Here is a 72,089-nt window from a genome sequence, read left to right on the forward strand (position 1 = left end):
TTTAATCAAACTTTTAAAACATTACTTTTAAATGCTCTTTGGGACCCTATATTTCCAAAAAATGGCATGTGACATGGGTCACAAACAAAATAAATGAACATTTTAGGTCCCCATCTTTATATCTACGTGGTTCTCGGGTGATTGACACTGCTATTATTTCAGGTGCCAACCTCCTTAAGCATTGTAATGACTAAAATTAGAAAATTAAACGTGACCAGGCCCCTATAAATCAATGACACCTATTTTTATCATTGACGTAATTTACATTTTCATCTTGCTAGATGTCTTGACCGTTATTTAAGGAGAATATATGCAAATATCACGAATAAAGGTCTTGTCTTATTTCCTAATCCATTTTAATTTTGTTTAATAAAAATGTGTATAAACTAATTGTCAATAATTCTCAAAAAAATTGTTCGACATTTAGGAGTTGTCTCCTTTAGCGGTAGTTGCAGGTCTGTAGCTCCCGGTCGTCCATTCATTCTGATGGTCGTCCATCCGAATTTTTTCAGAAATGGAGCTACATCCCTGCAGCGAATTTATCAGACGACCATCTTAGTATATAAATAAACAGCCATGTACTTGCTGTTTTAATCAAACTTTTAAAACATTACTTTTTAATGCTATTTAATGTTAAACTTGTAACCTCGAACATGTCAATTTTCAACTATTGTTTCTGAGTACAAAACGATTAATTTTGTTAGAAACATTACATGTCGGGCAAATGATGTCCGGTGTACCCTTCTCTGCATTTATCACACCACATATCGGTAAAACGTGAAGTCATGGTGTACTTAGTATCGATTAGTTGAGAAATAATTATTTTCGATTGAAAAGGAAGCAGATAAATTATGTTGTCCTTAATTATAAGCGAACTACAAACACATTATGGGTGTTGTGATTTTAACCAAATATCTCAAAATCAATTAAAGGCTATCTTGTGATAGTCGCAGTGACAGTAAAAGGGACTTAATTTAAAAAAACATGATCAAGGTTTCTATATTAAATAAGTATAGCCAAAAATAACTATTGCACCTTCTCTCTATACACACTTGATAAAATCAAAATGAATATTTTTTTCCCTCACAGAATACAAACCATACGAACCTAAATATTTTTTGCTGGAATAATAAAAACTTGTTGGTGTTACGTAAAAATCACTTGGAGAAAGTCTTTCGTTCGAAACAGTGTTAAGAGAAACTAATCTCTCTCTCTCTCTCTCTCTCTCTCTCTCTCTCTCTCTCTCTCTCTCGTTTTCTATAAAAAGAAAGCCAAACCTATGAGACTACATGTACATCATAAACATGAACATCAAATATTACACGACTCTTCATAAGACACTATAGTATTCAGTATAATGCTATACAATTTTATGAAACGTTCAGTTTGCAACAAATTAGACTTTCATGCCATTCTTTAAGGGCTTTTTGGGGAGGGGGGGGGGGGGGTTATACCTTTGAACATGCAAAAATTAAACATTCTGGCTTTTCAATGTTTGTTTTTTTCTTTTTCGTTCTAAAAAAGCGATAAATAGAACCATCCATGTTAGAATATACCCAATCTTAAATTATTACGCATTTTCTTTTGAATTTCAACTTCATTTTTCAAACCTGACGAAAAAGAAATGCGTATTGTAATCTTTATCGAGAGAGTCAGCTAGACCACAAGCCCATGTTCAACTTGAACAAAAGAACCCGGATCAGCGTACACGTGGGTGCAGTTAGCAAGTATCAGTTTATGGGTGGGATATAGGTGGACAGAGCTGCAGTCTCTCAAATCGATGGGCCTAGTACTTAAGGTTCAGCGGAGCTTATTAGTGTGGATCATAACGTGATTATATACAACCTGTCTACCCGTCAACCTAATCTGTGAGTAAAGAACAGTGGAAAGAGTATATCTATATCTAAACTCTGTCGATGATCCTGCCATCAGGAAACCCAAACAAACAACAAATTAGAAACAACATGAAGGTCGGTGGGATTTATTTTTTCGCTTTTATTAATCATTTCATTTTTTTTTATTGTTTGTATTATTTTTTACAGTGATAATTAAGAGTTATGAAACAAGTTAAAAAAGAGCAAGATAGTGTTTCTTTAAGTTTAAAAAGAAGGAAAATTCTTATAACAAATACATTACAATATCAGAGCTTTTTTGTGTGTGTTTGTGATAAACGACGTGTTCTGAGGACAACTGTTAAAAACCTCAATTATTTGCATATGTTGAAGACAGACAGAAAAATTAAACATCGCCTCTATAGATTTAAGTAGCAACAAAGCAATGGTCGACAAAGCATATATACACAAAGGTCTACAGCGCAGCGTCAATAGTAACTACAGGTATGATCTCATAACTTTATACCTGGACCAGGTGATAGGTAATATTTGTACAAATTACAAGTTAGGTTCGCACAGAAACACAAAGAAACGTCTATATTGCTATTCGATTAGTAAAAACTTAAAAGGTATTTACAAGCATATTTATTTATTGCATTTCAAATACAGTTGAACAATTTGCGCCAGTTTTATATGTAATCTTACATACAAAAATCCATATTAAAACATTACATAACAATTAAAAAAATGAAAATAAAGATACCTCAAGGTTAAGTGAAAAAAAACCCCACATTTATATCGATTTAAATTAAACGTTAATGATACAAAAATATTACAATTGTTATATAAAAAAGAGAAGATAAACATATCCACAACATTTACTTAAATACCACCTTTCGTCGGGGCTTTTTGGTTTTGCTTTGCACTTCATCAATAATAGGTAGATTGATACCTAAATTAGTTTCCTCGCGTCTAATCAAATCGTCCCTGAGCGGTAAATCCACCATCTTTTTTGGCTGCCTGTCCTGGTTTTGCTGATTGAGAAAGGCGAGGAAGGTGGAGACCTTGCTCTGTATCCTCATCTGGTTGTCTTTTTCGTAGACACTCATCTGATGACGTTCATTCATCTCGGTCATCTTATCCAGGGAACGCTTCAGGAACGCCTTGGAGAACCTTAACTCTCTCCTGAACCCTTCCTTTGGAACAGCCAACTCTTGAAGCCGAGAGGCGCTAATTCCTTTCTTGGATTTTAATTTAAGTTCGTTTTCGTTGAAATCCATGGCATCATGCATTTTGTCATCTACAGACTTCTTTTTCCTTCTCTTCTTAGGCTTCGGAAGAAGTTCTTCTTCTGTGTCCTCCTCTTTTTCATCTTCTTCAACATGCACCAGGCCCGGGATCAGAAAACAGGGCCCCTTCTTTTTCCTCAAAGCACACGTGTTGCATGTTGGTCGACAAACCGGCCTATGGCAGTCCTTGATATGGGGAAGTTGCAGGGCATCGTATACTCGTCCATCACGGTTTCGAATGTTCCATGGATTGTATATCTTTTGGAAGTATTTTGTCATGGCATCAATATCATTGTCCTTTTCTTCTATAATAAACGAATTTGAACCCACAAACACAGAATCATCATCGCACAAGCTAAGCATGCGTTCCAAATTTGCTCCAGAGTTGCCTTCTGATTTGGTCTTACGCGGATCATTCTCAGACAACTTGATCGGTTTCATTTGTCCTCCATCACCTGTATGAGCACGTGGTTTAATGACACACTCTCCTGTACCTAAATACCCCGCCTCGCCACGTAAAATTTTGTCTATTTCACTAAAAGCTGCGTCTCGTCTGACAAAGTCGGACTTCGAGGAGTTGATTCGAGATGAGATGAGGTTGGGGATTTGGTACGATACCGACGAACAATGCGTCGCCCCGGAACAAGCTCGTGACGACAGGGTTCGAATCCCTTCGGGGCTCCTTCCGCTCGACTTTTTAATATCCTTTAAACTCCTTCTCAGTTCTTTGATGTCTTTTTTAAAGTTTTCTGAAACACTTCTTTCATCAATGGATAAAGATTCAATCGTCTCTCCGAGGCGGACGTCTTCTGCCAGGTTTTTCTTGTGTGCATATTCCTCGTTCGTCGACAAAACACCTGGTCCACCGTACACCACCATTATTTTTCAACAATTAGAATTTTGAAGATTTCGCCAGAAAAAAAAAACATGTCGAGTTTAAAGGTTTCAAAACCGAGATAGCCACATTTTTAGACGTACTCTACATTTGGATCTTGCTATGCAATCGGCACCACCAACTCAAAGCCCCTATGACTTAGCTTAACCATATGAAGGGTTTATTACTCAGTTAGAATGTCAATTCAAGAATGAATGATACTTTCTCCATCGTGCCATTTTAACGTTTTCGTGACTAATAAAATGGGTAAATTGCTTGCATTTCATTACTTAGATGTATTGTGTACAAAAGGCACATTGTTATCTGATGGGAAAGTAAATACATATCAAATTTTTCCAACAGCATATTCACCAGGAATTGAATACACTTTGTTTGATTAATTTAAAATCATAATACTCTGTAGTTCATTTCGCGTCCAGTTTATTTAGATCAAGCACCCGGGAAAGCGATGTTAGTTTCCGGTTCTTCTATTTAGTTTTACTATCACCTGTGCTTAGTTCAAATATTTACCTCTTTTGCAGGAGAGTAAATAAAGGTAGATCGCATGCCTCAGCTGTAACATATCTGAGTGAAATGTTTGCCGTGTGAAACTGTTACATTGAACCTCTTTTGATTACTTGACCGGCGGAACTTTTGTTAAAGTTCGGGTATGGAATGCTTTATAAAGTTCGACTCGGATCTAACACACGGAAGTCCCTCGGTTGCGTAGGTCGTAAACAAGTAAATATGTAACAAACAAACAAATAAGGTAATATGAATAACAATAGTACATTTATACGGACTAATGTACTTTCTTTTACGAAATACAGGTGTACTTTTGCGCCTAAACGGTTCTAAAATTTGCTTTAAACATTTTGTTGAAGGAAAGACTTAATTTCGTTATCTTATTTTGGTTCTATTACAACACATGACACTTACATAGATAACTTGTAAACTTTTTTTTTTTTTTTTTTTTTTTTTTTTTTTTTTTTTTTTACATATAATGCATGTAAAACACGTTAAAGTGAATTATTGGGGCCAAATTTGACCTGTATCATGTGAATGTATTGTTTACTAAAGGGACTTTTTTTTACATTGATAAGTTGATGCTAAATTGTTTACTGGGTTGTATAACCGTGAATTGAATTGCTACCTATGGTTACATTACTGCTGGTAGTTATATAACTGCTCTCACTTCATCAACAAATCACCTGTAATGGACTTTTGGTGATGATAATGTTTATACACATGTACTAGTTAGTAATATAAATTCAAGAAGCCCTGGATTTCGCTATTGTTTAGTCGAGATTTCATGTACTATACGATGTTTAAATAAATATGACCGAACGAACAGAATTTAACTGAAAGTTGAGACGAATATAATCTTTATTTGAGTGTTTGAGCTGATTAAAAAGAGTAAAATATGTTTTGAAATCAACCAGAGAGAATTGTGGCCATCTTACTGTTGTTTACAATGGTTTGTTAAGGTTTTCTTCAATTCTTGTCTATCAAAATTTAATATTTAACTGAAGGGCACCTTCTGAAATAATTCCAATTTCTGTTTTCATCTGTCGAGTGTTTTTGAGTGAACTTTTTCCATTAAAATCTCATCTTACCGCGATTGCCATTCTATGGTCTTTATTTTACTATATATCCCAAAATCCAAGTCCCTTCATCATAAACCTTTTCTTGGTCTGCATGTCTTAAAGGGACTTGGCCACTGTTTGAGATAAAAAATTTACTTTTTATTTTTATGTATGTATGGACTGGAAAAACTTGTGCATTTTGAATGGTACATTAAAATTTGAATGTTAGAAGTCAAGTTATTGAGGAGATACAGAGGTAAGAATTCATCGTTATGTAAACAAATCTTAGACTCATGTTTGTTTACAAATAATGTACACTAAACAGTGACAATTTCTTTGACAAATTGACTCGTTGTAAAAAAAAATACACTGATTCAATGTGTTCATAAATGAAATTATCAACATTTGATTGAAACTTTACTTATAGAGGTACAAAACTATGTAAACAATAATAACACTCGAGCTTTTTTTTTTTTTTTTTTTTACAAAACAAAGAATTTCAAACTATGTACAATGTATCTTGCTTATAACGCAATATTTGACTTTCAAATTTTGCAAAAGCATTTCTGATATCCATATCAATCATTCTAAACATTAAAATTGGAAACATAAAATTACAGATTTTGAGCTCAAATCGCGTGTATAAGTCCCTTTAAAGTAAAACCAACAAATGCGATTCTTATGTTTCGTCAATTATGCTTTTTAACAGTTTCGGTTCTAATCGTATCTCGCTGTAATTGCATATTTAATCTTTATTCCCCGATGAGCAAAATCTGTCTGTCGCTATCTGTATTTATTTGTCCTCAAAATGACACCAGCAGATGTGACTTACTGTGTATTTCGCCAATTAGTTATTTGCAATATGGGCTTTTTGATATTGAGTAGATTAAAACCGAAAGTAATTCCACAGCAATTACCTGCCTACGAGATTAAGGGAAAGGAGCTCTTTATGTAATGAAAAACTCGGTCTAATGAATGTTTAGGCATTATAAATGATATATTTGCTTTTAGTTCATGGCTCCACATCCCCTACTGGACATGAAGAATTTCCATTGCTGGTGATATTAACTAAATCTTATACTTACTTTGCGGGAGATTATTAATTTTTTCATAATTAGGAAAAAGAATTGATTACTCATAACTGAATGACGAAATATACATATGCATTTTGATTTTAAGATAATTAGAAAATTTTCATATAAAGGTCCTCAAATTTTAAAAATTATCCATGTCAGAAGCTTTAGTGTACCAGTATTTGCTAACGTATGTTGGTAGAACTCTTTGTTTTTTGTCGGCTTCTTTGCATACAAGTACAATGTATATTGTCCGTCATAACTCACTTTATTAATACAATACAATCTTAACATAAATTTCAAATGTTTTGCCTCCAATACAGAGTTATAAATTAGTTGATTTATCGTATGACAATAGCTTTGGTGTTTGATTAAATGAGAATCGTTTAAGGGCATTGGCAACGAAGTTTTCCGGAAATAAAAAATCCGTACCTGCATTTTTTCTTTTATACATCGAATTTCAGTTACCGTTCTTGAGTTTTCTTGTAATTGTGAGTTATCGCCCGTAACACGAACTCTTTAGCTTATTAGAGTAATAAAAACAGCGTTTCCGAGGTAAACAGAAAATTCGAGAGATGAAGCGACATCGTTCTACATCGACTGGCAGGTTCATTTCAGCTTCCAAAAAGAAAAGAATCGACGTATTTAAAGCAAACAACGTAAGAAAGATTATTAATGACCACTCATATTCATCTAAGCTGTGTGATCATGGTGATAATGACTCTGACATCGCTGAGTGTTTACCGGTAGTTGATGATAGCGAGGAGAACAGTTACGCATCTGGTGATAGTTTAGATCGACAGATTGACAATGTTAACGATACAACAGAGATAAGCTGGCGGCAGGGAAGGCGAATAGTGGAGTTGGGGTTTATTGTAGACAAACTCTCTGAAGGCTGTTCTGTTTGCCACTCTTCTGTCCCTTTGAATATAACAAACACGGTACACGAGATACGTTATGGATTAGGCAGTTTATTAACCATCAGGTGTGCCCTTTGTGATGGAAAGACAGTTGTTCCAACTGGGAAGAGACATAGTGGGCCTAACGAACGTCAGGGACAAAGAACTTGGGATGTCAACACAAAGTTAGCATTAGGTAAAAAATGATTTATAACATTCAATACATAATGATGTTAACGAAGTGCTTTTTGGGTGATTTATACCAGTATGTTTAGTCCTGTAAAAAAACCCTCACTATATCATAAGAACTCCTGCATCTTTCTTATTAATTTATTTTCAAACAATCATTTTGTTTTGCTTTCAGGTGTTACACAGTGGTATAGGGGAAAGAAAGTTGTCCAACTTATTGTCGACACTGAGCATTCCACCATGTTCCAAAACAACACTGAAGAAAAGAGAAAGAGAAATAGGTGAAGCCCTTGAAGATATAGCACGTTCCAGCTGTGCTGATGCTGCTGTCAGAGAAAAAGATCTCACAAAGTAATTAGAAAATAAAATATTCTCAAATAATCATCTATATATTGAAAAGTGCTTTTGATACATGACTGAGGTAAATGTTGCACAAAATAAGATGTATATGTGATTCGGTATATATATACAAGATCATATATTTATTATACATTTTGTATTTTAGAGAATCTTCAATATCTGCATCGTTTGATGGTGGCTGGCAAAAGCGTGGATCTGGCAAATCCTACAGTAGCTTATCTGGTAAATAATAATATTGCTCTTATAATATAATAGGTAAAATATACCAATCTACTTATCAGGATGTATACATTTTACCAATGTAAATTGTAAACATATACAATTACTATTAGCAATAAAAGGTGTATAATGGGGAATCACCTAGATAGATTTATATATATATATATATATATATATATATATATATATATATATATATATATATATATATACTGCATTTCTTTTTTCCAGGCCATGCTGCCTTCATTGGACATAAGACTGGTAAATGCATTGCATTTTCAACAAGGAATAAATACTGTAGAAAGTGTGACAGCGCATTGAAGAAAGGATGTGATGTAAAAGAACATGATTGTAGAAAGAACTGGGAAGGTAGCTCCAAGGCTATGGAATCAGACATGTGTATATCTATGTTGAAAAATCTAGAGAGCAATGACGTGTGTGTTGGAACGATCATCATGGACAATGACTCTACAACGATATCTAAAGCTCGTTCAGAAGTGAAAGCGGACCTGAAAAAGCAGTGCGACAGAAATCACCTTCTGAAAGACTTTACAAATAAACTTTATGACATCAGAAAAGCCAAAAACTTCAGGGAACTCACACCAAAAACAATTTCACACATATCAAAGTGTTTTCGATACTGTGTATCACAAAATCAGGCGGATACAGAGAAAATGAAGAAAAATTTATTAGCACTGGGAAAACATGTCTTTGGAGATCATTCATATTGTGGTTCATGGTGTGGATATTTGCAGAATCCATTGAAGTACAAGCCAAAACATCTTCCTTACAGCAGGTACCTTTGCGATGAAAAGTTGAAGATCACCCTTATGGATCTGCTGCATAAATATTCCAGTGATGCTGATAAGTTAACCCATCTAGGGAGTTCTCAGGCTAATGAGAGTCTCAACAATGCCATTTCCAGCAAGGCTCCTAAAACCAATTTCTTCTCTGGATCAGAAAGCAATGACTATCGAGTTGCAGCAGCCATTGCGCAAAAGAACATTGGCTATGGATATGTGACTGATGTAAGTACATATACAAGTATATACACACTCACACACACAGTAAAATCAAAATAACTACACCTTTTTTATACATTTTATTGAAAGAGTTATTGATTTGTAATGTATTTATCATGGAAAAATATATTCATTCCAGGTGTGTCAATCTGTGATGTTATAACCAAAAAGATTTCAGAGGAATATGACAGAAAAAGGGAGAAAGCAAGAGAAAGAGAAAGCACAATACAGTTCAAAAAGGGAAAAAAAGGAGCAGCAAAGTAATCACAGTGGCTTTCTTCAATTCATAAACCTGTTGTGTTAGTGGCTCATAATGCTAGATTTGACGCTAATGCTTTTTGTCGTGCTTTGATCACAAATGACATGAATGGTGATGCAGGGAAAGTTATTCAAGGATTTGTTGACACACTTTCACTCTTTAGAAAAGAAAGGCCTGGACTTTGCTCATACAAGCAAACTGACTTGGTCAAATCTTTCATTCAAACTGACTATAATGCACATGATGCAGCATCTGATGCAAAAGCTCTACTACAACTTCTTACTTCACAGAATTTTTCAGAACACATTTTACTTCAACACAGCTTTTCATTTGATTCGTACATTAGTCTACTTTATTATCATGAAATGGTGCAAAAAAACTCTTCCTCCCTAATGTGCTTAGTGAACAATAAAGTTATTTCTAAAATGATAATGACACGCATTGCGAAGTCAGGACTCTCTTTTTCCCACCTGTTACTGGCTTATAAAAGAGACTCTCAGCATGGTGTATTGCGATTGCTCTCCGAGAACACTTGTGAAGGGAAACCAAGAGTAACAAGCAATAAAAAAATCATTGGAAACCTTTGCTCTTACATTAAAGATGTTTGTGATTAAAGATATTGTTTAAACATTTTTTTATCTTTTTATTTTTTTAGTGTGTGTGTGCAACAGAAAAAAAATCAAGGGGAGTAACTCTAAAAGAGTAAAATGGCATTTTCTGGTGCATACTTTTCATATATAAATCTATTTATAAAATTTTCAGCTGGATATCATAGAAAATCTATTAACAACAATGTTGAATAATGAAAAACAAATCAGATATCTCACTTATTAAAAAATTGTTCCTTTAAAAAAAATTTTTGCTAATTTTTCCCTCTATTTCATTGAAATCAATGTGAAATGAGAAATATATAAAATTTAAATTATTTCTCAAGATACGATGGAAAGAGTGGTTTTATGTGTTGGTAAATGTCTTTTTATATACATATCAACCTATAAAGGAATCCTTAAAAAAAATTGTGGATAAACCAGGAACGTTGCCAATGCCCTTAAAACGACTTAAATATAAACGAGATTAAAATTAAGATACGGGGTTCGATTCATTTATCAATACAGGAAAAGGGATAAAATTTACTTTTATAATTGGTAAATCTGACACCCTTGTTTTAAATAGAATTAAGTCTGAAGTTGTCTTTTCTGTGCTATTAAATTGTCATCATTTATCAAAACACCCCAAAGTTTATTTACAGAAGAGACTATGATGTAGCATGGTGACTACGAGGTGTGAATAAAATCCAATACTAATGCTTACAGATCAGACAGAATCTATACTGCTCAAAACGTTAACGAACATTCATTTGTTATTCTTTGTTCACAATGTGAAAGAGCATGGGAACTACCATATAGGCTCATATCTTCATGTTTTTTGGGGAGAGAAAATTAAATCCTATTCTTAAAATGAAATAACATTTGAGACTATATGCTCTGAGAATGTTCATTGGAGAATCTGCAATGAGAATTTCTTAATTAAAGTTCTACCTTTAGAATCTTTCGCTTTAATACTTTAGTTCTTTCTGAACAATTCCCCTAGCTTTTTAATTAAGGCGAATTGCCCTTAAGAAATTAACCGCCAACCTAAATATGCTTTTTCATTCAACCCAATATTGACACAGTACGTCGATGAAGCATTAAAGGCATTTAACACAACACTATCAGGGCTAACTTTTACTCTGCATATTTTGATAACAAATAAAGGAATGTTTTAATTCTAAATGAGTTCGCGTCGACGTAATAAACAGTCCAAACTTTTTCAGATTTAAGATAATAAGAGTATTTCGTCGTTTATATGCAGCTAAAAGGTAAGTGTTTAAACAACAGGCGTATACGCAATCTCAAAACCCAATGGTTGTCGAAGACGTCAGATAAAAAGTTTGAAAAATTAAACTTAACTCTTGCAGCGAGGACAACTTAAACAAAGATGAGAAATCTCGGACAAAAATGTCGTAATATTAGGTTCTACGACTTAAATGGGACCTTTACAAAACACGGATAAAGCTTATTGGGGCTTCTATTTACACCAATAGGAAGGTACAATATGTTGAGCCCGAGGGATTACATATAATTATGACTTTGTCGGAGTAGAAGCCGGTATTTAGTGCACCGTACACCGAGATTGAGAACTTGTGCCAATTCTACCAGGTAAGACGTGAATTAGTTTCAACGTTTTCATTTCTTAATTCATCAATACCAAAATTTTGATTTTTTTTCAAAAATAATAGCAGAAACAAAAACGTCAAAAACATTCTATTTGATTCTCAAATTTTCAAGCAAGTCCTCTTAAAATGCAGTCAATTGTAAACTCATTAGTGTTCATAAAAAAAAATCCTATGCATTCTCCAAGTATAACGAAGAATAATTAAGGATAGAAATGAAACGTTTACAACACCATTTGAAATCAAATTGTAATGTTTATATATATAATGATGGATAAGAAAATACAAGCGTATTATATTTCGGTCCGAGTATTCTGAAGAGAAATTTGTGTTCTCGATCGGTATATTGTAAGCCGTAAAGTGAAATATGTATATAAAAGGGATATATGAAAATAAAAGCAAGACCTGGCTATGTTCATATATCAAACTCAAGAGGCTTTGGATGACAGCATGATAATTTGTGTATTCGTGCCTTATCAGGAAAGCAATAACTACTTGTAACTTAATGCAACCTTAATGTTTTGTTGCTTTGAGTTCACAGTCATGATTAAAAAGTTTATCTTTCAAGAAAAAAATTAAAATCCAAAACATAGTAATTTATGACCTATTCAAGTTGTTATTGGGGAATTTGTATTCAGCCAAACTATATACTTCAATCCCTCTGATATGACCCAAATAGCTTGCGTATAGATCAGTTTCAGATAATATTAGTAAATCGAGGATTAATCGATTTGTCGACAGTCGCTAATCGTACAAAGATAAAGCGACTTACCGCACGGGTGGCGAAATATGTTTTATAAGGGGAAAATATTCCCACAAATGTCTGTCCTTGCCAAAAAACGGAAAGCCTTAACTGATAGCAATCATTAAAAGGAATAATAACTTAGTATGTGCAATTTGCAGCAAATTTAGCTAATAATGACTCAGTCTACATGTATGCAAAATGGCCCTGTATCATGAGAGATTAAAATGAGCAAATCTACGCTACGTAAGCATTTTTCTTTAAAAAAGTGATATTTCTCTTCATATTTCATTGAAAACGAGATGCTTAACGAACAGATTTCGGCGAGGTATCTGCGTCTATGAACGCAGAATTATTCAAAACCAACTTTTTTTTCTTTTTACCAAAATAGAATAATTTGATGTGTCAAAATCACCTAGCGCAATGGCTCAAAAATAGCCCTGCCATTCTAAGAAGGGGTCCCTTTGTTGACGTAAATCTTTAAAATAAAATGGAAGCGTCCCAAATTGACCATGTGGTATTACATGTATCAGCGATTCTTAAGTAATAATTAATTTCTTCTTAAATTAGACGAGGCAGTGTAGTAGTCTGATCGCTGCATCATGCAAACCTACCCTTGTGGTAATAAGTCGATGAGCGTGTAGAGAGCTGAATCTGGTCTTGTTACACGGGGAGAATCTGTGTCAAGGTAGAACGTCAAAGTCATCCTTCAAGTATCAATTAAAACACAATGACGTTTGAGAGCTAGTTTGCAGGAAACCTTTTAACGTTTAGAAACATAATTTCGCAGTTTTCCTTTTATCTTCTCTTGAAAGATACCTGCAATAAGACAGGTGTAAATCGGCTTTAGATATTGGAGAATTGTATTAAAAACATGAGGCAAATCTTCCTTGCAAAAATTGCTTTAGGTTACAGTCATGTCAGATTGTTTCGTTTGCTGTTTTGCCGACATCTCCAGTTCGTTTAATTTGGATCAGGTGTAAAGGGAATTTTTTATTTCGTATATTAGGCATTATTTTTTATCAGTTTTGAAGAATTTTCAAGTAACCACAGAGTCAAGCTTTGTATTCAGTCTTTAATACGCTTGCACAGTAAGCGTCTCTATTACGCTTGCACAGTTGGCGTCTCTCATAAGCTTGCATAGTAAATGTTTGTCAAGTGCTTACACAATAAGTTTCTTTCATATATGCATATGCTTGCGCAGAAAGCATTTCTCGTACACTTCCACAGTAAGCGAGTCCCATACGCTTGCACAGTAGGCGTGTATTACAGTAAAACACGGTTATAGCGAACACGCTTATAATGAATTGATGCTAACAGCGAAGTGATTTTCATTCCCTGAGACTTAATTACATGTTGTAAACTTGACGGATATAACGAAGTAAAATTGCCAGTCCCTGGCACTTCGTTTTAAGCGTGGTTTACCGTATAATCTTGCTCAGTAGCTTTCTGTCATATGCTTGCACAATAAAGCGTCTGTCATACGGGTATTCTAAAGTAGTAACATTCAATCATACACTTGCACAGTAAGCGTCTCACAAATGCTTGCACAGTAAGCATCTCTCAAACGCCTGCACGTTAAGCATCTCTCAAACGCTTTAAGTCTTGTTTTTTTAACTTTATATATTGTACAATGCATTCATTATCGATATACCAGATAGTGAATCTCGAAAGCGGCGGTACGAGTTTTCCATTATCTATGGCCCATGAAGCCAAAATGATAAGTTTTACAAATTAAACACACAAAAACTACACATAAGCCCAGAATAACTGAATATTATTAAATATCTAATCTGGTAGCTGTCTAGTCGAACCCGCTCTTGTTATTTTAAAAGATTACATAGAGTCGGGGTATTTTCATAAATTTCATAACGTACATCCGTTAAAATGTCATAAATTTTCATTTCAACTTGACAATCAAGACAAATATGGACCAAATAATGAAATTTATTGCAACATAAATTCAGAGAGTGAATGCACCAACGAAAAGATCTAATTATCCAGAAATCAATAATTAATGTGTGACGTTAACCTTAAAAGAAAACAGCCCGGTGTTCAGTAAAGCACTTAGAATGAAAGCACGAGCTCTTCATCATGGTAAGACTCATTAGCTTCTCATTGAATCTTGTTAACTAAGCACCGCTCTGCTCTCTCTCTCTCTCTCTCTCTCTCTCTCTCTCTCTCTCTCCAAACGTAAAAGTTCGTTTAATAAACAATGTTTTCAAAAGTGAAATAGCTCATTTCATATAACCTGCTTTTACGTTTGCTCCTGAGAAATGTAATTTTGTTTTATCCTCTGTAATTTTTTTTCTCCATTTAATGAAAATTGCTAACATGTAATGAATTGTTCTATTATGGGGAGCAGATTTAATTTATTAGTGTAAGTTTTAAAAATGTCTTGTTTGTTACACGACAATTTGGTGTTTATTAAAAAAAACAACAAAAAAACCCCGCAATAAATGATTACAAAAATATATATAAAGCACGCGAATGTAAAATGGTTCATACATTTTAACTGCAAAGACGCACTAAACAGGAGACCGTTTCTGAGTAGAAAATCCTTTCCACGTTACAGGATGTCAAGTTCGGTATATATGAGATTTATTGCATTAAACTATCATGTCCGGTTTAAGATCTTGCATACATTCTAAGTTCTATATGAACACATCTGTCGTGGTAATGTCACAATAACTGACGCGTGTCCTAATCTTAGATAATCCCTATAGTATCACGGGTTTATTAAAATTGAAAGTTTGACACTCATATTTCAGTATGGTATTCAATATCTTAGGCATATATTGAAAAATAAATCCATGCAATATGCATGCATAAAATGTACATATTGACATGCATTTCGACTCATTTATAGTTAAGAAGCACGGCAGATTTTTTTAGCATTGTTTGTGGTATTCTTTACAAAAGAAAAAAATATGGACGAATTGTAAAAAAAATTGAATAGGTTGTGAATAAGATAGCCATAGTAACGGAGTCCTCGGCTTCACACCAAATATTACATCTTAGCTGCAGCAGTCAGTGTCTGAATGCAATTATACATGTAACGACAAATGCTAGCCTACTAGAGAATTCCAAAAAATAATTACGAACTTATATAAATAGCCATGTCAAAGTCGTAATACAGCCATACCCGTCTTGACGTCAGGGGTGAATTTTAACAAGAGGCGAAATAACACGATACCCTTTTATGTCGTTTGTTTTGTTAACAAATTTTGTACATAATTTTTTTTTATTGAAAGTTGGCTTAATTGACTGGGAAAACTACTGCTATGTCCATTACTTTTCATATACTTAGCATAAACATCGTTTAAAAACGTGCCAAAAATTGATAAAAAATCGGACCAAGCAGCTTAAAACAAATCATTGCAAATGAAAATGAGCTTTCGCATGAGATTACCGACTATATAGTTTGAAGAAATTATGTATTGGAATCGTTTTATATATAAATACAGTGTAGATAAGGATAAATAAAAGTATAAGTAAAAAATCAATCAAATAAATGAATTAAACCGATTCAAAACACAGTGCAACACACTTTAATTTTTAAATTCACATTCATAGCTCAGAGAACAGCTTTCTTCTACTTCAAAATACACATTGCGTTCCTTTTGAAAATATATTCATTATCATACAATACATTAAAACTACAAGATTACATGCTCAACGTCAACAATCGTATAAGTACATCTCTGCCTGGAAAATCGTATTAGAACAAACCACGTTTTTGCGCGCGCAGCAAAAGTTAAATTTTCGGGGGTTTTTTTTGGCTTGTTAATGCTGGTTTATATCCCATCCAGAATATTTCATTTTATTCGTATCGAGTTGCACCACCATTTTTATAAGTTTTCAAGAAAAAAGTTATTCGTAATATTGGGTCTTACAAGTGAAGAAGAAACACGGTTTAATATATTTCAAATAATAAGTTAACTAATAATGGCGGTGGACTAAAGTGTTACTATACATAAGTAATCTGTAATTTTCATTTACTTAAAAATGTTACTACACATAGCTTATCTGTAATTTTCGTATACTGGATAGCAAAACAATGAAAGGAAGAAGACAGTTTGTGATTTTCAAAACAATGTTTGATAAGACAATTCTTATTAAACAGCGCAAGTTATTCTCATTTCATTTTCTTTTGCGGTAGCCACCGCTCTTTTTCATGTTTCAGTAGTATTGGTTTCTTTCTCCACATATTCATTCGAGATTCCTCTGAATTTCCATAGTCCGCCCAAGCATATTTAGTTCACGTCAGCTCCCGTCAATATAAAAAGCAAAGCTCCATATTCATTTGAGATTGCTTGAAGTTTTCATAGTCTGGTCAAGCATGTTTTTACACCCCATTTTCCATAAATATATAAAACAAAGTGCGCAGAAGCCTTTATTCTGGCAGAGAATAAATTAATAAACAATTAACCCCCCCCCTTCCAAACACACACAGCGTGGATCTCTGTGTATTAGACTGATCAGAAAGAAGGTGTCAAATGACGTCAAGAACTTTAAAACAATATCAATACATAGCGAGATGCCGTTACACAGATAACGCCGTACGATCTATTGTCGGCGACAAGCTTTAAAAACAACAAAATCTGTCAGCCGAGAAAGCCACGGTGGGTACTTTACATTACTCGTCTGTAAGCGCATTAAGATGTACCTGCATTATATATAGCTGAATATTCAATGATTAGGAGCATGTACATATACCCTTCAACCACCGCCAGGCTACCAAAACCTGGGTAGAAAATCACTGAACTTTGGTAAGTTTTTTTTCTTACATACGTCGTAGTTCAACATGGAGTACAGATATGAAAGGAGCAAAATAATATTTCAAATATCGCATATTCTCATTCATTGATAGAGGTTTCTTTGAGTATTTTCTGCTTCTTAATAAGACTAATGATGCATTTTTATATTTAAGTAGTGTTTTGTTCATTAGATATTGTACACTGGATATATATACAAGTGTAAAACGCAACATGCAAAAGCAGTTCTTGCTTGCTACATTTTCTTTAATTGGGTTATCAATCTTGACCATCTTATGTATTTTTGATGCAGTACTATCAACATTTATCTTCTTTTTTCTGATTTCAATTTCCCCTACACAATTCACGATCTTTAACCAATTATACTACTTTTCGATGCATAGAAACCGAGAGGTGTGACATTTGGGTGCACTATAGACTCTAATCGGGACCCGATCAGGTCATCCCCGAAATACTGCTAAAAGAGCGCAAATGCGGGCATGGTACTAGCAGTAAAAACAAGACGAAATGAATGGTTAATTCCATTACTGCATTAAAGATTCAATCCAATACAAAGGGTTTGAAGATCAAGATCATTTAATTTGTTGACATAGGGTCTTTTTCAGAGCATTCCAGTGTTAAAGAGTCGAGAAGCATTGATTTTTAACCGATTTGTTTTCTCTTAGATACATGTATCTGCTGTTCTTTTGTACACGGCATATTCTACGATGTTGATACTTTAATTACCAGCATTAGAATAATCTATTTAGAAAATGTATACATTGATAATGTTATATAACTATGCACGACATTTCTTTAAATCAAATCATGATAAATAGGTTTGAAAACTTGCTGCTGTATTCCGCTCGTTTAACATTCGTACCATAAACATTTCAGAACAGGTCTATTAATATTCATAATGCTTCCTTATACTACAACATTAATATCATTAATCATTTAACCGAGGACGTTAACACTACCGGTTTTATATTTAAATCCCGGACCAATGGAACACAAATTTAATCCGACGTGATTAATCAAATATAATTCTAATCTTGTGGCCAACTTTTGTCCAACATTGAGGGATTCTTTGTTTACATATTAAGTCGTACAATTGACCAACAAGAAAGAAAATCAAATCCCTTTTTTCAGGATTTTCACCATTAAGAAGCAATTTACAAAGAGCTATTACAACATCGCTGCTTTAAAATTGCGCGGTCGCAGTACGCTTAAAAATCAAAATAACAAGAAACCTTAACATTGTAATAGCAAGGACAACACTGCATAAAAAGCAAGTTTTAAGTGTATTCTCCATATGATTATGGGCATTGTCTAAGAATTATTGGTATTGTAATAAAACATTACATTTAATTTAAATTCACTTCTTGTGTTTCAGAATCATGGCGACGGTTCAACACCTTTCGCGCAGAAAGATGGCCGATCATGGCGACCACAGTAATGGATCACTTCCGCTCATAAATGCACCTATAAAAGAAACCCCAAGATCAGAAAAAGCGGACAAAGAGAATCAGCAGCTGACAAAATTACCGTCCATTTACATTCCCACGGTTCCTGTGTCAAGGTCGCCAAATCTGACCATCCAGTTGACCGACTTTTTGAAAAGTCCTCCAAACAGTATCCAAGGTGACAAACATCGGGAGCCTGACCTCAAGGTCAACATTATAGCACGGGACAAAGCCATCCAGCTTCTTCAGCAGTATAATGACATTGTAGGGGGAGACGAAAACCTGGCTGTCAAAAACCTACCCCCGATTAAAGTTTCCATCCGCCCAAGCGGGGCCGATTTGGGATTCAAGAAGGAGAAAATGTCTAAGAAGCCTTCTGTGTTTACGGAAGGTATAAGTTCAATTAGCAAGCGACAGGAGCCTTTTTTCACGGTACCTAAAGAAAGCATTATTCGCGCTAATCTTCCTCGAAGTGTTGTGGTGGCGCAGAAGAAAAACCAGTTCACGTTTGGAGTCAAAAATAAGAAACAGAAAAAAGACGACAAAGGTGAACAATTGCATTTTAAACAGATGAAGAAACTGGGACTTGATAGTATGCCGGCGGTAGACATGGGTAGATACTTAAGCAAATCTCACATGATGAAGGAAAGTGTTAATTTGCGTAGTGGAATAAAGGGCGGATATTTCAAAAGTCCAAGAAAGAACGACGACAGATCGGAGGATGACAACCATACAACAAGGGGATACGAAACAGACAGACCAAGAATATTGTCGAAGAAAACTTACCCCCAGATCACTTCACGATCAGAAAGCAAAGTGAGTGTGATATCACTAGGAGATTCTCTAGGACCCTCTTACCTAACTAAAAGTCGCAGAAACCTGAAAAATGATTTTCCCTTTTATGATCTACATGGTCAAAACGAGGCTCTAAAGATGAAATATCCGTCACGTGACCCGTCCGTATTCGGAGTGTGTTCGCTGGCTCCAATTCACGTTGGCGGTCAGTTACAGAGGGTCGGAACTCTTGATCCAACCTTGCAAGGACCACAAAGGTCCAATAAATCTCTCAAAGGCAAAAAGAAATCCACCAAAGGCAAAAAGAGAGAAACTCATAGTGATCTTGGGCCATGGCAAAATGAGGTCGTCATTCCGACTGAGTTTCAGAACGAGACTGGCGAGCTTCTACGGATGGGTGAGGAAGGACATGTATATTCAGAGTACTCAGACACAATGTCCTATCAGAGAGAACTACTTTTACGTAAAAACATGGCGAGTCCAACAGGTAGTGAATCCACTTTGACGACTCACACCCAAATGGTCAACCCGCCGCCATCATACGTTTCCAGTAACGATGATGAATATTTCAGACAGTTTGACAACCACCGAGCAATGCTTCAAATCAAAGAAGAGCGCTCGAATCTGACTCTTGAAAATGTGGAAGCACACAACAGAGATATGCTTGAAATTAATTCAGTGACCAACAGCTTCGACAGAAAGAAAAAGGAAGGTCGAAAAGGTAGAGTAAAACCCGAACCCAAGATCGTCAATCTAGAAATAGACGGCGAAAAGAACAGACAGACTTCTGTCATTGAAGACGGCTTGTTTTTAACAGTGCCCTCCGTAAATCAGGACAAAGAGAGAAGACCTCATTTGGTCAAACCAGACATCGATAGACATCACAATGAACCTGAAGTCAGCTGGTACAGCTCGCGTTCTGAAAATGACAATCTTAAAGTTGCTGTGAAAAACATTCAGTTGTACAACGACCAAAACCAGAACATCGATAGCAATATTGCCACACCGGAAATCAACGTCACTTCCGACGGTAGTGATACTGAGATTATATTGAAAGCCACTGGGGGCGGTTCCAAAGAAAATCTCGCGAGGGCAGATACTGAGGAGGAATTCAAAAAATTTACTATGTCGAGCAAAACGATGCATTTCATTTCTCCCCTGCAAGTAATCGACAATGCTAAAAGACATTAAAAGTGTAGAGGTTCTCTTTCCATTGACAAACGCCCATCATAACTTGCTAGTTACACTTTTTGTGTTCTCGTTTTTTTGTCTCCATCTTAAAACCCAAGTGTTCGTCTGCATCACAAAAAATGAAATACACGATATAGGGATCCTTGACTTGCACTGTTTGGTCGAACAGTTGTGCCAGTTGACTTATTTGAGGCAATGGCCGATAAAGCCAAAATCACACCTTGTTACATTTGAATGTTATTATCACTGTTGTGAATTGTTGATTGTCTGTTTACAACTTATAGTGCTTTTAGGAGCAAACCCGTGTCAGCGACGTTTGACATTTCGTTATTCGCTATTTATTGACATTAAATTTGGGAAAAAGAAATGACTTTGTATTATTAGATATAAAACGTCTTCAACTGAGAGAGAGAGAGAGAGAGAGAGAGAGAGAGAGATTCGTTTGATTAATTTTTGAAATAACGATCAAGCTTTAGTTTATTTTCTTTCAAAAACAGACAAAAGAATTTTCTTGCTGTTGTTGTCATGGTTACAGCTTTTTATTAAAATATACAAAAACATGCATATATAAAAATATTTGTCAGCACAACTTTGTCAGAAATCAAACATTTGAAAGATCAGGTAATCAAAAAGTATATTACTTAAGTAAAATAAAAGATCTGTTTGGAGGAATTAGAAAGAAAAAATATTACATTTATCAGAGTCATGTATTTTAAGATTTTAAAGGTAAATCAATGCAAAACTAGACTTAGTCTCAATATTATATGTAATGAACTATGGACCCTTAGGTATCCACCAAAAACTGTTGTCTAAAGATGTCTGCAAGCATGGTATATCATTTTACAATTTATATCAATATGAATGCTTTGAGGAATGGCAGTACATTAGTATGCTAGAGTGAAAGAAGAGATATATGTTTGTTCCAGATATGTCATGGAGGAATATGGAGACACAATCATCCATTATGCTAGGTAAAACTGTAGGAGGAGTCTCAAATAAATGTACATTACAATAACATTATAATTATTATAATGCTTAATAAAGTCCTGACAAGTGGTATCATAGAGCATGCCCAGTAAACAACCAGGACAGGAAGTGCTCTCTATACTGCTGTGTCCTTCAGTTCTTGGTCAATATTTCCTATATTTAGACCCATCATCTCAATTGCAATCTGTGAAAGTAATAATTACAAAACTTATAACACTCTTACACATAGACAAATTAATTGAAAAAAAATTAACAACAAAAATGAAAAATAAAAATGTAACCAATATATTAATTGTATATAATAACAGATCATAATGTTTTTAGTATGGAGAGAGAGAGAGAGAGAGAGAGAGAGAGAGAGAGAGAGAGGAATAAGACAAACAGATCGAAGGCTTATAAATTGTACCATCATACAAATAGCATTCCCATAGAAGGTTATATCAATATGTTTACCAGTATTTTACAAATGGACATGTACATTTTACTATATATATTGATCAGATATGCATTTTTTGCACCTTTCATTAACCGTTTATATGGCTGAAATCTTGAATAAATAAGATTATACAAAATAAAACTCAAAATTTCTACCTTGAGTGAATCCCTATAAAAACTAATGCAAAGTATTCAACTTTTTTTCCCCAATTAATTTCTAATTTTCAAAGACAATGATATGAATGCAGGCAACTTAAAAATGGGTTAAAAATCTTTTGAACCCAAAACTTGAAAGAAAATCTAACATAGGAAACTCTTATAAAATTTTATAGATAAAAGGTTTGCCTTTTGTCAAGATAATACATGTATTGAACTTAGAAGTAATTGAATGTTCACTTTCTTCTTTGATCTTTCGATACGATTCTTTTCACTTTGAAGAAGACTCATTGTTGCATAATTAGTCTTGTAATAATGTTTCTAGAGATCACAGATCAGATCCAATTAGTTTCGTTATGACTTAATTACCTGAGTTACTTGGAAGCTTTCCTGGATAATATTCTCCACCACCCCGAAGTGATCGACTCCGGGGATCAGTGTACTGTTTGAACTGATGCCTGCATGCTTCAGAACCTGCCCACAAGACACAATATACACAACATCAAAGTCAGGGGCTCAGATGTTTGGATTCAAATACTGGTACATATTGTACATAATTTATTTGAATACAAGTCATTAAAAGTGCATAAGTGTTCATTTCTTTAATCATATTCCCTGAACATAGGAATGAATTATCAAGCAATTATTGATTTTTGGTTAAGATTATACAGAGACTTTCTTTTTTTTGCTATCTCTTTCAAATTGCAAATTACTGAATATGCAAAAACTATATTCTGTATTATTTTCTATAAGAAACTTGTGCGAAAATTACTGGACATACGGAACATCGATGGGATGATTGATATATACCTGCCATGTCTCATCCGTCTGTCTTCGTAGCTCTGCAGGGTCTTCGTCTGCCACTACAAGCTCGATCCTCCGGCTCTTACTCTGCTTTATAATGTCCTTCATCACGGTAATAGGGCTATTTTCTTTGGCTGTGGCCCTACAATGATGGAAATCTTTAAATCAAGAGTCTAATGGAGCACATTGCTCACCTGAACAAGGGAGCTAACTAGACATTTCCATATACATGTACTGTATTCACTAATAAAATATTTTTATGCCATTGATAATGCAGTAACATACTCACTTGACATTAAAAACATATCTTTATTAGTATGTACATATAGATAATCATATTTCCCCATTAATATCTATTATAGAAACTATCCTAGAGTAAAATATCTCTTGAAGGTAAGCATTGTTTCACACATACAATGTCTATGTATTATTACATGTAATATAGCAATGGATTCACCATTATAATATGCAGATAAACTATACATGCAGAACATACTCAGTCATTTTCAAGGGGTCATTGATAGAGGAAGGAACTAGTGGTCGTAGGTCATATATACCACTTATAAGTAAAGCACCTGTGAAAATATAAATATAAACTTAGTCTACATATATATATATACACAGAAATACATGCAGCGTTATACTCAAAAATAAATGTTAATCCATAAATCTATAGAAAACATATTTCAAAATGAAAGATGTTGAAACTATGGTCTTGAAGCAGTAAGATGTACATTAATAAGTATATCGAAAGAGGAATGAGAAAATACAAATACATTAATGTATAAAACAAAAAATTGGCCGCATTGAGAATTGAATCCTGGACCAATGTATTTTTAGTCAAGAGCTCTATTATTGAGATAAACAAGCCAGTATTCATGGCCTATGGTCCAGTTAGCCAAAACCACAACAGCTGTTTTCTGAGACAGCAGCATGTACCTTTTATAAGGGAGGAAGGGATCATACACTCGGCCATCCAGTCCATAGAGAGCAAGATGGCCGCCAGTTGTCCTCCAGCTGAATGCCCACAAAGATAAACTCCGCTTGAATGAATGAAAAAGAAATCATTTTTTTTTTTACAAGATTAGATAAACAAACTAATACAACCAGCCATCTCTTTGGTAAATTAAACAATAGAAACATGAATGTGTAGATCGACTACAAAGCATATTCAGATATTTACAGTAAAACAGTTTAATTTTGCCTGTAATTACAAAAATGTCTCCAAACTTTTCTACTCCATGTTAAAAAGAACTATCATTGATAGAATACTAATTTAGAAAAGAGCTGTAAATTCTCTGTGTATGAAAAACATTGGAAAATTATTTGTAATATGTTATAGTGTTTCTGAAATTCAGAGCAAATTTATTTAAATACGGATATGAAGCCATAATTAAATGTACAAATATGTGTAACATAATTTTGCCTTTTTGCTGCTGACTATTGTTCCATTCTTCTTATACCCATACTTTCCCACCTTTATCATGCCAAATTCTGATTCAATGAGAAATATTGCTTTTAATCTTTATAGTGTATACATATCAATATACAGGGTAATATTGTCCCCAATTTTTTTCCTACTTTTTTGCCTTGATTTGCCTCTGTAGTGATTTGAATTAAATCATGATTGTCTTCTCTGTAGGGGCTCTAAATACAGGTGATGCAAACATACTGTGCATTGAAAATGACAATTGATGTTTTACTTGAATGTACTTTTAATGCTGATAGTACAATTGTTTGGTAACTTGTAATTAATAGTTGATGCCTCTGCCAAGCAAATGCTAAAAGAATCATTAAACCTTTAGTGCATTTGAAACCTTTGTTCTTGATCTGCATGAGTACACATTTGTGCCTAATTAAACAAATTTACAACGATTCATACCAGGACTCTCTTCGTTTGGCAAAATTCATGATGTAACTCATTCCTTGTTTTACTTCAGAAACAATGGTCCCCATATTTGCTGGAAAACACAAAACAAAAACCTGATTAGGGCAAATAACTTCTCCTCATTGAGTTTGAGTGTGATTGAGTGACAAGCATCTGTTCTATACCTTTGGGTGCCCGGGTGTACTCCATTAGTATGGTTACCGCCCCAGCCTTGGTCAGCGGGAGAGCAATGTAACTGTAGTCCTCCTTGCTGTATGGTAAAAAACATGGGACAAATTGTGAGCTTAATAAAAACGTAAGGCTTTCTGGAAATTTTAATAAATAAAAGAAGTCTTCATATTCAATTTGCTTCATTTGAGCACTGCAGTGGGCTGTGCTGCCTTTATGATACTTTGAAAACATACAAGATAAAGTTTTAGACGCATTTATAGTTGTTGGACAAGGAATTAAATCATGATCACAAGAGTTCTGTTGATGTCTATCTGTATCAAACGAAATCAAATACTGTGGAATCATTAAAACTCGTGAGGACCAATTTTTGTGGATTGCTGAAATCTTATAGGTTCTTGAGAATGTAAGGACAATGTTTTATGCATTTTTTGCCCCCAAAATCAAAGTTTTAGAAAGAGCTTTAAAAATATGGTGAAAGATAGTTAAAATCATATTGGAAATAAAGGTGTAAAAGGTTATCAACACAAAGACGTCATAATGTAGAAATGACGTCATGTAGATTGCACTTTTTTGATAAATTGATGCTTTGTGGCAAAATATGGGTGTTTTCCGATGGTTTTTCGACTGAGAAACATCGAGCACAGGTTTGCTCAAGTACCAATTTTAAGTATAATGTGTATAACCATCTAAAGAAAAACATATGTAGCAGACCTGCGCTCTATACTTTTGAATGCAAAATATGGAGTAAAAATGAGAATATTTTCATTTAATTGTTTGCAAAGAACTATATATGAAAAGAGTTAAATTTGGCCCCCATAATTCGTCATTTTTTAAAGTGTTTCGGGTACAATAAAGTGTTATGTTATATTTTAGATGAGTTGATGTAAAATATATTTTTCACCTATTTATTTGATTTATTTGCACTCACTGGCAGTATATGATGTCAGAAGTGACGCTATTTCTATAATTCAATCAAAATCAGTCAAAAATTGACATTTTCTTTTTAGGAATAGGAAATATAGCATGCTTGAACAAGGAAAAAAATTTTGTCACTTATTAGCCTTGGCTAGATACATTTCTGATTAAAATATTTTGTTTGTTCAAACATGCGCTCTATGTTTTCAGAAAGAAAAACTGCAAGAAAACAAGCTGTTTTATGCTAAAAATGCAAAAATGGCGGGAAAAGGTTGTCTTTACGATGTCATATTTCTAAATTGTGGGCAGTTGAATCAAAATGAACATTATGTAAACACATCACATATATATCTGTACAAAGAAACCAAAGAATGACAGTAAAATGACGATGTTCATTTTAGGGGGCCATTTTTGGCCCAAATCATATATAGTCCTTTGCGGGAATTAGATCATTTAGGTGATGTCATAGATAAACAGCGAATGAGCAATGATGACTAAAATCAAGATTAAAGTTATAGGCATCCTCTATACAATGATTTGTGAAGATTTTTATTTTTATACGATACTATTTAATAATTGGTTGAAATCGGGGGCAGATATTTGATCATACCGCACATAGTCCTTTTGTGTATTTTCTTACACCTACTTATGACTAAATGTAACTTTATAACCCTAATTTATTAATTTGTGGAAGATGTTAATTCATGGTTGAGAGGTACTTGAGAGGACTGAAATCTACAAGCCCCGTTTAAGATTGGTCCAAAAGTACAGAAAAATGTAAATATAAACAATAAAAATACTTTCTTTGATGATTCTTGCAGGTTATTATGAAGGAAGCGATTATTGCAGAAAAAATTAACATGAGTTATGTACTTTTTCTGCAATGCTGCCACCTTCATTTCCCGCATCAATCATCAAAGAAAGCATTTTATTGTTTAAATGAGCTGTTGCAACTTACGTCATGACTTGCCAGTACCCTCCATGAATAAACACAAATATAGGAGATTCTAAAATAAAGGATATCAAAATACAATTACAGCTGATCAAATTTTTAAAAAATATCAGATATGTCTGATAAGATTGAATTATACCTATTATAAAGGATCATCATGGTTGTCATTATTCAGTTGCTCAGATTTGATCATATCAATGGAATATTCTAACCACATAATTATTTGAAAAAAATTCATGAGTTAGAAAGGGTTTGGTTCTGCAAAGTACTAGTTTGTCTTTTTTCTGATTTTATACCAACCTCTTGGAAGTGTGTTAGCTCCAAATATGTCCAGTTTCTGATCATCAGCCATTCCATAAGAGATGTTCAGTTCACATTCAATGCTCTCTCGAACTCTTTTAGCCTCTTTATATGACAGGGGACGAGCATGATGTGTGAAAAGGAAGTTTATATTACAGAAAGAGATGCATATAAACATGACAATTATAAACACCTTAATTTCTTTTCGCTAAATTTGATCTCAAAGCTCCTGACCTTTTGCTTGCCACTGCTGATGGTGTTTAATGACTTCATCTGGGGTACCCTGCTTTGACCAACGGGAGGGGGTGTATTGGTAGTCCAATTCCTAACATTTAAACCCTTAGAATCAATATCTGACATATGTAGTCATAATGTGGAATGATTTAAAAAAAAACTACACTTGACTTTGGATATATTCCCTGTGAATTTCAGTTCCAATTAAAGCATGTACATGTACAGTACTGATGAAGTTTTTTTCCAACTATAAGTCTAAATTTCCAACTACAGTCGAAATGCAAACGAGTAACAGATATATGAGTGACCAATTTACAAGTGCACCAAACTTGAGAACACGTACTCATACTCTTGTCTTTCTCTTGTAATTATAATAATATGTCATGTACTTGTCTTTTCTGGACTCCGAATATTAGAAATAAATGATATATTCTGTTCATACCTCTCTGCTCCAATTTCTCCAACTTTCATTGTTCATTTTATTAAACCCTTTGTTTTCGTCTATCCCAGCACATTGAAATCATGTGACAGTCAATGTCAATGTAAAGTTAAAAAAAACCCCAAAACAGACGGTGTTTTGTTCAGCGAGGTCGATATAACGAAAGTAAAAGTGAAAGTACCCCAATATAAAACCAGTTCAGTTATTTGCGAAGAACTAGTCAACAAATGGCGTCAAAATTGAACTCTCCGTCAGACTTCGCTGCTGGGAAAAAGAAAGGTACATATTTTCACATACCAATTGTATGCTTTTTAAATGAGAATTCAAAGTGTAGCTTATGCAGAGTTTGTCAAGATTTTATCATTCATTAGGATAATTTTGATAACACTTTATTCAAGATTGAACATGTTTGAAGCTGTTTGCATCCAGAATTTCCTCAACAATTGTTTACCATATCAACTTGCGACTCAAAAAGAAAAAAGAAGATTAATGATTGTTCACTGGGAATCTTCGAATTTATTATTGAAAAAGCTTTTCGTAGAGAATGAGTCCAATCTAGGCTTTTCATGTGAATTAATCAGTTGTTATCTTAAAACAACAAATAGTGGAACACCAATGCCTCTTTATCATATAGTCTGTCCAAAGATATTTATGCAGCACATTTTGACGATTTTAATGAAAATACACATACCTGTTTAAATGTGCAATTGAAATAGAAATGGGAAAATATCCAAGATAACTTCATTGACACATTATTTTTCCCTCGAAAAAACTCACAGTAACAAAAAAAAAGAGTCTTGGTAAAATGGGTAGGCAAACCCGGGCCGGGGCAAAATAAAAGCCGGGGCAGATTGATATTTTTTAATTTTCTTTATTAATAATCAACCAATCTCATTGCAATTTTCAGGATATGTCAACAATCGAATTAACTGTATTCGCTGTAAATATTTTAGCACAACATTGTATATTAAGAAATTTATCGACGATGTTTGATTTCCAAGTTGGTAAAATGGGTAGGCAAACCCGGGTCGACATTTTACGGTTTTGTGGACTTATTTAAGACAAAACTGAACATTTCACGTTTAATTCCGGTAAAACATATGAAATACTTATAAGAAATACTCATTTATTGAACGGAAAATAATTATTCTTCGATTAATAACAGTTTTTAAGAAAAACCGAGTCACTAAAACTGGATCCGATCACCCGGGACAAACTTAAAAATTCCGAAATTATGAGGATGTTAGCTATCACAAATATTGTGATGTTGCCCAGCTCTAACCACAAGGAGGTATCCTCATTAGAGCCTAATTTATTAAATTGAAAAGGTAAGTAATGTTTGGTGTTACACATTAATTTTAACTTTTAATAAATATTTAAAGAAAATATGAAAATCACTATTTTTTATTTTATTTAATTTTGCTTTTTGTAAATTTTATATAGCACTAATTATTTAAAAGAGCTGTGATAATATGAACGAATAAGCATGCTGGGTTTTTTTTGTTTTTTTGTTTTTGTTTGTAAGCAAGTGCTGTTCTTATCGTGATAACCACGGCGCTCTACCAGGGCCCAGACTCAGTTTGCCTATAAAAAACAACATTAATAAATACAATAATCTTTCAAGCACTAATATTAAAATAGAAATAAAAAACTACTTGGAGCTAGCTACATGTAGATCTCCCTAGGAGTGAGAGGCTGATGCACACTGGGGACAGTTAAATAGGAAACTGTCACCTGGGTTTGTTACACCTGCACATTTCTGTTAGCTAATTATCATAATGAGATGAATCAGTAATTAATTGATCAAGCAGCTTACATTTGGGCTTATGTGTGATTAAAAAATAATATTAAAGCAAGGCACAGTATCTGTGATCTTTATTCAATTATGTGAATTATTGTAATGAAAAGTAACATTAGTAAAACATAAATAAAATCCATGTGGGATAACATAAACACGCAACTATTACGGAATTATTAAGTTTGTCCCGGGTGATCGGATCCGGTTTTAGTGACCCGGTTTTTCTTAAAAACTGTTATTAATCGAAGGATAATTATTTTCCGTTCATTAAATGGCTATTTCTTATTAGTATTCCATATGTTTTACCGAAATTAATCATGAAATGTTCAGTTTTGTCTTAAATAAGTCCACAAAACCGTAAAATGTCGACCCGGGTTTGCCTACCCATTTTACCAACTTGGAAATCAAAAATCTTCGATAAATTTCTTAATATACAATGTTGTGCAGAAATATTTACGGCGAATACAGTTATATCGATTGGTAACATATCCTGAAAATTTCAATGAGATTGGTTAATTTTTAGCAAAGAAAATTGAAAAATATCGATCTGCCCCGGCTTTTATTTTGCCCCAGCCCGGGTTTGCCTACCCATTTTACCAAGACTCAAAAAAAAATTCTTTTGGAGATTTATAATGGGAAATGTTGACATCTTTTCTCCATTCAGAAGTCACTCGTAATATGTCACACACACAATTTTTCAAGGTTATCATGGGGGTCTGTTGTTATGCAAAATCCCTGTAAACTCCTTATATTTCGCAGAGTATTGAAATCTGACATGCTAGATTTAGGGGGATTAAAAAGGAGAAATATTTGCAATTTGAACCCTGAGGTATTTATGATAACTGAGTAATTAACATGATTCAGCAAAAGGTGAATCAATGATATCTTGGGACAGAGTATAGACGCTTGTTAATACATCAAAATAAAGAAGAAAGTACAGTTTCTTTCAATATTTGCCCTAAAATTCAAAAGTTGTTTATATCTCATAAATACACATAATTATACCATCTTAAACATGTGTGTATATAAAGCACCAGGTTAAAAACTTTATCTTGTTTCAAAAAATAATCATGACTTAGACATTTTGGCATAGGGTGATTTAACCATGCATCGGACACATACCTTGGATCGGACAACTTTGTTTATAAATATACAAATAAATGTGCATGCGCTCATGTGTTGTTTCGTATATTCCTGAATTAGAACAAATGAACTTTATCATTATTAAGAATTAGACAGTCACATTGTCAAAGAAATAGCAATATAGACATCGTAAAATGACATCAAATACGCCATTATTGAAAATTTAGTTACGAAGATTTTACACTAAAGCATTATTTGAATGTTGTGCGTTTGATTGTGAATTAGTGAAAATGCACTCTCTGCCTAAAATAATTAGAAAGAAGTAAGTTTTGAAACAAAATTGGATTAAAATAAGTCCAAGAAATTTGAACAATTAATGTCAAGGTCATTATTGCACCATATGTTCATTTCACCATGGATCGGACAAAAGTTAACCATGCATCGGACAGTTTTCACTGCATGATTTTCTCTTATAATATGGATATTATGTGCACATTCCTTGTGATATACTTTAAATGTGAAGTAAAATATAAATTTAAAAAATAATTGATACAAACATTTTCCTCAAACCACTTAAAAATCGAGTTTTACGGACAAACCCTTTTTAGTCCAAAGTTCCTGTAGGAGCTGGCACGATAAAGAACCCCTTATGATAAATATTCCTTTAAACAGAAGCACTAGTCTAAATTCCTATATGTAGATTTAAGGACTTACATTAAAAGAAATATGAATTGCAATTGAATAAATTAATATTTCCGAACCTTTGTATTTTTGCATTAAAACCAGAAAATGTTGTTATTTTTAATCTCTACTGTACTGCTATAGCTGTCCGATGCTTGGTAAATATTGTCCGATCCATGGTGAAATAGTTCAACGCTTCATTAATTTGCTTTATTTTCTACATTTTTAACAATTTCACAATTTTTTCTTCAATAATTAAGCAAGGGGAAAACCTGCAACTTTTAAAACAAGTTTTATTTATATTTGGACGATATTTGATGCGTGAACAAAGGGAAAAATCCAAAGGTGTCCGATGCATGGTGAAATCACCCTATTTCTAAGATTAAGCCAAAAATGATGAAAAATGGCACATTTTCTCATCATGATAGTTATTTTTGAAGAGGAAAATGTGTCCGCAGCCGTTGCCCACATCAAAATTGATATATTTTATGTGATATCACATGATAGCGTTATAATATGAGTTTCATCGTGGGTGACGGCTGCGGACAAATTTTTATATTAAAAAAACCACCAAGGAACTTGTGTCTTCTGCTCAGTTTTATGAAAATTACGGGACAATGCACTGTTTATGACGTCACAATTAACCTTGTAAAAGTCTAATCACGTAACTATTTATAGATTCTTAAATTATGGGTATTTTTGTGTAAAAAAACGTTACATTTCAATTTTTCGTGATATTTTTAAAATTCACTCTAAAACAGGGCAAAATATGTCTGAAATTGTACCTACTGGTAGTTCTTTATTTTGATTATCTTATCAGATGATAGCTGAATTGTTTCCTATCAAATCACATGTAAATTAAACTCTTTTATGCTATTCTTTAAAAGGAATCTAATGATTATCATGATTATTGCTGTAAAAAGTTCTGCTATTTGTTTGAGGAGAGTATAACTCTTGGTAACTTATCCCTGTAGAAATTCAGCTCCGACAGCTTGTTATTTTGGAATGACACATTTAAAGAATCTTTGAACAGTTTTCCATACATGTAATTCATGTTTGAAAATTATGCCCTAACTATGGGGGCTTTTGCAGTTTTAGCATTATAATCTGTGTAACAGTGTTTCTTGCCTTATTTAGATTTGCAGCTTAATCATCATTCAAATAAAATTACTTCAGATGACATTTCTTACCTTAACATTGGGTAATTCCAACAGTTTATCCTGTTTGTGCGTTCTTTGAATGTTAGCGATAATTTTTTTATGTTTTGTCCCCATAAAGTCATTTGAAAGATAACATCAACATGCACTTCTGTGCATTAATCAGCATCAAGCTTCCCAAAGCTGACACAGGTCTGTGCCTCCTGGAATAATCAGGGATTCTGAAAAGAAGTCATTTGAATTTAAGAACATGAACATGTATTTGACTTGTGCATGTGTCGTGGAATAACGTGATATCATTAAAATTTGTGGGGGCCCATTTATTTTGGATGGCTGAAATTTTATTGGTTGATGGGGACGTAATTTCATGTACCTGTATTTTCGAATACCTACAAATGGAAATATGATTTTATGACCCTAATTTGTTAATTGTGAAGGATGTTCATTTGTGGCTGAGTAGTACCCATGAATGCCACGAAATCTATTGATTTGACAGTAGGTTGTGGGGTGGTTACTTACATACCCTACTGCTTTTGATCTTTTGGCCTTGTGGTATCATCCCTAACGTGAGACTGAGTGACCAGGGTTATATTCACAGTCCCATGGAGTTCCACTCCATTTTATATTATATAATAATTGCTTATATATTTAACTTGTAGATCAACCCACATTTGAAATTATAAAGTTTAGTGTTTTGAACTTTGTTTCTTCGTCAAAAGACTTGCTTAAACAGTGAGGACATTTTCGGTATGAGTTAATATCAGACTATTTTGCTATAATTGTTCTTGAACTTTTATACATATCTAAATATATATGCAAAATGTGTATGTATTTTAGAGGTATACACAGACCATGATAAAGTTGATCTACTTCCTCCCTCGGCATTTGAGACACACACTGAGGATGCTGCATGGAAGGAGCTGGCCAGAGCAACCAGTGAAGTCATGCAGCTGAAACTAGAAAACCAACAGCTTAGGTACATACTGCCTTTACTGTCCTCTGTCATAGATGATATGATTTTAATGAAAACTGATTCAGAAATAGTTAAACTTTTCATTTATTGTCCTCTGATAACTGTTATCTATGCCAGTTATTAATAGATATTTTAAAGGAAAACAAAATAGTTTGTTTTAAAAGTTTATATAAAAGTATATATTTCAATATATTTTCATGTTTTTTAAAAAATTTATATTACAGGGAGAAGAGATCCACGCCTCAATTTATTCCACAATATGTGAGCTCCTTTTAAATCTTTACTAAACTTCCCCAACTATTTCATTTTACTAGAATTTTATTTTATTGTGTTTTGATAAAGAGAGACATAAATACTTGCTGTAGTACAGTTAAGGCCTTGTTTTTTAACCAAATTGTATAAAATAAACGTAATTTGTCTAGTATCTTGTATCCATGGAAACAATAGGAACATAGAGTCCGAGAGGATATTACTAAAGATGATGAGAGAAAATACATTGATGAGATAATCAAACAAAGCAGTGAGATATCAGATTTAAAGAAAGAAATTCAAACTCTAAAGTCTCGACACAAAGAAGAGCTGCTAGACCTGGAGAAACAGCACACATACAAAGAACGCCAGCACGTACAACGGTCGGCTGAACTAGCGGCAGAATTAAAGGCCCAGGAGGATCGATACGACATGGAAATCAACAAACTCAGTTACGATCACCAGCAACAGACGGAGGAATTAGAGCAAATTATTCAGGGATTGAGAGATGAGTTGTCCTTGACCCTGTCAAGGTCAAAGTCAAGGTCAGAGGAGGTTGAAGGCCAGTTGAAAGAGATGCAGGAAAGGTTGTCGAGGAGAGTTGAAGAGCTGGAAGCTGAAGTCAGGTGAATAGACATGTCGAGTTCCTAGTTAATGATATCATCCAGTTAATTTACGATTTGAATAGTATTAGAAATATGCAATTAGTTCATTTTTACATTAATTCATTAGAGGCAATATACAAATGCTAAGACAAGGTATTGTGTAGGCATGTTTATCATGTGCTCTTGTGGTTCTTAGATCAAAAACCCAGACTCTGGAGAACCAAACAAAACAGATTGTGCAGTTGAAGAATTACATTGGAGAATCTGAAACTATTCCCCGACCAGTAGAAATATGGAGGAAAGAGAAGGAGACTCTTGAAAATAGACTCAAGGTCTGACTAGCAGATACTTTACCATGCAATATAGCAAACAACTATTTTAATTTATTTTGCAATAGCAATGTTGGTTTCATGTCTTCTCTCGAACTTCTTAAATCTTCCTTTAACAAGCCACATGATATGAATGTGTGAAACAAATTTTTTGTTAATGATTTCAGATATCTGAGATAGATCGTGAAAACTGTCAGTCTAATCTACAACTGCTGAACATCCGGTTAAACTCCATGAAAGAAATTCAAAACCTTCAAGAGCAGGAGTTGTCCAGGGTAGGTAACTGCAGATACATTGGATAGCCAAAAACCTACAGAATTGGTTACATTTTTTAAATGCCAACTATATGTTACTGTGCATTAACATCAGTAAGAAGACTGCTCTAGGCAGAAGAATTACTTGTGTCAGTACACACATAATGATAATCTTTTTGTTTCGTTTTCCAATTACAGACCAACAAAGAGAAAATGGATAAGACAAAGCAAGAAAGTATACTTCTAACAAGGTATTGTATAATTCAATTTGAGTAAGCATGGAAATGAATATTGATTTCGATGACGGAATCTCTGAAAAAAATATTTCAAGAGTTATTTCCCTTTGTACAGCCTTTGACTTGTACATTTAATTGATAATAATAACTAAATTATATCTTTTTACTTAGATGGCGAGAAAAAGTATATGAACTGCTTGTTCAGCAAAAGTCAGCATCCATTGTACAAAGAAAAGATGAACAGAACTGGTTAGAGAAGGTGAGTGAAAAATTAAAAATTAGATTAAGGAGAGAGAGAGAGGAGAGAGAGAGAGAGAGAGAGAGAGAGAGAGAGAGAGAGAGAGAGAGAGACTTGTAATATACTATGTCTTTTAACCATCCAGGTCAATGATTTAAAAAATGAGCTGACATCGGCCAATAACCAGATAACTGTGCTGACCCACTCACTGTCAGACAGACAGGCTCAGCTAGACATGGAGAAAAATAACAACAAGGTTGGTACATCTCAGACTCATCCAGTGCTACTTGTTAATGTTTAGATAATTTGTCTTCCTAGCTGGAAGTACCATATACACTATGAACTAAAATGGTATCAATAGAAATGTACTGTAATTTATTTTTTATAAATTATATTAATTTATGGCTTTGAATTATTTAGAAATTGAAATTTTGTTGTTCGCTGTTTACAGCAACTACAACAGGAAGTGTTCCAAGCCCAGCAGATGGCGCTGAGTCTTGATGACAGACTACAGGAGAGTACGGACTCCGTGGATCTGCTGTCCCAGTTTTCACACAGGTATGCACTCAAATTCAGCCAGATGGGTCTAAACCAACAAACATTAGTCATATATTCTTGAATTAAAAGAAATTTTAATGAATAATGCAAGGGATGTCAACAAGTACTTGAGTAGTCGACTATCACTCAGTTCCACTGATTATTGAAACAAAATTTTCATAGTTATTTTCTCATTATAAAGTAAAAAAAAAATATCAAACCATTTAATATTTTCTTAAGTCATCAGTTTTTTAGTTAAGAATTATGGAATTCTGTAAATGACAGCTAACTGTCAACTGCCTTTTCTCTGCATTTTTTATCTATAACTTAAAGTCTATTCCATTAGGGCCCCTGGTGTATTTTTTAGTGGCTAATATATTTGCTGAATGATCACATTATAATTGTTTTGAAAAAAAATACTTAGGCATATAACTACATATAGTATGAGAGACCAATTAGATGCTTTTTTTAAAATGTTAAATATCAGTTCAATTACTATTTAAGAGAGGTTTGATTCCTGTAGATGATATATGTATTTCAATTATGTGTGGTGGTCACAAGAAAAAGGATAATGCATGCAAGACATTTGCTAACGGTTGTGTAAATAAAAAATACCTTTTGATATTGAATAAAGTATCATCAACAAGTACTTGACTATTGCTCAACTAAAGCCCCTAATTAATTGACTAGTCTTTTTGAGCGAAAATGACATACCTATTAAATAATACTCATTTAGAATAAATAAATGATTTAAAATGATGATATTTCCTGCCAGCATCAGCAGCAAGTTTGAAGGAAACCTTGGAGTCCTTCAGAGCATTCTTGGATCTCTGAAAGCGTACGGTCAGAGAATCAGCTTTGCCAGTAGTAGGATAGAGGTTTTACAAGGTGAGCATCATATTGAGAATATATGGATTTAACATAGGAGCATTTTCCGCTCATCACCATCGGCATTTTGAATGGTCAGAGAAACTTGGGATATATTCGTTGGGTCAGAGCAACTTGGGGTGTATTCATTTGCTATATGTATCGGTTACTCCAGAAATGGTCCAGGATTCCTCCAGAGTCTACTTGCTATTTGGAAAGTAGGTAGTTGAGATCTACTGGAGATCTCCATACTGTAAATGGTCAAATTAGGATTACTTTGCAGCTCTAATCGACCAAACGAATACACCCTTGGATTTTTGCATAAAAAACCTTTTCAATATACAAAAATATTACTCATCATTCTAAACACAGAAAAAGAGTGATTGTGCTGAGTAATAATAAGCATTGATTAAAGATTTTGTAATTGTTTGAAAATTGTCATAAATGTTTTCTTTTGGTAGATTTCAAAGTACATGTATTTTTGATCAATTAGAGTAGTGATTATACATACAATATGCACAATTATAAAAATACTAGTACCAGACTTCAGTTGATAATTGATAAATGTCTAGTGAAAAATTATTTATTGAAATGACCTCGTATTGTCTTTGATAATTCCATTATGTGCATTACAAATTTGAAATTGTACAAGAAATATTAGAGTGTTTTAACAAAATTAAGAGATACTATCATGGTAATACCATACAAGGTTTGTGATAAGGGTACTCTCTAATTCTGTTTTTTATTACTCTTGAAACCCTGTAAAATTTCTTCACACTTTGTCAAAGACAAATTAAAATCTAAGTTGTACTAATTGTGATATTAAAGTTACAATATTGAATAAAGATGTACTTTCCCTTCCTTTTCAATCAATTTTTAAAGTAAAATGCCTGAATAAGTAATTTATATGCACTGAAAAATTTCTTTTGTGGTATGTTGTATGGTTTTATGTATAGTAAGTATTCAAAAATTTGATTTCTCTATTCTAAATTTCTGAGTATTTTAATTGATACAAGTTTATATAACATACACTGTAGATTGAGGTTAATTCCTTCATTGCTTACATTAAATAACAGATCGGTGTAACTACTCAAAAGTACTCAAAAGTACCATTATATCTAATTTATACGGAGGGTCCTTAATTAAGGGTTTAGGTTATGTATTTGGATTAAGGTTACTGAAAAAAAAATGAATATATAATCTTGAATCCCTTTTCTTTAAAAGGTTCAAGATGAAGAATTAAGGTCAAATATGATAATAAATTTCCAAAATTGCAAACAAGACTTTTCATATCAGCCTCAGGGTTTATTCAATATCATATTTTATGTGGTGATGTTCAATAGCCAACAATGTGTGACGTACATTCGCACAAACAGATTTTCAAAAAGTTACTGGAATGTGTTAATAGGTACATTGTTATTATCAAAACAGCCAGGATATTCATCATAACTAACCCGATTATGTTTTCTTGACCCACTTTCAGATATTATCATAACAATTTAAATGATTCTCATTATAACAAATGTTGAGTATTCATTATGTTTTCTCTGTAATAACCACAACACAGCGTTATAGGCAAATTCCCGTAGTACAATAGGAAGATCTGCACCCCTTCAGTGCAAAACTGTATTCAGAGCTTAATCACATGTTATGCCGTAGATAAAACTTTATTTGAATTTTGTTAGGAATTTATGCACGGAATGAGGCCATGAAGAAATTAAAGCCAGAAGATGATGATAGAGTCAATGTCCCAGGAGGTCAAGGCAATCTTGAGAGGTACGTCAGACCTTTCTGAGGGCTAGAAATAAAACCAAGCAGACTGTACTTTTAATGCAGTTATTAAGTTTATTGAACAAGGGCTGCATGGAAGGACAGAGTCTGACAGACCTCAATTAATGAGGGTGCATGGCCAATTTTAAAGGACTTGAAAGAAGGAAGGAATTTGATGCATGGAGACATACGTTTTTAATTAAACATAAACTGAATCAAAGCATTTGATGATAAATTTTTGATGACAACAAAAAAGTAATGCTTTGAAAGAGTGGTAATATATATCCTACCTACTGTGTCGATCATTGCTTGTTATTAGGTTTATTACTGACCACATGTGGAACTTCAGGGTTATTAAAGCCTATAAAATGTGTGGTTTTGCCTTGCTTTCTGCGCACTGACAACGAGATATATTTCCCTTGACAATACAAATCTGATAAGTGTTTTGTTTTGCCGAAGACCAAAATCTTCTGTATTGAATTAAGTAAAGTTAGCAGCTGACCTTAGGTCCTTCAATCACTGATAAATTGTTGATATGACTTGAAAGTCCCAACCTTGCTGCTTCTGTATGATGAGATTGTTAAAACCTCAATGAAACCTGGTGAGGTTTGACAGTACATATAAGAAAGAATTACATTGAATTGCTATATTGTGCCGGCCACGCTGTAATCTTTATTTTGTTATTGACCATCTGTATGAAAAAAAAGTAGAGTACAGATCAGATCCAACCAATCACCAGAGCAGACCCCAACTAAACTCCAGGTTTACTCTCGGAGTTTACTCTGGGTCTGCTTTTTGAAAATTTGCGCCCACTGTGCATTTACAAAGGGTCTAATTGGGGTTTACTTTTGGTTTACTCAGGGTTTGTTTTTGGGGATCATTTTATGCTCTGAAGTGTGAAGCAGAACCGTCTTTCATCTTACCGTCATATCACTTGTCATTCCTGCCTCTTGTATATTCCAAATACACATGTAGTGTATTCTTTCAGGAATATACATCTGATAGGGGATTACTCTTTGTGTCCACTCTGGGTTTACTTTTGGTTTACTCTTGGTCCATTCTTGTAAACCTGGAGTACCCCCAGAGTAAACCCCGAAAGTAAATCCAGGGTTTAGTTGGGGTTTACTTTCAGTTAGGTTGGGTCTGATCGGTACTGTAATTTGTCAGAGGCAATCTTTAAGGTATAGCATTGAGTAAACCTAGCTCATTACTTATAAAACTGAACAAGAATGTTACAATACCAGGTAATCAATGATGCAAATGAAACTGTGGTTTATATCAAAGTAAGAATTTCCTATTGAATTGCGAATAGAGTAAAAAAAAATTTTGTTAAATACCAATAGGTGAAAAATCATTACACTGCTGTTGTTATTGATGAGCATTAACCACTCACTATTTTTTGCTATTGATCTAACATAATCCTCAGGATATGAACTTGGCTGATCATGTAATTAAATCTTGTGATGCCAGAAGAGCTTTTCAGAAGTTTTGATCATGTATCAACCAAATTTTTATTATATTTTAGTAAAGATTTTAACATTACTATTTATATATCTTGAGAAGGTTGTGTCTTTTATAATTATGAAAATACTGTTTTCAGGCTACATATAAGTCTTTGCAATGATTATTGTGACATCAGGAAAATTACCTCTTGACCCCTAAAACAGTGCACACTTCATTCATAAGAAAGCTGTTTGCAAATGTTAATAAAACTGTTAGAAAAAAAGTTCAAGCAATTAAATATATCATTTGATGTGTCCATAAAATTTTCCTCATTCTAGTATTGCAGCTTCCTACAGAAATTGCATTTTGATTGAATAGGAGCATTGATTTTCAATTTACAGTGTGTCCTACATATCTTCTGAACTTGAGCATGTGACAAAGGAGCGCGACAAACTGGCTGCCCAGTTAAAACAGGACGCTGAGAGTTGGAGCGAGCGGCTGGAGGCTGCCACCGTCAAATGTAAGATTCAAATGTCCCCTTTAGTTATACACTGTACCTGTAAAACAATGTAGTACACAGAACAGCAAGAGCTAACAAGCAGTGCTGGAGGATGATAGATGCATGCTGATTCAGGTTCATTGATCGAGGCTCGTTGTGTGCAAGTGCATAAAGAAAGAAGAATAATTGCAAAATGATTGAAAATACAGAGTTATGAGTTACAATTTGATTCCCAATCATGTTCTGGATCGGACCAATTTCAATTAAACTTTGCACAAAGCATCCTTAAGCAATCCTTTTTGTTAGTCAATGAAATTTTAAATGTAAACTTAACTGATAAACAGAAATAGCTTCCAGAATTTGTTATTATTCATTAAGGTGGGGAAGAGAATAGAAATCTCAGAAAGACAGTGGAGGATTTGGAGCAGGTGCTTCAAGAAAAATCCCAGGTAGGTTTCTTCTGAAAATGAAGTCACCAGTCACTCAGGTGACCTATTAGTTTTTTTTATTCAACATCATGCTAGGTGCGCCATGCATTCATATTTTAGCAAAACATTTGATAAGAAGTGGTAAATGGCATAAAAATTGAGGACATAATTATTACAGTGTATTATAAAGATATGTAAAATTTCAATATTCATTAAATATTGGTTTCAAATATTTTTTCCCATTATTGTACAGTAGCAATTTATTGAGAAGAAAGTATCCCAGGGTCCTCAACCCTATGTATGTTAAGTGATGTGTTGTTCACAATATATAAAACTCAGTTCAGGCATAAACTTCAAATGTTCTATTGAAATCAATTGTTGTAATCTAATTTTGTTTGACAAACTAATTATTAACTGGTTCCTTTGACATTAAAGGAAACATTAATAATATATTGATATCTAGCTATTAAAAACTAATTAGTGACTGCTGAACTGCCTCACTGGCATTTATTTGTGGTCATGACCTGGCTGTTTGAAGAGGGCTTCTTTCAAACTCCCACAGTCACAAATCATAACTTAATCTGTCACAAACCAGACAAAAGTTACTATGCCTTGTTTCTGTATCCTCCAGAAATGTGCCAGTTTGGAGGAACTGTCTGAGAAGCTAGAGGGAGACCTCGAGGAGTCGTATGAATCCATTGATCATCTGAAAACGGAGCTGGCAAAGAGGGAAGTTGGACTGGAACAAGGTCAGTACATCAGAGTCTGTTGTCTGGGTGGAGATTGATTTTGTCTGTATATCAGAGGTGCCAGTTATAATTTAATTCTCCTGGTTTCAGTAATGGGGGAACAGAGGGAAGAAATAGAGGCGGAATTCAGAGAGCAGTTGGCTGAATATGATAGAAAACTGAGTGACGCAAAACGAGAACACACAAAATCAGGTTAGAATAATTGTGGACAGGGGTGATTGAGGAGTCATACCATGGTTAATTGTGCCTCGTAAAATTTACATGAAAAGAGCTTCATGAGAAATTTCCATGAAGGTTTAAGTGAAATTCATATGAAATTTGTGTGAGACATAATTTCTTGTGAATTTTCATAGAATTTGAAGAGCAACCTTCATCCTCAAATAAACATCCTCATCTAATAATGAAACCACAGTCTTCATGTTTTTACAAGCAAGAGAATCTGAAATATTCCATCCCTGCAAACATTTACAATCCACATATATTCGGCTTCCAAAATTTAAACAGTTATATAGTTTTAACTATCTAACGGTAGAAGCTTTTTTCCTATCAATTCAACTTTAACAGTCAAGGACAGGATCCAATATAGCATATAGCGGTGACACGCTGGTAGAAATTGTAAGCAATAAATCTTTATATGCATGGTTCATCAGTTAGACTTATTTTTTTACCCCAAAAAGATGCTTCTGATCCTCAATATACTATTGTGAATGTATTCATTTGCATCTTTGTTTTCCATTAAGTACATATTATTAATTTTTGTTAAAAAACTGTTTTGACCTGAGTATCAAGCAATGATTAAGGTTTTAGAAAATTAAACATAAACTATAGAAATTTCCAAAAACGTAATCAACCAATCTTTGTAATGGTTAGATAACAAATAGAAATTAGAAAGATATTAAAGAAATGAGTCTATTTCCTTTTTTGTAAAAAAAAAATGTAAGGTACACAACCCCTGTACCATTTAGATAACACACAAGAATGTAGTTTCTAAATGTATTGTGATTGTTTTAAATATTTGACGAAGTGGATTGATATTTGTCAAATTTTACAATCTCTTAAATCGTTGAATAATTTTTATCTCATAAACAAATACTTTTATGCTGGTACATAAAAATATTGCTGTGTTAACGTATCTTTCAACATTTTGATTTTCTATCAATTCTCCGAAACAACAACTGAAGTCATAAAAATAGGTGTAGGTTTCAGGAGTATCATCATTAATGTTAAGGTTATACAGCTTTTGTCCATCTGCTATGTATTTACAATAATAGTACTTATTATCTGTGGAAGTAGATTAAGCCATAATTGTACTAACAAGTTTGTACTTGGCTATTAGTTACCGGTATTCATGAAATTAATACTTAAAGGCAATGTCAAAATTTCATCTCTGAATGGACCAGAGCATAAAATGATAGTTTGAGTTATGAGGCAAATTAACCCAGTTTTGAAGCTATTTTTGATTGCACTTTTTCCCCCTCCTTACTTGGTTGGCCATGTTGATTTCAAATTGTTGGAAAATTTATAGCATTTGATGTTGTTTGTACAAAACTCATGTAGTTTTCTTTGCCCTCATAACTTTATGCCATTCAAAATGATAGATTGCCTTTAAGTGTCCGTGACCCGGAATTCAATAATTTAGGCTGATGTCAGACCGTATTTTTCCTCTCTTAAACACTTCCTTTATCCTCTATCATTATATAATGAAACAGCACTTTTAAAAATTGATGACCGGGACGATACATGTTTTCTATTGATGATAAAAAGTGTTAATAGAATATAAGGCATTATTTACAAATGGCAGAAGATAAAATATTCTATAATTACAAGGGAATCGTTGGTTTTATCTGCAGGATTCTGAAAACAATGCTAGGGGAAATCTGATGTCGTAATTCAACATAGATACATGTATATCAGCAATTGCCCTGCGATTGCTCTCTGAGTAATGCAGCTTGAGTAGGAGTCTCCAGTAATATGAGTTTGTATATATAGTCCTTCAGGGTTCCATTCATGTCGCTGCAGATAATTACTGTAACGTTGTAAATCTGCTGTACTATAAACTACACTTTTAATGATTTTATCTGTGGTTAGCATTGTCAAGCCTATGGTGAGAACAATTTTTCAAATGGAGTTGGTGCTTTATACAATACACAAATTAAATTGATACCACAAATCGACACCAGATCTAATTAACCAGTTGTTACTCTTACTTAATCAGTGTGATAATAATTTCATTAGAAATAATAGCTAAAAGTACACTGTATTTGCAATGGTTTAAGCCGGTTCAATCTCTAAATTAGCTTTATGTTCTAATAACCATTCACCAAAAAGACTATATATACAAGCTCAGCTAAATGTTCTTAGTCAAAGCAAAAATGCAATAGAGTTTCCCTGGACTTTATTGTTTGCATCTCACATATATGCATATAGTAAACACTAAAATAGGCAACAAAATAATAATATTAAACCAGTTTAACTGAAGAAAATTACAGTGGGAAAATTTCAAGTCATTTTTTAACCTTTTTTGGAGAAAGTAAGATATCTAACTAGAATTAAAAAAAAACCTACATGACCAAAATTGACTAAACTTAGTCCACAGATGATAATTTCCTTGTATTATGATGAGGGTACTTCTACAATCTTTGTCTTAAAATTTGGAACAACGAAGACTTTTTAAATTGAGTATGCATGTTTTAATTTTGGTTTTTGATCCGTTTCAAAGTGCTATGTGATTATTGCTGAATTAATTGATTAATGATGTGGCTTGTTTAGTTGTCGCCTTGAGGCAGCAGGAGAGACAGATGGTAAGAGATAAGGAACGAATGACAGAAAACTTCCAGACAATGGAGCACCACTATGTCAGACAACTCACAACCCTACAAGAGCAGTTAAAATCGCTGGAGAAGGAACGCAACCTTATGATGGTAACTTTGAGAGTTTTGAGTGAAGCATACATGTATGGAGATATTCAACAATGAAACAAGGGCAAATTAAACCTCTTAGTTAATACTGTATCAAAAAAGCTCACTACATTAACATTACATTATCTTTAATTCAATACAGAAAAACAACTTAATTTTCAACAATTAAGATTCAAGTTCATGTAGTTTATTGATTGGTGATCTCTATATGTAGAATGTTTTTCTTCATTAGATTTATATATAATAAGCTTTAAAAGCAATGTATAGGAGGGTTAGTGGATATTTTAAGAACTTTTTGCTTATATGTTGATATTTGTTACATGGGCATTTGATGAAGAAAATGCAATTGAATGTGATTTTTTTTTGGTAGCAGTTGACATATTCTCAGTAAATCTGTAATCGACACCACTCTTAGTGTTAAAGCTGATAAATATCAAAAAAGTTTAATATAAACAAGAAAGAATGACTATTAAATTTTCCTGTAGAACATGCCCTTGAAAGATGCAACTTTTCAATCACATTCATAATTTAGCAAATGAGTATGTCATAAACCTGAGTTTCAGAACTTTTCGCCTTGAGTTCTGAGATGGCCAAGTGTCATAAACATGGGATTTATCTGAACTTCATGTTTAGCATAAAAAAGGTTATGAAAGTATTAAATAATACATTTAGGCATGATTGATAAAGGAATTGCAACCTTTCATAAAATGGTAAGCATGTTTAGGAAATTACGGGAAATCTCAACCTAAGGTGCTAGTTGTCAGTGGTCGTGTTCTGCAAATAGTGACAGCTAGCAAGGTAATTCCTGCATTTGGTTAGAACCAGGAAGATTAGAAAATGCAGTTTAACAGTAGAGGTGACATCATAATGCCTCATTATATCTGGAGCCATCTATCTCTGAGGATAGTATTCATCAATAAATGTGGTTTATTTGGATTGGTGAAAAACACATTCAAGGATTTCTGATAGCCTTTAGCACTTCATTGTTATTTTTTATGATGTGACCTGTGCAGAAATGGGGGTTGAAAGATCATTATGCATTATGAGAATGAATATTATCCACTTTTTAGCTCACCTGAGCTGAAAGTGATTTTTTTATCACTATGTGTCCTGCATCAGTCTCTCTGTCCATCTCTCTGTTTCTCCACCCGTCTGTAAACTTTTTTGCATTTTTATTCCTTCACCAGAATCACTGGGCCAATTTCAAACAAAGTTGACATACAGCATTATTGGATTAAGGAGATTCAATTTTGTTAAACCGAAGGGCAGTGCTCTCTTTTAAAGGAGATGAATTATTGAACATTTGTTGGTATTTTTAAAAAAAATATTCTCCTCAAAATCAATTAACTAAAAAAGCTGAAACTTGTGTGGAAGCATCAACACTGCCCATGTGAAATGTGTCTGTAAGATAGTAGTGTAGATTTAAACCATGATTCCCCAGGTTAGGATTGGGCCTCAAAGAAGGGTTTAATTTTTTACAAAGGAGTATATAGAGAAAAAAAAATCTAAATCAATCGTCTAGAAAAGCTACAACTTGTGTGGACGCATCCTCAGGTGGTGTAGATTCCAGATCGTTCAAATTACAATTACATTATGTAGGGTGGGTCCACCTTGGAGGGGGGGGGGGGGTGCCGAATGTCTACAAAGGAATTTATGAATAAAAAATTTTTAAAAAAAATAAAGCTTTCGACCAGAAAGGCTGTGTTCCTTGTTAGTGCATTCTCAAGTAGTATAGAGACAATATTAAAAGACCCCCCCCCCCCCCGTTTTTTTAAAGAAAACATTTGGCCAGAAAAGCTGTATCCTTTGTGAGTGCATCCTCTGGTAGTGTAGATTCAAGTAAATTCAAATAATGATCCCTGGGGGTAGGATGGGGCAACAATGTTTTTACATAGAAATATATTGAAAAGAATGTGTAAAAGGTCTTCCTCTAAAAATCAGAGAAGCTATAACTTAAGTAAATGCAACCTTAGATCAAAATTTACAGGGGAAGGTTGGAGCGACATCTGGATATCCAATTATACATAGGAAAAAACTGTTAAATAATTTTCATAAACTCAAATGTTATAATATATTTCTGTATGATGTACTAAAAATGGTATTTTGACATATTGCTGTTTCTTTTAAATTGTTCAGTTACTGGTCCCTGAACAAATTTTGGACCCAGCAAGGGGTTCAAAGTTTGATGTAGGTTTATTTAGTATATAAAACACCTGTTTAAGATTTTCTTTAGAACTGCAAAAGTAATGATGTGATATGACTACAAAATCACCCTGTTGCAAAAGAAGCCAAAGTTTAAGATAAGAATATCTGTGGAAAGATTTGAATATTTTTAATACAGGATCAACTCTAGTACATTGTCCTGATATTTTGCTTATTTTCAGGTGAGCTATCAATTAAAAAAAAAGGGCACTCTTGCCTTCAAACTTGAGCACTTTGTTCAAATTAAACATCTAGGCCATATTACATCGAATACTTAAACAAGACATAATTATTCTATAGCTGAGGATTGTATATCATTTAATGTACAGTGTAGTTGATGGATGCCATTTGAAGACCAATTAACACTGTTACACAGATTTATATGAACCAAGAGAGATATTAATATACCCTTTTCACACCATTGATCTTGTATACTAGCGGTAAAATGTATTGATTAAGGTTTTGGCGAATCTTAATCAAAGAATCTGAATAGTAGATGCTGTTTGTTTGCAAACTTTTTTCTTGATATGAAAGAAAGTTATTCTTCATCAAGTTAAGTGGTGAACAATTAAAGCCACAACGGTTGTCATTTTGCTTGGAAAACCATTTCAGATGTTAAAAAAAACCCGTGGTCATATATTATTTTAAAGTGATATGGGACACCTGTGAGATATCAGTGCGTCATATTTAAAATAAAATGACCTTTTTAAACCTCCGAAATAATACAGTTTATGACAATAAAACGAATTTAGAATTTTTAGAACTAAAAATGTAAAAACACCAGTTGTTCAAACTCATGACTTCAAGATCATACATGTAGCTGTTGCTTTAAATCGATCAATAGTTCTATTTTATTATATGTTTTGCTCGAAAGGAAATGAGTGAGAATATGAAGGTGTTCCTTACATCTTTTCGGAATCTTTTGTCAATGCAATGACACTATAGATGGCGAGGAAATGAAATATAAATTTAATACCAAGTATCGATTGATGTTAATACTGTGAGTTGGACTTCAATATCACACAATGAAAAATAAGCCTTTAGAGCATAAAAGTAAAAAAAAAATACATCGTGTTTGTCAAATTTTGTCATGGATAAAATCTCCCCGAAAAAAGAAAGAATGAAAATAAGAAGTTAAATTTTGATTATATTGAAATTCTCTTGCATGTTATTACCTTACATAATATCGGGAATTAAAATGAACCCACGGTAGCGGTTGTGCGACCTTCATCTGAGGACTTTCTCTCACATGTAATATAAAATAATAGCAAATTGTTGCCTAGAAATGTCAATGAAAGTGTGTCATGATTTTTAGACGTGATCCGATTAACTAACCAATGTCACACCCATAGTTTTTAATATACTAGTATGTTCTAAATTTAATTTTAATCATCAGAAAATTTATCAACGTTTTTGATAAATTGTTTAACCTAGTTCTGATAAAAGTATCTTGGTTGAAAAAAAAACCCCGGTTTTGTTAAGCAGAGTAATGATGAAATATTAGAGCTTGTAAAAATAGGCATTGTTTTAAAAAATAATCCAACTCTATAGATATTAGGTTGAAAAGACACTCCTCGTTAGTTCTAAAGATAGATGAAGCACCAATTTTTCCTTTCCTTTGGCCAAACATCATGATATTATTGTAACCCCAGAGAGAGTCGGATACAACTTTAAAATGATGACAGTCTAAGCTTTTCTGTACTTGGTGTAGATTTGCATAATGAATTCGATCAAACGTTTAGATTACTACGATGCATAGTTATCAAACAGTATGATGAATGACTACCAGTCAGTACTACTGGCTGAAATAGAGAAAGCTCAAGGTTTTCCCGCCAGAGATCAACGGAAGGTATCTTTTGTTCTTTGACATCCCAGAAGCTACGGAGATGTATTGTCTAGATAATAAGAATTATCCCCTTAATTATTTTCAAAGGTTAATGAATATATTAATGAGAAGTTGTGTCGCCTCTCTTCTGTTATTTTGGTTAGATGGCCATTACGCTAGATTCGTTTATAGCGACGCGTATTTGTTTAATAGCTTCTTTAAGGCACCTTTTCTAAAATAATGAGCAATTTTGGTGATCAGGCATGCAAAAGACTCTCTAAAACTTTGAACTAACTAATCTGTCTTTACTTAAGATGCTGACGGCATTGATTTAATTACAGGCCACTTTGAGACAGGAAGGTTTGTTGGGTAAACTTAGAGCAGGGCGGTCAGAGGTTGCCCAACTACCGGAAGTAAATGTCAACAGCCAGTTTACAAAAGTCGACACCATTACCAAACTTATGCCAACAGATAGAGAAGAAGAGGAAGAAAATGGTATCTATACCTTATGAATGATTTATATGCAGTTGTAATAAGGCCCCATAAGGAACGCATACCCTTATGTTTATTGTGAAATTAGTTTACCTTTTGCATGTGTTTAATTCATTGCTATCTTCGTGCATTTAGGCCTTCTTTCTGTTGTGCTTTTCTTGTTTATTGCTCTATTTACGGAAATATGACACAAATGCGAATGTTTTGTTGTAATATGGAAATAAGGTTTGCATAATTATGTACGGCTTCGGTAGCATAATTCCCAAGTGATCGGCATATAATATGGCTGTCTTCTGCTAGGAAGCATTGCAGACTTGTCCTGACACCTAGTAATTGACAATTTTGAAGTATATCTGCGAAAGTGATAATACATTCAAAGACATACTGTTTGCGATTCTTTAACACACTATTTTATGCCAAAAAGTTCGGAAATATCAAATAAACGCAAACTCTAGCAGCAAAGTGCCCTTGGTACTCCTATCCCATCTACCCAATAGTGGCGTAATTGACAGAGAAATTTGAAATTGTAAAATGGTACATTATTTCTTAAGATGAATTGCTAATGAGGAAGTGTTGTGCCCCACATAGTACGACATTGCCTGATTGCGACAAAGACAGCTTTGATTGAAAAATACCACAGGAACCTTTTATCTACAGTCGTTCATTTTTTACTTTTGTACATGCAAGGTTTTCTTAAAGGTGAGCCCTACAAGTTCATATATTTACGTATAAACGGCATTGGTAGTAGATTGTTTTTATTGACTAGCATGTATCGGATTTAAATTAAAGGAAAAATGTAAACTTTGAGTAAACATTTGTATATTTCCGACCCTACAATACATGGCTGATTTTCCAGGATTCTCAACCCTTTAAAATTGCGCTTTCTAATTTCTGATAGAGTACTAATAAATTCTGATAGAGTACACAATCCGATCTTCATGTATTTTGCAGCTTTAGATGTTGTTTATTTGCTAGTCTATGTATTTTTTTTTTTATTTTAAAGGGACATGAGCACGATTTTGGTATAAATTTTACCCCGTTTTAATGTTTATAATGCTTTAGTAAGACATGTCTAATAGTCAATCAAAATCTAAACGTGAGTTGTCGTGTTATAAACGAGATGCAGAGCTCACAATTCTTTGTCATGTAAGCAAAGCTTACGTCACGTTTTTGTTTATGTTTAATATTGAAGTGAAAGTTGAAGTTTAAGACCTAATATTTATGTGATAAACGCTAGGAACTAATCAACTATGCTTAAAAGGAATTAGCAGAGCGAGAAATTAGCTTGAAAAAAGAACTGTTTCTGGTATATTGAACCAATGTAAACAAAAACAGGAACGAGCCTTGTTTACATTTGCATGAATTGTGAGCTTGCTTACAACAATACGAATGACACTCTATTTTTGATTGATAAAAAATATACATTTCGAAAGCATTACAAACACTGTAAATAGAAAATAAAATAGAATTTGACCAAAATCGTAACCAAGCCCCCTTAAATTCAATTTTTTATCTAATGTTTCCTCCCACCCTTTACATTTAGTTTTACCTTGTACATGTAAAGATTTAGTCAACCCTAACAATGGCTGGGATTTTTTTTGCATACATGTTGCATAAGACAAAAGAAAATTCAATAATCGTTTTAGGAAAGGCAAGACCATCTTTGAATGTACATGTATGTGTAAATTGAATTCAGGATATCTTTCTTTTGATATCAACAGATCATTGAAGTCAAATACTAAATCGTTTTATACCCTCTTAAACAAAAACAAAAGAAAAATAATAAAAGCAATGACATGATACTTTGTTAAAGAAAATAACTGCGGGCTTTGTGATGTAACGATACCGCCCTACTTCTTTGCAGAAGCCGAGCCTATAGCAGCGGTCTTGGAGGATTTGAAGGTGTTAACTACCACGGTGCTGCGAGAGAATTCCTCCGATTCTGACTCTGACATTTGAAAGGCCAGATTTTGGCTCCTGTCTTTAGACTGTGATACCATCTGACATGATAATCTGATCGATAGGAGGAAAGTCCCAGGTGGCAGAGGGAATCCTTGAAACTTTCTAAGCAATCAAACCTAATTTCTGCCCCCGTTAGTTTCGAGATTTTCCTTGTCGCGTAGTAAGACTCCCTAGAATAACGTGTGTTTTATAACGCAACAGGTTATTTATGTTGTGATGGACTTTATATTTTCTCTAGTACGGTCAGCTCTATCTCAGGATCATATAATCACTTGTATCATTAGTATAATTATATTGATTATTTTTTGAGGGACAAACATTAATTATCGCTTTTTCTTTAAAGGAAAATGAAAATTCATTGTGGTTTTTATTTCTTTGATTTTGTTGTTAATATTTTGATGTGGCACTTGTAACGCTACGGGAAAATATGAATTGACAGACATTAAGGTTATTCGGTTATCCGACAGATAGGCAGCTAGACACCATTCGAAAGAGAAAGCAAAATCTCTTTATCCTTTTCCACTATCTCAATTCACCAATTCATTACACTTTTCATTTGCTTTTAGGGGAACATTGGGTACTTGCATAATGTGACGTACTTTTTATCAAAACTATAAATAACTTTAAATTTGTGCAATTGTTATGTCGTGACAATTGAACCAAGTTTTGGACCCAAGGAGGGTATCAAAGTTCAACATGTATTTGAATACAACGTGAAGAGTCTTCAATTTATAAATTTTCTCCTTTAATAATTTGTTGACAAAAACTTTTTGAAAAAAGAGGCCCACGTGCCACATCGTTCACCTGAGGACCAATAGGTTTGATAAAATCAGCTTAATGGAGTCATAATACAAACTATCTGGACAATGTACAACAATACATGTAGATCCTGTATAAATTAAATCCATTTTTCCCTGGATATTCTTATGTTTATAATCATTAGTCCCTTTTCTAACAGGATGATTTTATAGTCATATCATATGTTGAGTATTGCAGTTCTCAAAAAGATCCTTAACAATAGTTTAAATATGGAATATAAACGTACATCAAACTCTGAATCTTCTCGTGAGGCCAAAGAATTATCCTGGGGCCAAAGTCTTAACAATTATTAAGAATCATCTGGCTGATTAGTTTCTGAGAAGATTTTTAAAGATTTACCCAATATATTCCTTTGATAAACTTTGACCCCCCCCCCCATTGTGGCCCCACCCTACCCCTGGGGATCATGATTTTCACAACTTTGAATCTACACTACCTGAGGATGCTTTCACACAAGTTTCAGCTTTCCTGGCTAATTAGTTTCTGAGAAGAAGATTTTCAAAGATTTACTCTGTTTATTCCTATATAAAATATCGACCTCCCATTGTGGCCGAAACCTATCCCCAGGGGTCATGATTTTCACAAATTTGAATCTACACTACCTGAGGATGGTTCCACACAAGTTTCGGCTTTCCTGGCTAATTAGTTTCTGAGAAGAAGATTTGTAAAGATTTACTCTATATAATCATATGTTAAACTTCGACCCCCCACTGTGGCCCCCACCTACCTACAGGGGTTATAATTTTCACAACTTTGAATCTACACTACCTGAGAATGCTTCCACACAAGTTTCAGCTTTGCCGGCTGATTAGTTTCTGAGAAGAACATTTTTAAAGATTTACTGTATATATTCCTATTTAAAACTTCGACCCCCCACTGTGGCCCCCCCCTACCTACAGGGGTTATAATTTTCACAACTTTGAATCTACACTACCTGAGAATGCTTCCACACAAGTTTCAGCTTTGCCGGCTGATTAGTTTCTGAGAAGAACATTTTTAAAGATTTACTGTATATATTCCTATTTAAAACTTCGACCCACCATTGTGACCCAATCCTACCCCGGGGGTCATGATTTTCACAACTTTGAATCTACACTACCTGAGGATGCTTCCAAACAAGTGTCAGCTTTCCTGGCCGATTAGTTTCTGAGAAGAAAATTTTTAAAGATTTACTTTATGTATTCAAATGTTAAATTTCGATACCCCATTGTGGCCCCATCCTACCCCCGGGGGTCATGATTTTCACAACTTTGAATCTACACTACCTGAGGATGGTTCCACACAAGTTTCAGCTTTCCTGGCTAATTCATTTCTGAGAAGAAGATTTTTAAAGATTTACTCTATATATTCATTTGTTAAACGTTTACCCTCCATTGTGGCCCAACCCTCAGGTGAGCTAAAAAAGGTTAAGTTTACAATACAATAAGTTGTTAAAGTTGGTTTCCGGAAGACTTTTTCTTAATAAATATTGACAAATTTTTTACTTTTTTAATCTTTAGTTTTTAAGATCTGTGTACAAACATAGAATTGTGAGCAAATCTCTGTATCTTGCTTATAATTCGAAGCTTAACACTCAAATATGGTTAGTAAATAAAAATTGTTAACAATTAAACACAAGAAACATGCATACATGACTGTATAACAAATAAAGAACACTATATATTTTATCGAAATGAATCATATATATACATGTATATGCCTACATATTTCCGTCAGCGATATCAAACTATTTAAACTGAAAAAATTCGAGAAAATGCCGAGCATCTCAACAAAACCTATTGCAGTAATCTACCATTACGCAAAAGATAATACCGAATTACCGATTGAATGAATTGTATTTCAGTACCCCTACATCAGATTTTGATTAATTTGCGCAGGTAAACAGTTAACTGTTTGATTTACCGAACTCTCTGTTTGATTTGATACGTAAAAATCACGAAATACAGACGATAGTTTCCAGGTTACAAAGCATAAGTAATGAAAACGAAACGAAAACAGAACAAGCTAATACCAACATCATGTGTGAAAACTGTCAACGCATTTAAATATATAACCTCAATTTACTTTTTTCGATTCACCAAAATCGGCACCAATATATTTTGCATGTTTCAAAATTTCCCTTCATACGCGAACTGTTGCACAACAAGCAAATTCATCATAGTCAGATCGACCCTTTTTCGTTTAATGTCATGGCTGATTTAAACAAAGAACCTCGTTTCAGAAGTATGGAATACGAGTCTTGGTAAAATGGGTATGCAAACCCGGGCCGTGGCAAAATAAAAGCCGTGGCAAATCGGCAATCGTCAATACCAAATACGCATTATTTTGCAGCAATATTCACAGCGAATACAAATATACAAGTCCATCAAATATCCTGAAATTTTAATGAGATTGGCAAATTAATAACTGCCAATCTTTTGTTTTGCCCAGGCCAAGTCTTGCCTACCCATTTTACCGGATGCCGAACCCGAGGCTATTAAACTGATTGAAACACGCCTTTCCTATATTATTATTTTTGTAATAACTCAGATTTGAAACAGAATTACCCCTTAATTTTTGCAATTTATATTTTCCTTCCCATAAGGATAATTTATGCTAAACTACGTTGAATTTGCCTCGGTGGTTCTTAAGAAGATTTTTAAACATGCACCCCCCTTTTTCTATAGTTTCAAGGTTTTCTCCGCTTTGAAAACAGATCGGACTTTTATTTCTGCAATTTATGTTCGCCCTCCCATAAGGATACTTTGTGCCAAATTTGGTTGAAATTGGATAAGCGGTTTTAGAGAAGAAGTTAAAAATGTAAAAAGTTTACAGACGGACGGACGGACAGACGGACGACGGACAAAATGTGATCAGAATAGCTCACTTGAGCTTTCAGATCAGGTGAGCTAAAAAACGAGTACTGAAAGATGGGGTCTTGAAATTGTCCTGGATTTCCTCGAATATGCTTCCAAAATTTATGAGTTTGAATTAGTTGTTACAATCTATGTTAATTCGGCTTTTTTGCAATTGTCTGATACTTTGTCTAAATTTTACTCAATTCCGGCCCTCATGACACAACGGTATATTATGTAAAATAAGACCCAAGGGAAATTTTTAAAAATTACTACTAAACGGGAAAATCAAACAGCTATATCAAAGTAGATAATTTTAATCATTAGATTTATTCAATTTTGGGATCCAAGGGAAAATCCACAAGTCGGACGGTATCCGTAATAAAAGTTTTACGAAAACCCCGAAAACTCTAAAACTGCTGAATTAACAAAGTGAACATTTGTATACCGATAACAAACACAGGCACCTGGCGTTAGAAATATTTTTTTACAATAAGTTTCCAAGAACTTTGACAATAGAAAGATTTGTCACGGTCGCCATTTTTAAGATCGACTTATCTGACATTTTTTTATTCATTTGCGATTGATGCAAAATTAATAGGTAAAAATAAATCCGTTCGCCACTTACTACTTTTTTGTGTAAACTCGTGCATCACCTACACGAATTACGATACAACCGTTCCTTTCATTGAAAATCATGCTCCGAAAATCAGAGACATAAATAACAGAGATTGTCAACTCCGCCATTAGCGTGTAAATGTTACGGGACCAACCTTACTTTGAGAACTACAAGTGCAACAGCAATCTTGTATAAGTCATTAAATATAAACCTGATAGTGAACATGAACATGAACCTGTAAATATTTTAAGCATGTTTTATTTATGAAATATTTAAAAACTCTTTATTTAGTTTTTAAATTACTTTTTTTAAATTGTTGACTTTTCCCAAAGTAATGGTGATGCATTACTTTACTCTGTAATTGTAATGTAATGCATTACTTCAAGAAAATTATGTAATGGTAATGGTAATTTAATGCCCTAATCCATGAAGAAATGGTAATGCATTATTTTACAATGTAATTCACAGCCTGATTCCAACTAAGCCGGAAAACATGAACAATCCATAAGATTGTATATATTATATAATGTATAAGTCTTCCAAAAGGTTTAATCTATAATAGATTTTGCTTAAAATGCATTGTTTAAAATTTAAATTCAGTTTAATCAACTAAAGAGCCAACGAACGAGAAGGCAAATTCAGACTTGCTTTTATTTATTTTCTTTGTACAAAATTCCTGTAGAGACGAACAGCAGTCATACCGCATGTAGACTGGAAGCCAATGGAACACCTATTTGTAAAACATCTGTGTACAACCCGTCTCGATTTTAACTTCGGCTTGCGAATGAAGTTTGGTAGTATTAAGGTGAAAGATTGTCAAAATAAAATTCACAACTTTTCAAAAATGGCACATTGCGTTTGGGAACTTCAATTTCGATTCTACTATCAACCTCTTCTATTGATAAATGAGCTCGTACACCAACTGAATCGTCAACGGCGCTGTGCATTCAGTTACGTAACTCATTCCACATTTGAACCCGAGCAAGAATATTTTGATCAGTAAACTATTTATTTTCTAAATAGAATTTTGTTTATACACAGAGGACTTAAAAAGATTTAATGCGTGTTTTTATAATACGTATTTACTGAAATGCATGAAAGGTTTCTGCACTATTTCTTCCGCGTAGACTCAATTCATGTATTCTACGCGTGCCTTCCGGTTTGAGACTTCGACTGACAGCAAGCCAATAGACGTGACCCCGTCTAAAAACAATGGGTCCCAAGAAGAGATGCAAAATAAAGCATATGAATATAAAATGAGAAATCATTAAAATCGGTTTTTCAAGACATACAGCTTTAAGACGCTTGTTCGTCTTTTTCTCATAATAACGATTTCGAATTTCATTCATTCGCCACTTATTTCTCGTTTTGATGTCTGATTTTCTCGTGCTTCGATTTATTGTGGCCTTTGCTTGACAAAAAAATTGATATAGCTTGTCAGCATAAGAAATTTGTACAAATCATTTTTTTATGAAAATTTGTGTATTTTTTGCAATTTATGATTGTCAATGAATAAAAATAATCGGGTATCAGACTGGTAAATGACATTGTTCCCTCCCATACAGCGATTAATGACATAAAAATATATATTTCTGAAGACGATTCACAGTTTCGAGATGACACAATGAATATATTTTTTCGTTACCTGGTCCTTTTTTTTTAATTCGATAAAATATTACCCAAATGTATAAAGATAAAAAAAAATTAATGGTCTCATGTCTCGAACATTGAGGCCTGAAGGATCAGACTGATATACACAGTCGTTTATAAAACCTAGCGACACGGCAGACATTATATTGTATTTCTTTAGTTTGTCTTATGTACAGGTGCGCTTAGATTAGTTATGTGTAGTACTTTGCCAGGATCTGTGGATAAAATTAACATTAATCAGTATGTTGCAGCATCGGTAAACGAATTCTTGTACATGTATGTCTTTGATTAAAAAAAAAATCCTCTCATTGACACTGCTGTATTAACACATAGTACTTAGAGGGACAAAATCACAATTTGATCTAAGCTAGATATTTTCAAAATACCCTAGCCTCCTCATTTTGGTATGTTAATTACATATTAAATGCTATATAGAAACTAACTGGTTTCAATTATTTCATATCTCATATGTCGATTAAAATATGACAAAACACTAGATACTTTATGCCCAATGCTACCGTTTGTCTGCTTTATCAAAAATTAACTAATATAATCCGGTGATTTTCGCGGTATGTTAATTCGCTTTTTTGTGATCACTTTTAGATCGAAAAAATATTCAATTCGTAGAAATTTTATCTGGTATTGTTTGATATAGTAAACTTCTCATTGTAATTGAAAATTACACGTTTCCACTTTCACAAATTTCGTGACTCGAAAAAAAATGGATTAATGTTCACCGTTATAAGGAAAGAAAATCTGCTTGAAACAGAACCCTTTGTAATATTATATTCTAGGAAGTATTCGCCCACGTCTTATTTTCGCCACTCTCGCCCTGACTGGGCGAATTCTTTAGTCCCAATTTTTTTCTTTTATACACAAGTGTGCCTGGGCGAATTTAGAGCTGGGCGAAACCGCTTGCAAGTGTAGAAAATAAGACGGGACGAAAATAACCCAGTATAGTGTATATTGAACGCAGACAAGATCTCAACATCCATCCGCTTATAATGTAAATAGTCTAGAGTTTATAAATCTTATCTTTAATAATTATAATAACCAAGAATTTTGATGCTTCTCTGCAAGTATCCAGAAAAACTGGAGTTTTATATAACAATGGGGACCCTGAAGAGATGCAAATTGATTATAGAAATATAAAGGGAGAAATCTTTAGAAATCGGTTCTTCAAGAAACACAGTTCTAAGTACGTATGTAAGTCTTTTTCGTATGATAAAGACTTCATATTTTATACTGCGCCACTTGTTTCTTGTAATTACAACTGCTTATCTTGTACTTCGATTAATTGTGGCTTTTGTTTGACATTAAAGGATTGATATAATTTGCACCAACACACTTATATAGTAATTAAAATGCGCATAAATCATCACTTCATTTCATTAGAAACTTGTACAATTTACTTTTAAATTAAAAAACCCGGATTTTTATAACCGTGAATAGGGAAAAAGTTGCCAAACATCGAACTAGTAAATGACATTTTACGCTTCCTTGAAGCGAACAAAGACATAACAATACATATTTCTAAAGACACTTCGCAAATCTAAGATGACACAATAAAATATGTTTTTCGTTACTTGGTCCTTTTTATTTAATCGATAAAACATTGTCCTGATGTATAAAGATATAAAAAATAGATGCTTGCATGTCTCCCACATTAAAGCCTGAAGGATCGGATTGACTTATGCAGTCTTTCATAAGTCCTAGAGTCACGGCAAAAATTCTTTTGCACATTTCATATACAGGTACGTTTAGATCAGATACGTGCAATTTAATAGAAATCAAATATGTGTATTGCCTTACCAGATTAATCAGGACATTAAAAGCAAATTAAAAAGTTCACCGGAATATGAACTTGGTTGTCACATGATCAAATCCTGTGAATCCTAAAGGGCTCCTCAGAAGATTTGAACACGTACCAACCAAGTTCATATCCCGGTGAACTTTTTAACATTGGTGTTTATTACTTAAATTAACATTTGAAACGTTCACAATTCTTAAAATCATTGATCATTGTGACGTCATGAAAAATGTTCCCACAAAATTGAACGTTTTCTCCATCATATAGGCTCATATTAGGAAACATATTTGCAAATGTAAATATAAACACAATTAACAGTTTGTTGCAGGATCTTTGATAAAAAAAATCTTGTGTCCACTGTGTGTTGCATTGAGCTATAAATGTTCACCACCACTCTACTAATTCTACAACTTTATATGCAATGACATAATCGAGTTACTCTCTCGTCTGCGACCGAAGAGTTGGCTTTGTAAGGTCGCGCGTGTCAGGATTCATTTTGTCTGATTGTCTTTTCTTTTGCCGTTTGGACACTTTTAAAGATAGACCGACAGATTTATTTAGTTTAGAACCCAGGGAAATATTTTTACCCCCTCAGACTGTATGTCTATCTTCCCATAACAACTACACTAAGGTGCTTAACTAGCTAATATATCTTCCAGATGGGCCTCCTAAATGCATAAATACCAAGATGTAGAGAAGAGCTAATAACTACACAAGACACTTATTAAAATTTATTGAATAGACTGACAATGTTCTGTCGTGAAGCACTATATAAAAATGCGGTTTAGATTTTATTTAATTTAAAGTGCGTTAATTTTTAACAAAGTCAACGCACTTTGGAAAAAAATGGGTTTAAAAGAGCGTAAATATTGTATTTTTTATATAAGCTTACGTTGTTCAACATTTAAAACATTGAGAAATACGCGTAAAATACATTATTTTAGTGTGTATTGGTTCAAAAGATCTTAACTTATTAAGCATATTTAATCATGAGGAGGTTTAATTGAAATCTTAAAAAATGAAAGTTAAATCTGATTAGTATTTAGTTTGTGTCAATGAAAACTATGTAAGCCAGTTTTACGATCAGTTTATTCTAAAGAAAAAAGTTCTTAAAACTGTTGCCCTTTAATTTGGGATGGATAAAAAATGCTTGGTTCCGACAGTTTTTATTTTTGTCTTACTGAAATGCAGATTTTTTTTTTCTGATTCTCTTTTCACGTAGGCTTGGTTTTGGGAATCAACAATAATGCATTCTTCTTTATTTAAATTCTCTTTGTTGCAGAGGTCTAACAAGAACAGGCATTTTTTTTGAATTGATTTTCTTTCAAAGAAGTGCTAAATTTTGAAAGTTGCGTAACTCTTTTAAACGGCATGGACTGGAGTTAACTAAACTTGATAGACTTATTTTATTTTAACTATTAAAAGATAACAACATATTGAATATTCTAGTGTAAAGAGTACAGTTTGAAATGTATACATAACAAATTGAATATAAAGCAAAATCTGATTAGAAGAGGTAAAATTACAACTGAAATTAACAATATATATATATATATATATATATATATATATATATATATATATATATATATATATATATATATATATATATATATTGTTTTAGCAACACAATGATAAGAGCAAAAGCAAACTGTCGACTAGAAAAACAGACTGGTATTATTGCATGTGTTTGACAGTAGGATAAAGGCCCAATATTTCCAATCCGATTTTATGATTAACGTATTTAAGTACACTTTTGCGATATTTTTTGTAACAATAGTTTTTTTTTTAAAAATGAGACTGTCTGCTTTTTTTCATTTATTATTAATAATCGCCGACTTTAAAGTCCTTACCGACAATTTTTCCAGGAAAGGTCTTGCAACGGAAGCGACGTAGGTTGTTAAATAGCAAGATTACTTGTTTTCTATCAAATATTTCATTTAGATATCGATAACAAAGGTTCGCATTGGTTTATGATGTCAAATATCAAGGCCTTTGCCGACCAACCTTTTCCAAAGACCTGCTTTAGTCATTGGGTATTACAGCAAGGCGTTAGATATTTGCATTAATCCGGTAATTGGGATAGTGGTTATCATATTTTTACTCCCAATCATGCCATTAGTACATGTACAAACATTGTTCATTAAACTTTTTCGTTCCCATCTGTATTATGGAAATTAGTGCAGAGAATGTATGTGGATTAACGCATCCTTGACATGTAAACAGTAACCTTGACCGTAAGCAAAGACGTTGATTTTACTTTTAATACGTTCTTTATCTTTACAACAATATTAGATATGCATGTACACAGCTTTTCCTATGATTGGCATATCAATCAAATAAGATTTAAACAAAATTGTACAAAGAAGACGAAAAAGAATGAACTTCTTCATTTAGACAGAAACAAAAATGTATAAGTTAACATCTTTAAGACGATTTAGAATGTTTAACAAGTGCATTCTAAGAGCTGCATTACTTAGAACTTTATCTGCTGAAGGAGATTTAATCTTAGATAATGAGGAAAAGCCATTGTTACTGCAATTTAGTAATAGAACGTAAATAAAAATAGATATATACAGTCATTTAAAAAAAAGCTAATTTTAATGTAACGTTAAGAGGATTTCAATACGTAATAAGTTTATGACCTTTTTAGGAACCATGTTGAACAACTAGATAAACGAATTTAAAGATCAATCGATCACACACCCGAGTACATAACTGATATATCATCAGGAGATGCATCGTTTTTTTTTTCAATCCTAAAAATCAAGTTTACACTGATCTCTCATCGGGAGATTCTTTGATCTTTATTTTAATCATTAAAAAAAGTTTACTGTAGCCAACGAGCATTGTGATGCTAAGTTATGGCAAATCACAATTAAACGAAATTCATTTTTGCAACGGTTGCTGTTAGAGATACTTTTTATTGGAATCAATCATTCTGATACTTCCTCTAAAATACAATAAAATTAGATGAAATGGAATATGCCAACTGGTATTGATTTTAAAAAAAAGATTAGTTTTGCACACCATTGTCAAGACAATAAAAACACACTCAGAAATGTTGAAGATTATTGCTGTTGGTCTAATTAAATGCAATCATTGAAAATTTCACTTACCGAGACGAAGTCGGGGGGGGGGGGGTCGCTTATGCTTCACCCCTAGCGTCTCTGTTTGGACTTGATTAAAGTGTTTGGTGCAGGTCCTGAAACTGAGTTATTACGTGTCCTATCATCACCAAACTTGCATGGATGGTGCATTTGGACCTTCTTTTGGACTTTAAAGACTTGGATTCTGAATCTGGTCTATATATTGCAGATGATGGAAGATGTTTAGGATTTTGGAGATAGTTAAAGTCTTTTAAACGGGTGCCTTTTGATAGCATAAACTTGCATGGATAGTGAGTCTTATGATAATAATGCACTTGACAGGTTGAATGCTGAATTTAGTCATATGGTAAGGATGGTTGATAAGGGTGAGGGTGAGCTGATTAAAGTTTTTAGAGCAGGTGTTCTTGATCATTTTATCTTTATTTTTACTGGTCCTAACTTCACACCAAGCTTGCATGGATGGTGTCTTATGATACTGATGCACTCAGCAGGCAGCTTGAATGAATGATGAATCTGAGCCATAGGTTTCATATGCTGAATGAGAATGAAGTTTTTGGAGCTGGTTTAACTTTTTTGAGCAGATGTTCTTTGATGATTATATCTTTGTTATAATTTGGTCCTAACTTTACCAACCTTAGATGGATACTGCGTCTTATGATACTGATGCAATTGACATGAATGGATGCCGAAACTGAGCCATAAGTTTCGGATGGAGAATGATGTTAAGGTTTTTGGAGCTGGTGTCCTTATAAAATCTTACTTAATATTGGTACAAATTTTATCAAATTAGAATAGATGTTGCATCTTGTGATTCTGATGCACTCCACAAGCATGAATGCTGAATCAGAGCCATAGGTTTTCTGATGCTGGAGGAGGTTTAGTATTTTGGAACAGGTCAGGTGTTTATATAGATAATAGTACTATTTCAAACATGCATAGGTGATTTATTAATATTAAAAATGGCGGAGGTAGGTTCAGATAAAGAAAGTGATCTTGATTATTTTGATGCTTAGGAAGATTTAATATTTTGGAAGATTTCAAATTGTGTTAGACTCCTGAAGATGGTCATAGAATGAAGTTAATTCTGCTCATAGCTAATCAGACTTTAACATTAAATATCATTACGGAAGTGTAAATAGAGCTAGCTCCAGATACAGAGCTTGATCTTGATTATCTTCAAGATGGAACAGGTATAAGCGTTTTAAGTAATTTGACTGTTGGAAAAAGCTGTCCTTACTAACTTTCAGAAATCATGTAACCTTGGATTTAGAAGGCTAACTTCAGATACAGAGACTTATCACCATTATCAAGGACGCTAGAAAATCCCTCCTACATTACTCATAGAATGCCATAACAAGATTTCTGTGATAAAGTATTATATGATATGATACATTATTTCAGTAAGTTATCCAACGAAAGTGAATATCTCTGTGTTTTATATATATATATATATATATATATATATATATATATATATATATATATATATATATATATATATATATACCCAATGGTTCGGATCACGTCACGTGCGGATTATAAGATCAAACGAGACGCAAAGCATCGAGTTTGTTCTGATGATCTGCGCCTGGCAACGAGACGTGATCCGGATCTTTGAAACAAGTTTCTTTTATAATGATAAATTGTTATATATCCTTGTCTAATTAAACTTTTTAATTACTGTGATGAAGTTGAATTCAGTTTATTTCAGTTTTGTATTTGTTTGTGTAAGTAGTTGTAATTTTGGACTAGGTTGTGTTTTATATTTCCAATCGGGAGTGTTCGGTATTAGGGCTATTTTTAGCATAACAGGCTTGGTGAGTTAGAGCAGTGCCTGCTTGTCAAGTGTGCAGCCACGTTGTTGAATTTGTCTTCCAGTTTGTAAATTTTGGCGAATTTCAGAAGTTAGTCAGGTAGACTGGTAGCCAGAAATACCGTGAATCTGTTTGGGCATTTGCTTTTCTCCTGCCGTGCAGAGAGAGAGAGTTATATCGTTAAACCAGTTGTGCCAATGGTGGAATGTCAGTTGAAGGCTTAGCGTAGTATATGTGTGGCAGGACTGGGACCGAGAAACATTAACGGAGCAGGGCGTGACGCAAGTGGGACGCTTGTATGCTATGGAGGCCCAGTTTCTATTTTAGTGTAACGTTTTCCGGGTTCGAAGATTCGGTTGCTCTGCCTGGGCAATTATAATACAAATCAAATTTCTCAATCAAAGATTTAAATCAGTAATATATACAATTCGCTACTTTCTACTAGAGCGCACGCGCTTCCTCAACAGAAATTATTCTGTTATCAGCTGGCACAACACATACAATAAAAACCTCGAAAGCCTTATGCAGGCACGTAAGGTATTTATTTGTGTTCTAGGTTTAACCTTATATACTGCTTCCTTTACAGCTTCTTCTCACCTCGGCTGTCTGTTCAGAACTCCGACTGAGAGCTAAGAAACTCTCCTTATATACCCTAAGTCACGTGATACTTGGGGATCTAGAAACAGGAAGTAGTACTCAGTATGAGAAGCGAATATGATTTTGATTCCGACTTTCGTTTCATTACCCACGCCTCCAGGAATGCGTCCCGCATTTAGAATAACAATATGATCTGGTAATGTGCGTGGAACATAACAAAACTAACAAAACAAAAATAATTCAAAGACAGTGCGCTCATTACAAAAATCAGTGAAAAGATCTATTAGTATGAGTAAAAACATGAAATCAGCAAATGATCAATGAGCAGTCTGCATGCCTTACAAATAATGAATAATCAGCCAATAATGAATATGCCTTAATCAAAGAAGAACACACCTTCAACTTGAATTTATCTAAAGCTAAATCTTGTCTTCACGCGATGTGACAGTGGTCTTTCCCTCCTAGCTGCGACCATTATATCGCTATGATTTACAACAGGTCAATTATCTCTAGCCTGTTCCCGTACAAACAAAAGTCAAGATATCGCTTGCCCTCTGAACAATTATTCAAGTTTAGTATCTAGCCGCTATAGTCGACTTCAGAGTCTTGTAACCACTTTGGCGTATTTCTATCGCGTCTCGGTCGGCAGTTTACGCTTGCGCCAGTTTCCTCAACGGAAATGAATGGCTCTGTTTCCTCAATGTGAATATCGTCATGAGGTGAACTGTCACCTATCTGTAGGTCACCTTTGTTTTCAGGCTCTTGGTCCCAACTGTCTTCGCCCCTTAATGTCTGAGCATGGCTCTTTCTCATTCGGTCACAATGAATGACAGTGCTTTTTTCTCGAAAACCACATGCAACTGTGTACAATACATCTGACAGCTTATCCTCTACTTTATAAGGACCCCTCCAAAATGAAGTTAGCTTGGGAGAGCATCCGCTTTTCCTTACTGGGAAGTATACATATACCATATCGCCTGGTTTAAATGACGACCAAGATATTTTAACATCATGGTACTTCTTCTGACGAAGCATCTCTCCTTTTACATTGTCTCTGACAATGGCATGCGCCTCCTCCAAACGTTCGCGCAATATCCAAACCCATTGATGAGCTGGTATTTCTTTAATTTCTGTCGGCATCTCGTACATTAAATCTAAAGGCGTCGTTGCCTCTCGGCCTAACATCAGCATATTAGGAGAGAAATTCGTTGTCTCATGCATCGTCGATCGATAAGCCATGAGGATATAAGGAAGACACAAGTCCCAATCTCGTTGGTTGTCTCTGATATAGGCGCTCAGCATTGAAAGCAAGGTGCGGTTGAATCGCTCAACCATTCCATCGGATTTAGGATGGTAGGGCGTTGTCCGTGTTTTTGTAATGCCCAGCAATTTGCACATTTCTGTGAACAGCTTACTCTTATACTGTCGGCCTTGGTCGGAATGAATGATGGATGGAACACCAAACCTCACGATAACTTGTTCCATAATTGTTCGAGCAATGGTGTCCGCTTCCATATCTGGAAGAGCAAATGCCTCTGTCCATTTTGTAAAGTAGTCCGAAACGACGAGTTATTCTCTCCATAGGCACACCAGATGTGATTTGCATAGGAGCGCGTCGTTTCGGAATGGGATTTTTCCGCTTAGTACACGTGTCACATCCCGCTATGTACTGATGTACATCTCTCTGTAGACCTGGCCAATAGTATCGTTGCCTTATTTTTGCCAGCGTCTTTGTCACTCCAAGGTGACCTGACGTCTTATTGTCGTGACACATTTCTCCTCACACAATCTGGTACTATGGCTTGATAGATCTCTCGATTTGACGGAAGCAATACCCATCGACGCACTAGCAAACCATCCTGGATGCTTAGTCTTTCAAATTGGTTCCACAACGATTTGATCACGTACCCATGCTGCGAAACATCAGAAAATGAGGGTCTTTTACCGAGGTCAATCCATTTGCGAACTAATTGAATGTCTTTGCTCTCATCTTGAGATCCTCTTAGACTAGCGCTCGCCAACCCATTTTTGTTATCCTCGACCTCAGTAGATGAGTGCAATACTCTAACTAAAGGTTTTGATTCATTGGTCTCCCAATTAGAATCAAATCCACACTGAGTGCATGGGATTCTACTAAGGGCATCCGCGTCCCCGTGTTTTCTGCCGGGCGATGCTCTATCTCCATATCATAAGTGCTGATGACTTTTAGCCATCGCGCTAATTGTCCTTCCGGGTTTTTGAACCTAAGAAGCCATTTCAGTGACCCATGGTCAGTCCTTAACAAAAATTGCTTTCCATAAAGATAGTGCCTAAAGTGCTTTATGAAATGGACAACAGCGAGCAATTCTTTTCTCGTCACACAATACCTTCTCTCTGTTTTAGATAGTGCACGACTGGCATACGCTATCACTCGCTCGTTTCCGTTGATTTCCTGCGAAAGCACAGCGCCTATTGAGCAGTTACTTGCGTCTGTATCAAGAATGAATCGTTTGAACACATCAGGTAACGCCAGTATTGGTGCAGAAATTAACCTGTTTCGAAGATTTTCAAAAGCACTCCGTGCTTCTTGCGTCCACTGAAACTTTCGCCCCTTTTCTGTAAGACGATGCAATGGTTTTGCCTCAGAAGCAAAATCTCGAATGAAGCGTCTATAATAACTGCACAACCCTAAAAATGAGCGAATGTCAGACACACTGGACGGAGTTGGCCACTGGGTAACTGCTGCAATCTTTTCCGGGTCTGTAGCAATGCCCTCATGAGATATTATGTGTCCGAGGTATTTCACTTTATTTGCAAAAAGGTTGCACTTCTTTGCCTTTAATTTCAGTCCAGCTTGCTGAAGTCTATCAAATACCTTTCCCAAGTTGTCTAGCATGTTCTCTCAATGGAATTTCCAATAACTATTATGTCGTCAAGATACACTAGGCAAATGTCCCACTGGAGACCCGCAAGAACAGTCTCCATCAGACGTTCAAACGTCGCAGGCGCACAGGTTAGACCAAAAGGCATAACCTTAAATTGAAATAGGCCTTTCCGCGTTACAAAAGCTGTCTTAGCTTTATCCTTTTCTTCCATGCCAACCTGCCAATACCCACTGTTAAGGTCTAATGTGGAGAACATAGCATGACCCGAGAGATGGTCAAATGCTTCGTCAATATTTGGGAGAGGATATGCATCTTTGATAGTTACTTCATTCAAGCAGCGATAATTAATACAGAATCGCATTGACCCGTCCTTTTTGCGCACTAGAACAACAGGCGATGCCCAAGGGCTATTGGAAGGTTCTATAACATCTCTTTCTAGCATTTCATTGACTTGTTTGTCGACTTCATGTGACAAATGCAAAGGAATCCGGCGCACGCCTTGCTTAATTGGTTTCTCAACTGTTCCAGTATTTATCTTATGCTTAACTACTGCTGTTCGTCTAAGGTCAAAATTTGAACTTGCAAACAGATGTTGATATTTGCGTAAGAATTTTTCAGCATCTTTGGCTTGGGAGTGCGTAAGGTTATCTTTACCTCGATCTAGGAGATCGCGCAAATTCTCTCGCAGCTCGCCAGATGACTGCTTTTCAAATCTAGCCGTGCTCTTCTCTGCATCAATAGCCGTCATCTTAGCTATGGTTGTGTCCTTGTATATAGTTTGCGGTACATCTGTAATATTCATAAGTCGAACAGGTATATTCTCTCCACCTTTAACTAACGTTCGCCCAACTAGCGCACGACCCCTTTCCAGAAATTTTTCTTCTGGCTCGACAATGTAATCTATGGTACCGCATTTATTGTCTCCAGAAATTTTACCCTTTATGACTAATTCACTTCGTGGGTGAATATGAACATCGTCGGCAGCCGTGATACGATAACAGCCCATAGCTCCTTCACAAGAGACTGCGCATTCCTCATCATTTAGCCGCAAAGTATTAGTTACGAGATTTATAATACCAGTTCCCATTTTTAGGAAATCAAGGCCGAGTATTCCATCGACAGTGATATCCGTCACTATTGCTGGAATATGTGTTTCGGACTGACAAACCTCGATACCAAATATTGCTCTTCCATACTGAGGGAGCGCATATTCACTTGCATTTAATACTCTTTGCGAACTTTCTTCTAGAATCGGGTGCGTGTGTTGTGGCATCAAATCGTATATCTTCTTTGATATTAATGTCAACGAAGCGCCTGTGTCGATCAACATCTTTGCTGTGACTTTGCTGACCTTAGTTTGTAGAAAGATACCAGCTTCCTGGTTTGAAGTGTTTGCGCCTATGTTTGCGTTTATACACTTGTTTTTCCTGCGATTGCTACGAATTCGTCGAGTTTTCCCCTCGCCCAGACTATTTCTATAAGGCTCACTTTTCTTATCCGCCTCTCTACTTTTCAAATTGGGGCAATATCTCCGAATATGGCCCTTTTCCTTACAGTAATAGCAAACCACGCCATTGCTGAGGTTTCCGCCTGAAGTCTGTATAGGTCGTCTTTGTCGTGCCCCATTTTGAACCTGTTTTTCTAATTTATCTAATTTAGTCTGCAATGGTTCATTAAATCCATTGTCTGGGGTTGTGCGCTTTCACCATTCTCAACCATGCGCAAATCTCCTCGCTTTTCTGTTTTGAAATACGCATCCAGCTCCACAGCAAGGCGAATTGCGTCATTTAGATTTTCAGGTCTACTCTGTTTGATGCGCAATCTCATATCCGAGTTGACTAGTGCATCGATAAACGCATCTTTACCTAGTGTCTCCCTAACCTCAGACGGTGCCGTCGGATAAGCTAAGTCAACTTATGAATAGCCTGACCTAATTCCGACAGGGTCTCAGCCGTTTTCTGTCTTCTTCCCTTTAATTGCGCTCGATAGAGTTCCGTCTGGTTTGCCGGCGCAAAATGTTCCTCTAGAGTTTTTACTAGCAAATCATACCGTTGTCCCATTTCATTAGAAACATTCCCAAGTATACCTTGAGCTGCCCCACGCAGCGAAACAGCTAAGTATAATCCTTTCTCCTTCTCTGACCAATTGTTAAGGGCGGCGCAGGCGTCAAAATGAGATTTGTAGTCCAGCCATGAATGAGAGCCATCAAATGTTGCTGGTTTGATGTTGCATCTAGTGCCCTTACTTCCTGGATCTGTGTATGCTTTAATCTCTCCTCTCGGAACCGCTGACTGGCTACATTCAGTTTGTAGCTCACGAATCGGTGCGTAATTGATACTATTTCTCCTCATCGCATCCACATTTCTCTGCTCTAATGGCGCACGCGTCAATGTCGCACTCGATAGTATTGGCGCTCCTGCGGCTAGCGGCGCGCTCGCTGTTTCAGTGCCTAATATGTGATCACCCATCGCATCCGCAAGCAAAGCCCCACTTGTATTTCCTTCACTGTGTGCCTTCGCCCGGCGCACTGTAACATGACTCGTGCGCTCATTAGCATCTATACCATCCCTTTCTTCATTAGCTTGCAATACAACTGTACTCTCAGAGTCGTAATACTGACCTCCGCTCGCTCCATTCAGTGTAGCGATTCCAGAATCGCGCGCTTGCGCTCTTCTTTCCCTAGGTGTTGAAAACCTCTTTATTTCTTTGCGCAATCAATCGCAGCTCTGCTCTAGAAATGATATTTCTTCATCTATCACCTCATCCATATTAATTGATCACAGCTGATTTTAAAGAAATAAATAAATGATTATCTATAACCGAATCCCGACGCTGCCACCAAATTTATGTCACGTTTTCCGGGTTCGAAGATTCGGTTGCTCTGCCTGAGCATCAATAATAAAAATCAAATTTCTCAATCAAAGCTTTAAATCAGTAATATATACAATTCGCTACTTTTACTAGAGCGCACGCGCTTCCTCAACAGAAATTATTCTGTTATCAGCCGGCACAACACATACAATTAAAACCTCGAAAGCCTTATGCAGGCACGTAAGGTATTTATTTGTGTTCTAGTTTGAACCCTAATTACTGCTTCCTTTACAGCTTCTTTTCACCTCGGCTGTCTGTTCAGAACTCCGACTGAGAGCTCAGAAACTCTCCTTATATACCCTAAGTCTCGTGATACTTGGGGATCTAGAAACAGGAAGTAGTACTCTAGTATAAGAAGCTAATATGATTTTGATTCCGACTTTCGTTTCATTAGGGTGGTTTCAAGCCAAACTTTCAATTCTATTTAATGATTAAATGATATATCAGATAACAGTATTGGTAATTTTGATTTGTTGGTTTATTCCATTACATACAGTTATAGCTATACTTGGCTCATGTTTAAAGCATTTATTTGTTTCATATAGATACTGACAATTGAATGTGTTTACATTTTATTCCTCATTGTTTTATTGTCAGTGTTATATATTTGATTTAAAATTTAAAGTTATTTCTTCCTTAGTCAGAGTGAGGTTGTTTGTTTATGAGTGTGTGTATCATCATTTTCTATTATTTTAATTTCTGTTTTTGTTAAATGAATTCATTTTATTAACCCGGTTTTCCAACGGTAAAATCCGGTTATTGAAAAGATGAAAATGGCGGGCGGGCGGGCGGCCGCCAAAAGGGTACCATTATTGTACGGATAACTCCTCCTACAGTTATCAAAATAGGAAGTTGTTCTTTTGCAGATCAATTGTACATATATCACAGGTGTGCATATTGCTAGGATTTTGTTTTTAATCAATTATGATAAAAAATATCCGTTTTATGGCAAAATATAGCAAAGAGTGTACCCAAATTGTACGGATAACCTCTCCTACAGTTTTCAAAATAGGAAGTTGTTCTTTTGCAGATCAATTGTACATTTATCAGAGTTGTGCATATTGCTAGGATTTTGATTTCTGATTGTTTTTAAAAAAAATACCAGCTTTTAAACTGAGTCATTTTTTGGCAAAATATTGCATAGAGGGTACCCTCATTGTAATAATAACTCCTCCTCCAGTTTTCAAGATAGGAATTTTTTCTTTTGCAGATCAATTGTACATATATCAGAGGTGTGCATATTTTTAGGGTTTTGATTTCTGATGTTTAATGAAAAATTACTAGCTTTTGAACTTTTTTTTGCAAAATATTGCATATAGGGTACTCCATTTCACTGGATACGGCAGGCAGTGTTTATCAATTCAGGGTTGACATGGATTATTGATACAGTTCACATAAAAGAAAAACCGGTTCGTTGTCACATTTAGAGGTTTTAACTTGTTTTGTTTATTTTACTGTTTGTCGTTATCGCTATCACCACCACAAAAATCCAAAAAGAACTTCATTACAATTATAAAACTAAAATTTTAAAAGGGGTATGGTCACGATTTTTGTCAAATTTTTCTGTTTTTATCTCTTACAATGCTTTAGAAATGCATTTTTAATGATCAAATGTATAGTTATGAGCAAGATACAGGGCTCATAATTCTTCCTCATGTAAACAAGGCTCGTGCGTTGTTTTTGTTTACGTAGGTTCAATACACCGGTTAAAAATATTTTTCAAGTTGATCTGTCTATCTTATACATTTTAAGCATAAATA

The 72,089-nt window shown here is 34.4% G+C and overlaps 4 protein-coding genes across 9 annotated transcripts; 3 read left to right on the forward strand and 1 right to left on the reverse strand.

Annotated features, from left to right (window-relative positions):
* The first annotated feature begins 1,621 nt into the window (after nt 1-1,621).
* LOC128183328 (uncharacterized) lies at nt 1,622-21,175 on the forward strand. Of its 6 annotated transcripts, none has more exons than XR_008243576.1 (2): nt 1,622-1,970; nt 3,163-3,293. XR_008243576.1 is itself a non-coding variant. In XM_052852292.1 (2 exons), exon 2 carries the CDS (start codon nt 18,714-18,716, stop codon nt 20,763-20,765), a length of 2,052 nt encoding a protein of 683 aa, XP_052708252.1. In that variant the 5' UTR covers nt 1,703-1,970; nt 18,710-18,713; the 3' UTR covers nt 20,766-21,175. The 6 variants fall into 6 exon arrangements, 5 of the variants coding, with proteins under 5 accessions (XP_052708252.1, XP_052708251.1, XP_052708254.1 ...); XM_052852292.1 differs by lacking the exon at nt 3,163-3,293 and adding an exon at nt 18,710-21,175 and having other exon boundaries at nt 1,703-1,970; XM_052852291.1 differs by lacking the exons at nt 1,622-1,970; nt 3,163-3,293 and adding exons at nt 11,516-11,800; nt 18,710-21,175.
* Nucleotides 7,230-9,506, forward strand: LOC128185513 (uncharacterized). Its single transcript, XM_052855096.1, has 5 exons — nt 7,230-7,556; nt 7,918-8,093; nt 8,248-8,324; nt 8,553-9,349; nt 9,483-9,506. The coding sequence occupies exons 1-5, from the start codon at nt 7,230-7,232 to the stop codon at nt 9,504-9,506; spliced, it is 1,401 nt and encodes a 466-aa protein (XP_052711056.1).
* A 105-nt stretch (nt 21,176-21,280) lies between the features above and the next one.
* Nucleotides 21,281-28,211, reverse strand: LOC128183330 (kynurenine formamidase-like). The gene is made up of 11 exons (XM_052852298.1): nt 28,050-28,211; nt 27,608-27,698; nt 27,374-27,478; nt 27,080-27,128; nt 25,200-25,285; nt 25,030-25,108; nt 24,087-24,190; nt 23,644-23,722; nt 23,154-23,289; nt 22,713-22,817; nt 21,281-21,936 (listed from the first exon to the last, which is right to left on the reverse strand). The coding sequence occupies exons 1-11, from the start codon at nt 28,083-28,085 to the stop codon at nt 21,868-21,870; spliced, it is 939 nt and encodes a 312-aa protein (XP_052708258.1). The 5' UTR covers nt 28,086-28,211; the 3' UTR covers nt 21,281-21,867.
* Nucleotides 28,212-28,232: 21 nt separating this feature from the next.
* Nucleotides 28,233-51,574, forward strand: LOC128183327 (coiled-coil alpha-helical rod protein 1-like). Its single transcript, XM_052852289.1, has 19 exons — nt 28,233-28,325; nt 33,603-33,741; nt 33,963-33,999; nt 34,186-34,613; nt 34,789-34,924; nt 35,089-35,196; nt 35,374-35,426; nt 35,583-35,670; nt 35,795-35,905; nt 36,101-36,207; nt 36,962-37,074; nt 38,739-38,829; nt 40,668-40,786; nt 41,144-41,214; nt 41,825-41,942; nt 42,033-42,134; nt 44,712-44,863; nt 49,229-49,382; nt 51,244-51,574. Exons 1-19 carry the CDS (start codon nt 28,274-28,276, stop codon nt 51,336-51,338), a joined length of 2,274 nt encoding a protein of 757 aa, XP_052708249.1. The 5' UTR covers nt 28,233-28,273; the 3' UTR covers nt 51,339-51,574.
* The last annotated feature ends 20,515 nt before the right edge of the window (nt 51,575-72,089 follow it).

Source organism: Crassostrea angulata, chromosome 5 (genome assembly GCF_025612915.1).
Source record: "Crassostrea angulata isolate pt1a10 chromosome 5, ASM2561291v2, whole genome shotgun sequence".
NCBI lineage: Eukaryota > Metazoa > Mollusca > Bivalvia > Ostreida > Ostreidae > Magallana > Magallana angulata.

What these genes read in the sequence shown, in the direction of transcription:
- LOC128185513 (XM_052855096.1), top strand. Translation starts at nt 7,230, where the DNA reads ATGAAGCGACATCGTTCTACATCGACTGGCAGGTTCATTTCAGCTTCC. An exon ending in AACTCTCTGAAGGCTGTTCT is followed by an intron (nt 7,557 to 7,917) that starts GTTTGCCACTCT and finishes TTTTGCTTTCAG; the next exon opens with GTGTTACACAGTGGTATAGG. An exon ending in AGAGAAAAAGATCTCACAAA is followed by an intron (nt 8,094 to 8,247) that starts GTAATTAGAAAA and finishes TTTGTATTTTAG; the next exon opens with AGAATCTTCAATATCTGCAT.
- LOC128183328 (XM_052852292.1), top strand. Translation starts at nt 18,714, where the DNA reads ATGGCGACGGTTCAACACCTTTCGCGCAGAAAGATGGCCGATCATGGC.
- LOC128183330 (XM_052852298.1), bottom strand. Translation starts at nt 28,085, where the DNA reads ATGAACAATGAAAGTTGGAGAAATTGGAGCAGAGAG. An exon ending in GACCCCTTGAAAATGACTGA is followed by an intron (nt 23,290 to 23,643) that starts GTATGTTCTGCA and finishes CCATCATTGTAG; the next exon opens with GGCCACAGCCAAAGAAAATA. An exon ending in AAAGCTTCCAAGTAACTCAG is followed by an intron (nt 21,937 to 22,712) that starts GTAATTAAGTCA and finishes TTACTTTCACAG; the next exon opens with ATTGCAATTGAGATGATGGG.
- LOC128183327 (XM_052852289.1), top strand. Translation starts at nt 28,274, where the DNA reads ATGGCGTCAAAATTGAACTCTCCGTCAGACTTCGCTGCTGGGAAAAAG. An exon ending in AACAGAACTGGTTAGAGAAG is followed by an intron (nt 35,671 to 35,794) that starts GTGAGTGAAAAA and finishes TTAACCATCCAG; the next exon opens with GTCAATGATTTAAAAAATGA. An exon ending in AGAAGAAGAGGAAGAAAATG is followed by an intron (nt 49,383 to 51,243) that starts GTATCTATACCT and finishes ACTTCTTTGCAG; the next exon opens with AAGCCGAGCCTATAGCAGCG.